This window comes from Enoplosus armatus, chromosome 23, assembly GCF_043641665.1.
Source record: "Enoplosus armatus isolate fEnoArm2 chromosome 23, fEnoArm2.hap1, whole genome shotgun sequence".
NCBI lineage: Eukaryota > Metazoa > Chordata > Actinopteri > Centrarchiformes > Enoplosidae > Enoplosus > Enoplosus armatus.
The window spans coordinates 3,491,578-3,563,666 of NC_092202.1; the positions used below are offsets into that span (position 1 = coordinate 3,491,578).

Here is a 72,089-nt window from a genome sequence, read left to right on the forward strand (position 1 = left end):
GCTTTTTCCCCCCCTTCAGGACTATTTTTTGTTGCCAGGCAACAATGCTTTGTGCAAGAACTGCGTCAGAAAATTATTTAGTATATTTGAAAATGGTCTAACTCTGTGAGTGAGATGTTTCATGCTCAGTTTAAAGGAAAAATCCACCCAGAAATGCTTCAGCACAATATTGAAAATAAGAAAGTGGCATTTTGGGAAATACACTTAATCGTTTTCTTGCAGTGAGTTAGATGAAAAGAGCGATGCTGCACTCATGACTGTCTGTTGCCAATATGAAGCTGGAGTCAGGAGACAGTTGGCCTAGCTTAGCATAAACACTGGAAGCAGGGGGGCTCTTTCTGAAAATAAAACTCACTAATTAACCCGATATATCTCATTTTTTTCGTCTGCACAAACACAGACAGGCTCTGATTTTATGGAGAGTTTTGTGCTGGAACTATTTCTTTGCCGGGAGCAGTGACTTCCAACATAAAACCCTCCCTGAAATCATAACTTGTCATTTTTACACTTTGGTTTCTGTAAGAATTAAACAAACAAGATATAATGGGTTAATTATTGAGCTTTAAAGGTGCTGGTAGGCAGGCTAGCTGTTTCCCCCTGTTCCTTATCTTTATGCTAAGCTAAGCTAACCTACTGCTCATGTTTACCGCACAAACATGAGAGTGATACTGACCTTCAAACTACTGCATTAAATAATGAAAGCAGTGGAAAAGGTAGTAGAATTAATACCAGGAAGTAGCAGTAAATCCAGGTCCAGAAGGGGGCGCTGGTGCAGTGCTTTGTCTCGGTTAAAAACATGATTTATAAGTGATGAGATTAAATCAAAAGAACTCACAAGATCTTATAGCTTCAGCGTGACTTTCATTGGGCACGGCAAGCAAACATTTTTACCGACCGGAGAAACCCAAAGACACTTATTGTCCGAACTGTCTTTAAACCCTGCGGCTGTCTCACTTATCTTCCCAAACATGTAAACTCTTATCACTAAACGGCTCTGAGAATAACCAGAGCTGCAGGTCGTTCAAGAGTTTGGCAAACCCAACTCCTCCAAAGCACCTTCCCTGCATCCAACGTTGACGCAGATCAGTTGTCCGGTTTGTCTCGCTCTTGAACGACCCTGCGCTCGTGGGTTAGCTACCTTTTTATGTGTTGAACCTTCTTCTGTTATGCAGTGGCTGTTTTTTTATACCATTTTAATTATGAATGTTTGTCTACGACACATCTTCTTAAGTTTATACAATGATTATGCCATCATCCACACAATGTATATTTTCTTTTTTTTTTCTGTGTGATGCTGCTATTTATTTATTAAAATATTATTCTAATGTGTGGACAATAGTCTTATTTGTACATTAACCACATGGTTAATGTCTTTCTGAAGTCTCCAACGGACCAGACTCTCCTGTGAACTTACTAACACGAACACATTAAGAAACAACGTCAAGGATTGCCTTAAAAAAACAAAATAGTGTTGTGAACGTAGAAGTGGCTGAGGTGAAGTGAAACGATGACTGCATTTAAATTGCATTCAGCTCCCCCCTGACTGAACATTTCTTTCAACCCACCACAGCACCAAACCACAGAGCAGCAGTACAACAATAGAATAGCTTTCCTCCCCTCTGATTAGTAACAGCTGCACACATAGCTGTGTAATTTGATGATAACGGTACAGGTCCCAGCTCCCCGTGCTGGCAACTCAGCCCGCTCTACTATTATGTTCTTTTCTACTGACACTTTTATCCAAAGTGCTTCACAATGCCACCAAAAAGGAGCTGAACCTGGAGATAATTAAACCCTTAACCTTGGCTGTGTTTCGGTGTCATGCTCTACCCATTGAGCCGTGCAGGAGACCCTCACGATATGAGTAGCTACTATATCCACGCTGGCAATTAATTTTCATCATATGAACCGCTCAGTTTGATACAGGTATGCTAAAACACAGCATTTTGTAAATTGACGTTTATATACATTGTGTAACAGTTTCAGAGGACTTGATTGGTTTAAGGGGCACAAAACATGATAGCTAGAGTTTAATTAACCATAAAATAGGTCTGTGTAGGGTCGGCACGGTTGCAAATGACCAGTGATTACCTCAAGCAGTTAAAAGCCTTCAAGCCCAAAAGGTAATGATTAAATGGACTAATGTTATATTTTAGTTCAACAATCAATCTACACAAAACCTACACTTGCACTTCTACTGTGTACTGAAACCTTGACTTTATTCATCAACAGGCCATAGATAAATGTGCCACCGTTCTGTTTTGCTGCTGTTCTGGGGGGGTTAAATTACTTATTGCACCTTTTAAAAAGCAGAGACCCTGTGCTGTGCAGCCTCACACAGCTTTACAACCAGGTGTGATTACCACATTGAGCCACAGGGTGGCACCACAGTAACCCAAAGCATACAATCACAATCAACAGTAAACCACCACAAAGCATCCCAGGGAGACACACAGAGTACTACAGATACCAAATAAGATAATGTGACAGTTTCTTGCAGTGCTTTGTCTCCTCTTTATCCAATCTATGCAAAGCGTAAACATTCTGGTTTTATAGTCAGTCTGTTGCTTGTCCATCAGCGTTTGTTTAAATCGGCACCATGGACAGCGACAGAGGCTGAGGAGTTGCAACCTACAGGAGGGGATTCATGCCTCAAACACAGGGCAACAGCGCCGCTTAGAGGTGGAGCTGCCAGATAGCAGGACACTGTGGGATAACCTACGGCGGCTGCACAGCACTGCACGCTGGTCTTATTAAAGGAAAGCGTGCAGTTATAGTTTTTATGTTTCATGTTAATAGTCCTGCAGGTTGTTGATGGGTAGTAGGGTTATCTCACTGGTCAGTTGGATAAATAGGTGTATTAGGTGACTATACTTTGTTCTGATGAAATAAATTTCCATTACATTTCTATACATCTTAGAATGTCTTAGAATGCACTTTCTTTAAGATCCCATACTACTGAAATTAAATGTGTCCACGAATAAACCATTGACATTGGAGAAAGCGTTTTTTATTCTATTACTTTTTCGTTTTCGGCTCATTAATGAAAGAGAAATGAGCCCCTTGTGTGTGTTGGTACATGTAAGTATCGTATTCCCAGAGGCATGCAGCGGCTCTGCCTCCTCACCCGTGCTCCTCGATCGGAGTGGGTGGTGGTCTCGGCTATCACCGGCAGGAGTCGCAGCGCTTCGGGTACGCATGCGCCATAACAACAATTTGCTGCATCTCCCTGGTTCGTTTAAGCCGACGGCTGAGTCAAGCTAGCGCGACGTACCACTAGAAATACCAGCAGCTGAGGCATTTAGCGTTCAACATAAAGTTACTCCAAACAACTATGGCACTAATTTCCAAATGTACGTAAGTATTAATGTACACAATGACAGTAATGTGGTCATTTGAGATGTTTCAGTGTAGCAATAGCATTATGTGTAGCGTTAGCGCTACATGGGTTGTCAAGCTAGCTAGACACTAACATTAATCTGTTCACTTCATCCATAATATGGCGACCAAAACAGAACAGTACAGCACAAAAACTGTGCTGGACTCTAGTAAAACTTGTTCTTTGTGGAGTTGATATGTGTTTGAGCCTAATCTCAAGAGACAGTTCAGAATAAATGAGAATAAACCCTCCAAAATGATCATAAACACCTGTATTAAACTGTTTTACCTGGTTGTACCTAATAAACCGACACCGAATGAATATTTGCAATAAAGCTAAAAAAGAATATTAAAATATATCTTTCACTAAGCTGCATAGCTTGAACATCAATTCAAGACTGGAAACAGTAGAACTTTAATTAACCGATCTTTCTACAAATGTGAGGTGTGCTTAGTTATACTTCCTGTTGAAAAGGGACATTTGCCACAACAAATGCCAATAAACTTGTCATTAATAAATGTCTTTGTTATATTTTTATGGACAAAACGTGGTTAGAGATGGTCCTAGTGGGAGAGAGACCTTTTGTCAGTCATATTTATAGTATGTATTTAAATATACATGTGCAATACAGATAAGCATGCAACAGATGAAGACCATGAAAACAATGACGTGAAAACCATTTGAAAACATCTTGTTTCCTACTTTGTGTTTAGTAACTTTAATCGAGACTTTTATTTTGAATTTTCAAACGGAAGTGGTCTCTCTTTACGACAGGCTGCAGCTTGACGCTCGTCAGCTCGACGGACGCTGCCTTGGAAACGACATAAATCCAGTCCACGCAGCTGGGTTGCGAGCAGGGACCCAGATTTCCTCACTTCAAAGGCTTCCGCTCCTCATCCTCCTCCTCCTCCTCCTCCTCCTCCACCTCTCTCCATCCATCAATCGAGCTGCGAACATGGACGATGTGAAATGAAATGCAGAGCAGGAGAGAAGGAACGGAGGGAACCATTTAGATAAGCGAGAGAGAGAAGAAGAAGAAGGTGACGGCAGAGACCGCAGCCAGGTAAGTCTGACCGGATTTTAAATCTGCTTTGCATGTGACAGCAATGGTGTGGACACACGCCTCTGTGGGAGCACGTACACGGAGGGAGGGCGCGTTTGTTATTGTTATTGCATCGTACACACGCAGAAAACACAAAGCACCCGCACTTCTAGAGATGCAGCGGGCTGAGCTGCATGCTTATTAATTAGAGCCCGTATATCTGCAGGCTTGAAGCCGAATGTTCCTCCCGTTTTCACTCCCATTTTTTTCTCTCCCCTGCAATCGTGACCGTCGTTTCCAACGCACGCTGGTCAGGTGTCTCTCTGATCCGCCTGCAACAAAATGTCACCAGTTGGTCGAATGTGTCATAGGATTTGGCAGGGAACAAGCTTGTGGCTGGATGTCGACTGGAAAGAGAGCAATAGGGCTTATACAGGAGGTGTGCAGAGGGATTAGTGTGTGTCTGTCAGTGTGCTGCTAAAATAGCATGTTTTTCACATGGAATTCAGTTTAGAGATATGTCTGAAAGTACAGAATGCTTTCAATGTGCTTGTACCTGCACATATATTTTAATCCTATACTATGTTAGAAATTCCTGTAGATCTAGATCTATATTTTTAGACATTCAGAATGCGTTGAAATATATTGAACAGAAGGCCTTTTGGATGCTGTACTCGCACCCGGCCAAACTAAATAGTGAGCATGTCAAGTGTTTGATTTTCCTGGCTGATTTGGATGCTGCTCTCGATGTTGCTCCTGTTGCTGTTGCTTACCTCTGCTAGTTGATTCCCCTCAGCTTGTAAAAAGGCCTGCTGTAGTCTGAATCCAGGTAACCTCAGCCACCTGGTGGGATTTGTGCAGATTATCAAGCCTACATGATGTTTCATGGCAACAAGGGATAAATGATAATGCTGCAAACACTTAAAATAGGGAGGAATCAAGCTCCTGTCCAATACTGCAAGAAATCATGTTATTCAATTCAGATATGTTAGCAAAAAAAACAAAAGTACAGCGACACAAAAAGTAAAGTGATCCTCATCGTTACAGGAATGAAAGTTTTGATTTGTTTGATCATTCAGATAGAGGCTGGAACTGTCAATCGATTAGTTGTTCAAAAGGAAATTAATTCGTAAACATTATTTAAGCTATTTATGGAGCATTTGCTGCTTTTCTCTGTTTTAATAGCACTGTAAATTGAATATCTTTGGGGATTAGACCATTGATCAGACAAAACAAGCAATTTCAAGAATGTGATGCACATTTTTTCACTATTTTCTGACATTTTGGAAACACAATTAAAAACAATGAATTATCAGCAGATTTACAGATTGTGATTGTTAGTTTGAGCTCTAATTCAGACATCATCATTTCATATTTCCAAACCTCCCTCCCCCGATCTGACCCGCCGTCAGACTGAGGTTGAGATGTGCGGTAAGGAAGAATTGCATCCACTAAAACGAAAGCTCTAAATAAACAATAGTAGTACAGGTTAGTATAACAAGTCATTCAACAGGGTGAGGGTTCAAACCCCCTCTCATGGTAGTTTTCCCCACCTCCAGTAGTGAACCTGACACAACACTAATATTCTACCCGGATGAACTGGATGGTAAATATGAGGACCCTGCCAATTTAAACTGTTCATGAAGTGGAATGACTTCAACGTTTAACCACTCTGTTGTTAACAAACATACTGAGTCCAATTCTGTGAACAGCATCTGAGTCCTTTCAAGTCTAGACTCCAGCCTGGGCGAACAGTGATTAGATAATAGGTTTCCTTTGTTTGTGTGTGTGTGTGTGTGTGTGAAGCTGCTGTACAGTACAGAGTTGTATTCATAAGAGACAGTGCTCAGACAAGCTTGCGCTGATTCCTTACATAAGCGAATCATCGAGGAAAGAGGGCGAAGAAGGCTGAGCGCTAAATAAGCATAAACGCTCAAACAGGGACACAGCACAACACAAATAGATAACCACACACACACACACACAGTAACTTCACTTGACGGAGTGAAGCAAAGACAAAGGAGGGGTGATGCTGTGCTAGTTGATGTGTTGTGTCATGTTCTCTGCTGGTTTTTCAAGCACTTTTTTGATCCACACTTCCCATTTTTTCCCCAAAGGAATTTCTAATTCACTTGTATTTACAGATTTTTATTTCTGCCCAGTTCACAACCCTCCGTACAGGAGGGATCACTAGTGATAACGCATTTTTAAAGGGTAAATACACTGAAATAAGGACTAAGTTTTGAGGAAGTTGGTTCCGGTCCTGCAGCTAACAAATCTACCAATTAATGAAATGGTTCTACATTTTGGGAAATATGTTCACTCAATTTCAAAACTTCCTTGAGTCCTTATTTCAAAGCCATATGAGAAGATTGATACCACTCTCATGTTTGTACAGTGAATATGAAGCTACACAGCTAGCAGGCGATTAGCTTAGCAAAACAGCAAGTAACAAAAATGTATATTTATGTTTTGTATGTAGATTAAATAAACAAGGCAGGTTAATTATTTAAATTTAGAGATGCTGATAGGTGGAGCTAGCCTGGCAAGCGGTTTTCCCTTACTTCCATTCTTTATGGTAGGCTAAGCTAATCTCCTGCTGGCCTTAGCTTCATATCTAGACATGAGAGTGGTATCTGTCTTTTAACTCTTGGCAAGAAAGCAAATTACCTTCTTTTTTTTTTTTTCCCCTGAAATATCCAGCCATTCCTTTAAATGATTAATCATTACCTTTGTGAAAATTAAAAAGTAATGACATATGTTAGCAGAGTTTCATACTTAGTTAAGTTATCAATTTACAATGACGTATAAAAAGGTACTTTTTGCTTAATAAATTAGCAAAATGTTGAATCTATTATCTATTATCTGCTGCTCTAGTAAAGGACTGATTGTTTCAGCAGGCCATTTTAGAGCCAGTTTTAAGTATTTTATAGATACAGATAATCTGCTCTGGTTTTAAATGCTGACTAATGGACATCAGGTGATATCTTCCCTTTTCCAAATAATCTGTGTTGTTCTGTATGTTATGCACCAGGACTGTGTGTCCTTTTTATTATCGAACAAGCCTCTCTCTGTTTCTTTTCTTTTGAGGATCTGACAGAAGATTTGTTTTGAAGCTGTCATTGTTCTGTCCTCTGGTGGAAACAGAACTTGTTGTCTTTGTGCAGCACTCTTGAACCAGTGAATTTTGAATGACCGCTGAGAGTGGCGGTTGATGGAATATCTGGTTAACGCTGTGATTTTATGCTTGTACTTTAGCTTGAGGTTTAGGCTCCTTGTACCATCATTCAGGGGGTAAATATATGAAATGTTCACTGTTTAATTTGAAAAATGGATGGCTGCCAACCTGAAAAGAACCTTCCATTTTGAATGTTCTATATGTTTTCGTCTGCCAGCACCTTGCAGAGTCTTTGCTGGACATTTACTCTGAGCTGTTTCTCTGCTGAAACGCTGAGGATGATTAGGATTCCAGAGGTAAGCGGTGTGTTTTCACAGTAATCTGTATTTCAGGAGTGCACGTCTGTCCCTGGGTAGAAGGCACATTATACGTTTTCCAGATGCATGTTCTTTTCTCGTGGATGTTTTCCATTCTTCCTCCCCGAGGAGCTTGTTCTCGTTACTGGGCCTCCAGCCTGTTCTTTGGCCTCCTCTTTGAACCAGATCTGGTCGATTTTTAAACGTTTCCAGGTGAAAGGAAGTGGGATTTGATTGTATTACTCAGACAGATCTCTTGCCTTCCTTGGATTTTCCCTCGGACACATGTTTCAGTGCGTCTCGTGGTGGCTAATGGTTTGAATTAACTCTGAAGATACACAGCAGCCTCTTCAGGGTGCACTCAGACTGAGTGATGTGGCCACTTAGAGATCCACTCCGGGGCTATTCATAGTATGAATAACCACCTGACACATTGAATAGAATCTGTCTTTCAGGAGTTTTCCATACAGTGTATTTCACTCTGTTCCCTTTTGAAAGATGTTAAAGTTATAGAAAAATGGTTATAGTGAAAGCCACTAAGTATAGAATTGGAACATTTCTAACTGATGCTGTAAAAATATACACATAGAGACTTTAAAGATTCAATACAGAGTTTAGTTGAGCTTTGAAATTTGGAGCAAAGTTACAGAGGTTATAGCTAATGCAGAAATGCAAGAGGATGCATTACACAGGTAATAGCGTAACCACTGAAAAATGTCCTTAAACTGTATTGACCTGTTGCATGTTAACCAAGCTTTTCCATGTGCATGAACTCTGTCACGATATCTATTGCCCAAGTCAATTTATTATAAACTTGTGCATCACAACTCTCCAGGTACAGACAGGAAGGGGAAACTATTCGGCATTATTGCTGTCAGGAAATATATATTTTCCAAAGCACTTTGCCTCTTGCCGCTGGGAACGTTGCCAGGCTGCGTTTCCCCCTGAATTTGCGGAGCGCGTCATCGTTCTTCCACCTGGTCGTCTGACCTCGCTGCTTCATCTGTGTCGGCTTTTGTTGTTTTACTCTCGGTGGGATGATGCAAAGTGCAAGCAAGGCCAGTCTATTGACGACGCATCGGCGTGGGTGTTACACTGCACAATGCCACTGATCAGCTCCCTGCGCACCTCCAATCTGCTGCTGTGTGTGTGTTTCCTTTTGTGTCTGTCTGTGTATGTGCGTGTTGTGCCTTCTTTAATGCTGCTGTATGAGATTTATTAAAAAACAAAACGCACACACACACTCTGAATTCTCTCCCTCAATGTCCACGTCTTCATCTGTTATTTCTGCCCTCACATTTTCACGCCCCCCACCCGAGGAAGTCGGTCCTACTCAGCAATTTCCAGGCTCGTTCATTGCCGGGGTGATCGATAAGGCTGCCTAGCCGTAGTGACTGTTGCTAGGGGCAGTGTTTGGGTGTTGCTGGTGGTTGTATCGATGAATCCATTGATCCAGCTCTGACCCCAGGCGTCAGTCTCTGGCCACAGGCCTCAGAGAGAGTGGGTGACTGAGTGTGTATGCTGTGTTAACTAGTGACTAGCTAAATTGAGGGATATTTAAGTGGGAGCTTGCATGACCACGTCGTCAACATGGTACTTTTATTGATTCCTGTGGTGAAACTGATCTCTCTTTCCTGCATCCACAGGGAGGTCAGAGGGCTCCAGCCTTTAGGGTCCACTTCCTTGCTTAGAGGCAAAGTGGATGCTTACAGATGTGAGGGCTTTAAAACTGAAACCCCCTTATAGGGCTTGAATCCTCAGGTTGTCTCACTATCCACTAGCGAGTCCATCTGTGCATAAACATTTATCTGTATGACGAGGATCCAAGTTTCTGAGTCCAGACTCAGTTTATAAAGACCATAGTTGGGTCTTTGTGCTCTGCTCTTCTAGCTTTTTTCAATGTGAGAATTTACTTCATTCATTTCGTTTTATATCAGTGTAAACTTGTAAACTGAATATCTTTTGGTTTTTGGACTGCTGGAATGCAATTGCAATGCAACTTTAAGCTTCAGTTTTTGATGCGTGATGGGCATCACTTATTAATTGCAGCCCTGCGTGTAATCCCATTAACCAGAAATCATGCAACATGATGTCATTGAACGCCACAAAGCAGGCTTGTGCTCACCAGCCCGTCCGACTGTGGTGCTTCATACCACAGGGACCAGAAAAGTAAGTGGAAGACGTAACCCTGGCGAGTGAAGCTTCCTCCCTCACTGCTGCTCGGCAGACAGCTTGGATTTCGCTCAAGTTTCAATTCCTCACATCCTGTGAGCGGAGAAGTGTGCCGACGCTGCGGCAGGATTTCATTTGGACAAAAAGAGCAGATCTGTGTGGTTTCTGTGACTGGGGGTGGGACACTCTCTTCCTTTGCTGTAGTGGTGATTTTTGACTTTTGACAGGTCTGTTTTGAATAGATAAGGTACTCAGGGCAGATTGAAGTTGTCTCGCACAAGTGTCGAGGAGGAAATCCCAAGTCGTAGTTTGTCTGTGAGCCTTTCATAAAGAATTAAGTGATGGGAAACTTGTCCGGGGAGTACGCTTTGGAATAGTCAATAAAGCTGCATTCATGGGCTGCCTCAAGGCAAGACAAACACACACACCTCCTCGTTTGTGATAACTGTGGCGCTGCTCCCTCTAAAGCTCTTGAAGATAGTAACGATGTAATCCATATTAAAAAGAGAATTTACAGTTTAAAACGGTCCGTCAGAGATTTTGCCGTATGATTTCTACCCCGGCAGCTCTCCCTTTAACATCTCTGGGGGTATTAGGCAAGTGTGGGCAATGCTGCCTATTTAATGACAACAATAGCTTTTTATATGATTTTAGCATCACTGTGATGAAGTGCTTTTGATTTGTCATGTTTTTACTCATTGAGTGAGCAGAAAGAACGAAACAGTAACTGACTGATCTTTTTCAAGGTTTGCTTTCAGTAGCTTGTTAGCTCACAAAGGTTCATGCATGTTTTTCTGGAAATTACATTTTTATAAAAACATGCAAATGTGTGGATTGTTTCCAAAGCAGAACCCAGCTGTTTTTAATGTAGAAGATCTATTTTGGCATCTTTACCAGCCAGCAAGCCTCTCAACAACTCTTTGTATCTTACTGGTTTCTGTGTCAGCCTCTGTCCTGTCCCACATCCCCAGTTTAAACTGGGAGCAGGGAATCTGGGACACTGTGGCACATCACATCACAGCTTTAATGTGACCTGTTCATCCCAGTGCCCAGGCCCTCCTGTCCACTAAACCCACACCAGTAAACCCAGTTTGCTGTGTGTGTGTGTGTGTGTGTGTGTGTGTGTGTGTGTGTGTGTGTGTGTGTGTGTGTGTGTGTGTGTGTGTGTGTGTGTGTGTGTGTGTGTGTGTGTGTGTGTCAGGTCACATGGTTCTGCCGGATGACTTGTTGCAATCGTGCTGACGCCGACACATTTAATTGTGAGAGACGGGGTCACAGAGGGGCACGAGGGGAGTTCTCACAGCGTACACACACACACACACACACACACACACACACACACACACACACACACACACACACACACACACACACACACACACACAGATTGCATTCATTCTGTGGCTGACCTGTTTATTAACCACATTAACAGAACAGAGTGGAATAAAATAGCTGTTTTGTGATATTCAGTATCTGCAGCTTTGACCTGTTTAAGGTCTTACAACTTTAACGGACCCATACAGGTATAATGTTTTTGCATGTTTAGCCCTTTAACTTACTAATGCTTATCAGGGATTCCCGTAATGTTTAATAGTGGGGGCGCAGCATCTCACCTGAAGTAAAGAGTGCCTCCACTAACTATTACACTTTTATGAAATATGATATTAGGCCTATTAAGCAAAGGCTTACACAGCACCGGCCACATATTTAATGAGTCAGGTGATTTTTTTTAAACTGTCATCTAGTAACTACATTCATAACAAGATGAGATGCATCACAATCTGTCTGATTCAGCTCAGCCAGAGATGGATTGATCAATCACACACAACCGCAGGTCTGACCCAGATTTTGCGCAACAATTTTAAAAAGATCAATATGGCTGTCAAAAATGAATCTTTCTGAATAACTTTCTGTCTGCACTTCTGTGCCTCTCGTGTGTGCTGAAGTAAAAAATACCCAGTCAGCAGCATTTTAGTGAGCAACTCATCTTCATTATGGACTGGCTTAAACTTGATCCAGTGTGGCAGAAGACATCGTGTTCTGTAGTATTTCTGATTCAGTGTTTAAAAAAGTAAAAAAAAAACATCTTCATAAGCTTTGAGATAATTGGTTTCTTTTTCTAACAATACGATATGAAAATCAACTTGCAGGACATTCATCACAGCAAACAGCTAGGCATTTTTATTTAAGTTGTGTTTCTTTACAGAATATCTGTTCAGATGTCAGGCTGTCCTTGAATGCACCATCAAGGACAATTTTGAATATGGTCCCTGAATGCGTCCGTATTACAGCACGACCATAACATAACATCATCGATGGATTACCTACAGATTTATTTGTCCTCTAGGAACCAAAAGAAAAATGGTTGGCTCCAATATAAAACATACACGTGAATGTAAAGTTAATGAGCTGAAACAAGAAAGCAGGGGGAGGCAGGTTTAAATCCAGGTTTTATGGGCCCGCACCTCTCAGTAAATACAGATCCTCAATACTATCATAACAGCTAGGTGACACTGACTGCCTGTTATTTAATAGAAGAGGCCAACACAGAAGCTCACTTGAATAGTGAGTTGTTATTTTTTTGCCTGGCACTCTGTATATTAGTGGTAAACCCCACCCATGTGATACACCAAGTAGATAAAAACAAATACCACTAATGAATTGCAAATACAGTTTGACTATCAGGATTGTGTGTGTGTGTGTGTGTGTGTGTGTGTGTGTGTGTGTGTGTGTGTGTGTGTGTGTGTGTGTGTGTGTGTGTGTGTGTGTGTGTCATTGTGCCTTTGCCTCTTTTGTCTCACATGTTTTATTCACTGTTCATTAAAGTGGCTGTTTCATAACACTTCATCTGCATTCACCCTCAGCTAAGAGCTACTGTAGACACACACACACACACACACACACACACACACACACACACACACACACACACACACAGGAGGAGGAGACGAGGAGATGTGTTGCAGAACTTCATTGCCTCAGTGTAAACTCTCTTCCCTCGCTCTCCCAGTCCCGCTCTGATCACTTCATTATCCAGCCAAAAATGAAAATACTTCCAAAGAAACCATGACAACTCCTCCTCAGAGCTCGCTGCTGCTTCTCCCAAAAAAAAAGATAGAGAGAGGAAGCAAGAGGCAAGCGTAAAATCTCTCGTCTCGTCTCCGCTCCTCTCTCGCTCTGTTTTGCATAATTTGTTTTTAGGGAGGATTAGTGTGAAAGTGGGGGTTGGGGGCGGGTGCCATCGTAATTGTGATCATTTTGTACAATGGCTCCTCACCCAAGAGCATCAACAAATACAGACATCAAAGAGAGAGAAGCTGGAGTAGGGCAGGGGCACGAGGGAGATGGAGAGTTTAGGATGGAGGAAAAGGGGTTTTAAGAGGAGGAGAAAGGAGGCCAGAAGGAGGCCAGAGTAGGCGTGTATGTGTGTGTGTGTGTGTGTGTGTCGGGGGGGGGGGGGGGGTTGGTGGCGATGAAGCTGTAACTGAAAGTCGTGGCAGTTTAAATTTAAATGATCTCCCTCAGTCTGGTTTGAGCAACATCAAACAAAAGCGGTGTTCTGCCGTTTTGGTGATTTTTTTTTTTTGTTTTTTTTTAATGCGATTTTCATACAGCTGAGAGGTCGCTGCAGTCCTTTTTTTTTCTTCTTTTTTTTAAACATTTTGTTTTTATATCTGCTTTGTTCTGTTCTTCATTCGCCGATGCCTTTTTTGTTAGCTGACATTTGGCGGACGACCAAGCCGAAAGCTTCCCGGGCCTGCAGAGCACAACCAGAGAGAAATCCTGACTCGGAATAAAACATTATCTCTGTTTCACTGTGTTCTCTGTTGACTCACTTTCCTGTTTTTTCAGGCCTGGATTTACAATCCTTACCGTTACACTACATGGATTTCAAACTGTTTGTCATTAACTCTGTGGGGTGCCAGAGAAGTGAGCCTTACCTGATCCAGGAAAGCAGTGATTCAAAAATTGTCTGTCATGAAAAAGACCTTTTAAAATATTTTCCTGTGGCTTTATGTAACACCTAAGAGGATGAAAACAAAACATATTTTGCAAATTCTCACCCATTAATATTCAGTATTTTTGTCTTGGGGACTAGCAGCCTAATATATTATCAGTATGTTTTATAATATGGTCTGTAAAAGTATTAAGTATTCAAGTCCCCAACTGTTCTTTAAATAGTAGATTTAAAGCCTGGAGTTTTAATTGCGGATTGCATTGTGGATTTTATATTTGATTTAAGGGGCACTGCACTGATTTCACACATGGAGTTCAGTTTAGTCATCAGCAGGCGTACTACTCAGTCTATGAAAACAGTTGTGTGATGTTCTCCGTGGCTGCGTTACAAACTGGAGGTGTTGGGTTTGAAGGCAGAGGGGGAGTTGTAGTTGCATTGTGGGAAATGTAGGATCCAGTGGTTTTGGAGCTTGCCTCATACTCGGGACTAAAAGTCGTGATATCTCTGCCTCCGCCTCACATTTTCACCCCTGGTTTTTGAAATCTGTCTTTTTTGAGTCCACCAAGTTTGTGGAAGTGCAGAACTGAAATGCTGGAGTTCCACTTGAATACTTTCAGCAGCAAAGAGTGATTCACCAGCAAGGAAGTCTGAAAGCTGTATTTTTTTTTAATAGGAAACGCACATAATTGTACTCGGATGAAAACCTTGTAAATTCATTTGACTGGTTATCTCTTAATCTCTGATCCCTTGGGTAAAGCCTTTTTCAGAAACCTCTTGATATGCTAAAAATGCATGAATTTCAAGATGAAAAACAAGGCAGTTTTTCTTTGAAGTTCCTGAAAAGTTAGAATTGGTTTGAGGTACCAGGTTTTCATGTAAACACAGGAAAATCACAAATTACAGCAAATGTTGAGTTGCCTTCCAAAAAGCTATACATTTAAAAAAAGAAATCCCTCTTGTAAACTAGCACAAATGAACCAACTGAACTAATCAACACATCACTTATAAACCTTTATGGCAAACAATATCCTAATCTACAGTCTGTGTCACAGCACACACAGTAGAACCCTCCATTAAGCCTCGATTGTACTGCTGCCTTTAATTCATTTACATTAACAAGTGACCTAATAACACTCTTAATTATACATTCTCCTTCCAGTGTTATTCATCCATAAGCTTCACTTCTTCATTCACACATGAGCTACGCTGCTTGTGCTAATTAGCCTGCATGTTTTACACTGTACTGTCAGAGCATTATAGAGAGGACACAGGACAGTGGGGTGTATCTGAAAGGGGACAAATGCTTGTCACCTTTACCTCTAAATGAATTATATGTGATCCAGTGACAAAAAGTTGTGTGTGCAGTGCAAGATTTGAACGAGCTACTGTCTCTAATGGCACAAAGGAGTAAAATGCCCCCTGTAAAGAATGAATGAATGAATAGATACATAATTAAAATAGCTATGAAGGTACAAAATTGTAAATAAAACAGATATGGTACAGGCATGTTTTATTTCAGACGTACCACCCCAGTGATGACCCATGAGGTCAGTGGTATTGAACATATGGAAGCCTTCTTGCAATGATTTCTTTAATTATAGCAGCATGACGGCGTTGTCGTGTGAAAACTTGTAGGTAAACCTTCGCTGGTTTTAATTCTACTACTACTTTCAACAGCAGTGGTTAGCCTTCCTTCCTTCAGAAAAGCTATTGTGCAGCTAATCTTATATAAGCTGCACGTAACCCCTTGAAATATACATGCTTGCATATAGCGTGTCACATTAGCTTTCATACTCATTTATGCATTACACAGCACCAGCTAGCTGTCACATTACAGCGAATATAACTCCCTCATGCAGTATATTATCTAATTATATCATCATAAAGAATGCTTGTCATTATCATTAGTTACTGTAGAACGCTAATTAGCTGTGATTATACGGGTCCCTCCTATGGAGTGGGAGGGGAGGGCGGGATGCTACAGACTGAGGCAGACTTTGCTCAGTGTAGCACAGTAGGAGAGGTGCTTGTGTGTGTGTGTGTGTACTTAAGTCTATATGGCCGAGCAGACAAAGCAGTAATAGCATTAGCTGACCGCCTGCAGGAATAATACGTTTGGATAAGGACAGTAATTAATACGTCTCCCTCTTTATCTGTCTGTCTCTCACAAACACACAGTCCTCTATATGAAGCAATGCACATGAAAAGTCAGACATTATTATTTATGTGCCCAAAATACATTAAAAATAGTACCAAGTGGAGTTTAAGACCGGACAAAATCTATCAGCATGCCCCCATGGGGAGATGTTTGGGTGCAACACCCAATCTAGGGGGATGTTTGGCCCAACATCTCATCATATCCTCTCAAACAAGCTCCTGTCTGCTTCGGATCAGAGGATGAAGTCTTATCTGATTACAACTGTAATTATACCCACAACCATCAAAACATGGTGAGGAGGAGCAGAGAGGAAGATGTGGAAGAGGAGTTGTTAAATGTGTGACAAACAGCCTTGACCAAGAGGCAAACTTTGGATCGTTTCCCAGACAAACACATTAATCACGTCATGGCGTAACCTGCCTGCAGCGGGTGTAAAAGCATCCTTGTGGTTAGAAAGTTGATCCTGTAATGAAAAAATCACACGGTGGATCTGCGATGAAACTGTTGTGTCTTGCCACCCTTGTCATCGTGTCTACCTGGGAATTCACCAATGGAGGATTGACTTGATGTTGCTGTGTTGTATTAATGCAAGACGGTACGAAAGCATGAATAAATCTTTGCGTTTGTAATTTCTTTGAGTACCAGCTGTAGTATGTAGGCAGGGAAATACAAGCGAACCATTAAGGATCGATACCACCCTCGTATCTGTGATTTTAAAAATGAGGCTGCAGCCAGCAGCCGCTTAGCTTAGCGTAAAGACTGGAAACAGGGGGAAACCTGGCTGCCTGGTCCTGACCAAAGATAAAGAGATCCACTAGCTAAGCGTCTATTCTTTTTAAGAAAGAACAGAAACTGGCAGCTACCTTTTTGAAAAAGACCAATCAAAGTCAAAGCACTGAGGAGAAACTGGTTACCATTTTCATCACAAGACCTCCTATAAAATCCCTCCACTTTCAGGTTCCTGAACCATTGTGGCTCATAGATTTTGCTAAGAAGTGGTGACATGACGTTACGAAAATGCAACCAACTCACTGCCGAAATGTAACTCACCTCCAGACGCTAGCAGCCGACGGCTAACACCCTCTGACGGGTTCATTCGTGCGACTGCAACTTTTCTCTGCAGTGTCCTCAAACAATTTCATCCTGTCATGAATCTTTGATTTAAAGTGTCCTTTCAGAGTTTGACTTCCTGAACTGTTAGACAAGATCCTCTGTTGCTATTTCCAGTGCTGCACCCTAAACTCTCCTGTGTTGTATAAGTGCAGGTGTCAGACTGCAACAAATCCTCTGCAGACCTGCTTGGATTTCAAAGTTTCTAGTTTTCACAGGGATGTCCACCCTTCCTCTCCACCCTGTCTCCTTCCCTCCGTCTCTCTTTCACACTATTTTCGGAGTAGCAGCGAGCTCCACTTTTGAGCAGTGGAGTGGATTCCTCAGTGCGTTACCATGACAACGTCCCCATGGCTCCACGACACACTTTTTTTTTTTTTTTTTTTTTTTGCTCCTCTCCTCTTTCTCCTCCTTGTCATCTTGTTAATTTTCTCCCTCCCCGTGGTGTCTTCTGGTCCCATCTTAAGATGACTACATTCAAGGACTTTCAGATGGTCTTCAGCACCCTGAAATACGTCATCGTAAGACTCTCAGTAACTTCTCTACGTTGTTTCATCTACTTCTCATTTAATGTGAAATTTATGTTATATTTATTACAGCTGGCATTAAAAAAGTAAAGTCAGTGCTATTTAATGAGATCAGACTAAGATGTCAGCGCACAAATGGTCTGATCTGACACACAGGGGGTGTTGGGAATGAAAGTGACTGTCTGGCAGGACAGTTTGGTGCTTTGGTGTGTCTCACGGTGGAAGACATCTGATTCTGTATGTAACACGCCTCTCAATGCCCCATCACAAAGACTTGCATGACTGTACGGATCCCAGTAGGGGACATTTATGAAGTTCTCCACAACCCTGAAGATGAGGATCCTGTAAAAATACGCTTAAGGGATCTCAAAGATAAAACAACGTTTGTTCGACAGCCGAAACCTGAAGTATCTTCACATATCTTAGTCTGAGTTTAAAAGAAAACCATGTTAGATCCAAGCGCGATCCATAGTGAGAGTGTGAAGGGTACATTCAGAACAAGACTAGTGGCATGAAGGTGATAAATTATGCTAAATTGAGAGCTTGAATTATTAAATTTTTAAGTTGTTTTTTTTCCTCCGTGACACCTCTCGGGCTCCAGGACTGTCGACATTCCTGACCCAGAAATCCATCTGATCACCTTAATCACATTTACACGTCTCGGAGGTTGTGAAAGACTGTATAACGGACCATAAACGTAATGCTTAGTGTGGCATCACAGAGAGATCCATTCATTCCATTTCATCAACCTTTCTGAGTTTATAATGTAGAACATATTTGTATTTAAAAGATGACGAATAATAAGAAATGTGCCTGAGCTCGTGAAATGAAAATAAAACTAAATTTGATGGTTAGCTGTTAAATTGCAGGAAACATTAAAGCGTTGAGGTAATGTCTTTTTAATCCTTTGTCTCAGTGTCTTTATATCAGGGGTGTAGCACACCAGGCTGAGGTTTGCTATTTGCCCTGCAGCTGACCTGAAAGGGCTTGTGTGAGGAGAGTAAGATGGGGTCAAAATGCAGTGTGTGTGTGTGTGTGTGTGTCAGAGAGAGGGAGGATCCACATCATTTCATGCTTGTAACCCTACATACAAACCCAGACTAAGTGGCACGCATCCTTCACACACAATCCCCTGTTAACTTGCATTAAACACACACTCACCGACAAAAAGACACACCCTCAGATCAACACAGAGACGGGGAATGCCCACTCGGTGTTGGACACTGGGGAGTTGGAGGAAGAGATATTCACCCTCAATGATTTATTAATGAAACCAGACAGAGATGGAGAGAAGATCTAGAGCGAGAATACACGGAGGGAAGCGCAAATGTGGGGAGGGGTCGGACAGATGAGACAAATAAGAGATGAAGAGCAGCTATTGAGGCGGCGGTGGAGGATGAGGAGGAGTGTGCATGTATTATTAAACAGCCATGGTGTTAGATTATTTACAACAGCTGAAGGAGGGGTTGGATGTTGGCTCACACACACACACACACACACACTCTTCAGACAAGTCGGCGCAATCTGAGGTGGTTTGTGTAATTGAATGTCAGAAGCTATTAGAGGGAGGAAGAAGAGCGGGAGAGAGAGACGTAAAGAGGACAAACTAGTCACTTTTTATTAAAGTTGGCATGTGTGGTTCAGTCTGGACAAACAAATTAAGGAGCATGTGAACACACACACACACACACACTTTGTTTCTGATAAGTGAGTAAATCCGTTTTAGGGTTGACGCTGCAGATGGTTGTTAGCATGTCTTTTATCAGTCAGCTTCTAACGCTCACTCACATTTTGGCAACGAATTCACTTGTTTTTGTTTACCTCCATTGTCTCAGCTTCATTCCTCTCATCTCAGAAATATGAATTGTGCCAGTGATTATATTAGAAGCGTGGGAGAGAGTGCGAGAATGGCACGTTTCCAGAGCGCTGACCTGGGAACACACACACACACACACACACACCTCCCACATGCACATATGCACACTCTTTCACGTGCACACAGCGAGAACACACAAAAAAAAGTTGCACAGACTTTTGATTCGAGGCACACAGACACACACACACACATGCCACATGCACACACACACACACACACACACACACACACACACACACACACACACACACACAAAATCATGGCCCAAAAATAACAAGCGTGTCCCACATAGAGAGTTCACTTCAAACTGAGAAGAGCCGAGCAGTTTCCTCTCACGTGTTCAGTAGCGCTCACTCTCACTTTTATCCAACTTCCCTTCCTCACTTTGTCTATCTGTGTCGGTCATGATCATTTTCTTCAAAGAGCAGAGTAACACTACAGCCTACAGAGACGGTTTATTGCCTATTTCTGGTCTGTAATCTCATTGTATAACTGGTAACTCTTTCCTGAGTTTTTATTGTATTTTAAGGTTCCTGTCAATTTGCCCAACCCAAGTAATCCCACTTAGTCAATAGTTGCATATTTCAACCCAAAGGTTGCACAGTTCAACTCAGAAGTAGCGTACTTGAATTAAAAGGTGCACACATTTTAACCAAGAAATAGCAAAAGTGAACAGATTCTGGAGCTTTTAGGAGAAGATGAAAGGTTCAGTTTGCTGACCGAGACTTCTCTTCATTCTCTTCCTTCATTCTTGTGTGTATGTTCTTTATTATTATTTGGCAGGGTATAGTTATACAATGTTAGCGACATGCACGTGATGTATAGATGTATAAAAAAATGTTGTCTGTATTTTAGCAACCGCTACATGCTAGGTGTTGCAACGAAACAATGAGCTAAAAGAGGCTACAAAGCTCCATAGAGCTGCAGAAGTTAGTGTTAATTCCTCATGATTTGGTTCGATGTTCATGTTTTTTTCTGATAGCTGAGGCTTTTCTTGGCACCTGGCTCACATCATATGACATACTGGATCTATATGCAGCCCCTCCCTTGTGGCCTGGCCATCGCACACTGACACAGTCTTTCATTCAGAACACGTTCTCTTTCTTCTCTCACACTGTCTGTCAGCTGCTCTCTATCACTCTATTATCCTCTCATTCTGTCCCTCTATCCTTCACTCTTCCTCTCTCTCTCATCTTCCAACCCTTCACTTCATCTCTCTTTGTATCCTCTCCCTCTCTCTTGTGGTTTCTCTGGCCACAGTTGTGGCTCGTTAGCACCGTTTAGAAACTTCTTTCTGGCTCATTTGGCTCTTGGCTCGTCCCAGCTGCATTGACATTAAGCAGTGTGATGAGCGACTGCGCCCCACGGCGGACATGACACCTCCGTCTCCATCAGGACTCACAGCTGAGCACCAACCCGTTTTTTTCCTCAGCTCTCTTCTTCCTTTCTTATCTGTCAGTGCGGCGCTGTAATGTTGTTAATAATGTACTCATTTTTCCTTCAGGGAGTTTGAATAATGAGCCACAGCGTCTCACAGATATAGATAAAACGATACAGGTAGCAGTGATGGGACGGCTGATTCTCACCATAAACCAATCATCTCTCTTCTCTCTGCCGTTTCTTCAGGAGTAGACCAGCATGCCGTTGGTGAAGAGGAACATTGAGCCCAGGCACTTGTGCCGTGGGGCGTTGCCGGATGGGGTGACCAGTGAACTGGAATGTGTCACCAACAGCACCCTCGCAGCCATCATCAAACAGCTGGGCAGTCTGAGTGAGTATCCTGTGGATGTTCCTCTTGATGATTTGCACATACAGTATAGTCATTTAGTGAAAATCATATCAAAGTAATGAATTTGTTAAAGGAGAAGCAGAAGTTTCTGTTCACTCCTTGTCTCCTTGTCTTGAGTGATCGTGGATTTTAGCACTTCGCGTTATGAGGCAGGAGTCGATAGTACAAATACATATTTTGAGTAAACGGTAAACTTATTGTTTGTTAATAAGTTACTAGCACAAGCCTGGCCGGCTAGCGAGTTAGCGGTTAGCTCACCAGCAAGAGTAGTTCACCAACTAGCCCTGCGACTGAAGTCACTACGTCAAGACGCGTGTCGCTTGTATGCTAATGTGCTCACAATGACAATGTAACACTCTGATGATCAGCAGATAATGTTTACAGTGTTCATCATCTGAGTTTAGCGTATTAGCATGCTAACATTTGCTTCTGACTGACTAACATTGCCGTCCTTAGAGCCACGCCACTAGTATGGCTAAAAATACACATTTGCACTTAGCCATACAGCTAGAGACCAGGACTGTCATAACTATCTGTACACTTGATTTAACTACACAGACACTCAAAAGGAGAAAGAAACTCCTACAAAGCACCACAAGGGCCAGGTGGCCCTTTCATGTAGTGAAGGAGGTCTACACCCCATTAGGTCACATGTGTGTGTGTGACAAATGCGCCAAATTTGTCGTGAGCAATCAGATCCTGATGTGTCATCCTTAACAATTTAAGTGCAGTCAGACTCAAAACTAATGCATTCAGAGCTACGTTCATGAAAACGGATCACTCGAGATGTGTTCAAGTGTTAAGTGTGAACAAGGCCACATGTTGATGAGATGTATTTCAGCAGTTGTTTGCTGAGAGGAAGGAGTGAGCATTAAAGGCAGACATTGTGCTGTTTGATGGAGTTAGTTTGAAACAGCCTGTTTTAAAAAAGAAAAAGGTGGATTTTTATGAAATCCAATACACGTAAAGCCAAAAGGCTCGCTGTGATTCAGCCGTTAAAGTTGACCTTACAGTAAAAACACAATCAGATGAGTCAGTACTCTGCAGTTCAGTGTCCAGAAGCATCATAATACACGAACATAACACACCCCATGTTTTCGCCCTGAACAGCTTGTTGGAAACCAGCGTAGTTCATTTGAAAGCCATGCAGATATCCAGATGTTTTTTGGGGTGTGCACAGCGTAAACTACTGTATGCAGGAAAGAGATCATTCAGTGGAAATGTGGAGAATTAAAAAGGCTGTTTAGATTTGATGAACAGTTAAATTAAATTCAGCGACAGCTCACTGTGAATGAGTGAGCGCTCTGCCTCTGCTCCATCTGTCAAGTCGTGGGCTGAAAGACAGAAAGACAGAAAGAGAGAGACATTGAGGGTATGCAGCAGGTGTGTGTGTGTGTGCATGTTGGTTTAGAGGTGGCAGTGTTATTGAGGAAGGCTGCATTTCTGCATCTCAGTAAATACATTTAAATATTTGTACCTCTCTGTCATGCTCACACACTCGCAGACAGAAATGTCCTTTTAAGTATTCTGCACGGCAGGAGGCAGCCTGTCCTGCTGAGACAGACTGAGGGGGGGAGGAAGAGGAGGAACGGCATGGACTGACCTCCATCTCTGTGAATTTCTCTTCTCATACACCACCTTTTTTGATCCGGCTATTTTTGGACAATTCTTCCCTTTTTCTTTTTTTTTTATTCGGGCTGTGTCACGCTGAGAATTGTGGAAGTCATAATAATTTGTGTTGCCCACAAACCTTTTATGCCTGAAACATTTCCAGCGCTGTTCGACCACTTGCATCATTCACACTGTTGCATCACAGTCTGATCTGTTGGCCACTATGCAGCTCCACTGCTACCGTACTGTTTTCAGCAACAAATATACAGGATCTAAAACATACTGCAAACACATTCAACATATTTATCAGGCCTGAAAGATGCACAAGCACTGAATGTGAACATAGCTGTGTTTTGTGGGATGAAATGTTCTAAAATGAACTCTTACTAGCTTTTTGTAGAGCTTTCAACAGTGTCTCTCTGCCTTCTTTAGCTATTGGAGATTGCTAAGGTGTTAACACGTGATCCAAGTGTGGAACACCTGAGCAAGTTGCTTTTGTTGAACAAGGCAGTGAGATTACAGTCAAAAGCTCTGGGGAAAATTCCAGATATAGATCCCAGGGTGAAAAATGAATTTCTGTGCAAGCTGTTCCACAGGGTACCATTCTTTTAATGAAATACATTTCATTTTCGTGATTGATTAACACCTAAATAAATCTGTAATGTAATAAAATGTACGCCACGATATCTGCTCCTTTTCGAAAGAATGAAGTGTCGTTTTCCCTCTCAGTAAATATTAAAGATCAGGCTGAGCTCAGCTGGCGAATGTGGAAGTGTGAATGTACGCTGTTAACTTTCCCGGGATGAAAGAATATTGTTAAACCTAACGGTGTGTGTGTGTGTGCGTCTCAGGTCGCCATGCAGAGGACATTTTCGGAGAACTGTTTAACGAAGCCAACAGCTTCTACCTGAGGATGAGCAGCCTGCAGGAGAGAGTGGACCAGCTGGCTGTGAAAGTCACCCAGCTCGACTCCACTGTGGAGGAAGGTAGGGACACTGTGTGTGTGTGTGTGTGTGTGTGTGTGTGTGTGTGTGTGCGCAGATGTTTCTCTTTGTGCAGATGTGTGTGTCAGTGCTTTCCCCTCAAACCAGCTTGCAGCATTTTAATGGCTATGCTGATGATTTATTGATAAAAGGTCTCTGCCGCTGTCATATTATTCTGTGTGTGTGTGTGTGTGTGTGAACAACCTGTTCCTTGTTTGATGTCTGTCTGCTTTATCCTTATGTCACTATCTCCATATCCATGCGTGTCTATGTGTGTGTGTGTGTTTGCGTACCATCTGAGTGTGTTTAGTGAACAAAAAGACAGAATAAATACACTCATGGCTACATTTCTAAAAGGCTGTTACACTCATTGTGTGTGTGTGTGTGTGTGTGTGCGTGTGTGTGCGTTTGTGTGTGTACGTACAGTGTGAGTCAGAATCATTTTCTCCATCATTAAGCTTTTCAGTAACACTGAAAGTCAATTCTTTTAATGCGGTAATTGATAGGCCTGCACACACACACACACACACACACACACACACACACACACACACACACACACACACACACACACACACACACACACACACACACACACACACACACACGGTCACGGTCAGACTGGGCTGTGATTACAGGAGGATTTCAGTGGCTGACTACGGTGGCCCCAGAGGCTCAAACTGAACTTTAATGTGAGACGTGAGAAACCTCGTGTCTGGTGCTCTGTATTCGTTCTGTCTCCATCTTTCTCTTCTCTCTCTCCCTCTTCCATCTCTCCTGTTACCAACCATCCTCTCTTCACCTCCGTCACTCTCCACTTCTATCGTCCTCACTCCTCATTTTATTTTCCTCCATTCTCTGTATTCTTTTTCTTTCTTCCTCACTTTTCTTTCCCTTTTCTCTTTGTCCATTTTCTCCCCACATCTCTTTCTATCCCTAACCCCTCTTCACTCTTTCTCTAATGTCCTCTTCTTCTCTCCCTCATCCTGCCTTTCTTTATTTCCCCTTTTATTCTATTCTATTTTTTTCCACTTCCTTCGCTCTCTCTCTCTCTGCCTTCTTTTTTTATTTTCCTCACTATTCTCCCCCTCCTTCTTTTTATTTCCAAAACCCTCACTCTTTCTGTAACACTTTCTTCTTCTCTCCCTCCATTTTCTCTCTCTCTTCCTCCTGTTTCTGTTTCTTTTCCTCCATGTTTTCCCTCTTCTCCCTGTTCATCTCTCTCCCTCTCTCTCCCTCTTTGCTGATACTGCCTAGTCATTCTGCAGCACGGCGGGCTCAGACAGAGAGCGTCAGATAGAGGATGAAAAGGAAAAGCTCAGCAGTCCTCTGTCTTATCCTCCTCCTCTCTTCCTCTCCCACTCCTCCTCTGCCTCCCCCGCTCGCACTCTTTCATCTCCTCTCTCTTCCTCTTGTCCATCTCCATGCCTCTTCCTCCTACGCACAAGTAAATTGGTCTGTCATCCATTTCCTACCACACATTTCACTCTGTCATCTGTTACTCTTCCTTCCATCTCAATCTCCTCACTCTTCTGCCTCTTTCCTTCATTCCTGCCTTCTCCTTCTTCTCTTTCCCTCTTTGTCACTAACTCCGAACGGGCCGGCAAGTGACGCCATGAATGTTTGATGAGATACAGAAAGAAAGAAATAATGAAAGGAAGGGGCAATTAAAGGAAGAAATGAAGGAAGGCACAGTGAAAGATGACATAGAGGGACAATAACCGGAAAAGGGAAGGGAGGAAGATTGAGGCAATTAAAGGAAGACGGAGGGAAGGAAGGGAGGCATAAATAATGGAAGGAAAGAAGAAAAAAGGGACTATGAAAGGAAAAAGAAAAGAAGGAAACAAGGAAGGAAGGAAGGGTCAATGAGAGAGAGGAAGGAAGGAAGGAAGGAAGGAAGGAGGGGAGGTAAAGCTTATCAAGTTGTGCCTGACTGAAAGCATTTTCTTTTTTAAAGAAATAAAATAGGATAAAAAATAGAAGAAAAATTAAACTTGAAGTTAACAATGTTGAATCAGCCGGATCTGCCTGGTTACAAAATGTGCTTGACATGTTACATATTATTGATCAGCGTTTAATCAGTAAATAGGTTTATAGCCAAGCGTTCTACATTTCCAGAGGCTCACCAATAAGCACTCATCTCATTGGTTGTTGAGTTTAAATCTCTGCTAGCTGCTGCTAAAAAAAAAAGCTAATTTATGTGAACTCATGTGAATGTGCAGCAGAGCAAAAGAGAGATTGTACATCGCGTCCAGAGAAGCACATTTTCACGTTCATGTTCGTGGGAAAGGAATGACACGTCAAACCCAAACGAGTGACAGAACATGTATTAAGGAGCCCTTTAGAAGTATTAGTCATTGATCTAATATGCCTGATATGTTTCCTGTAGGATGCTGCACATCCTTCCAGACATTTAAATGATTATTAAACCATCCACGTAAATTCACGTAATGTGGAAGTCAGGCCACTGCAAGCCATGTCAGTCCCTTAATCAAACTCTTTAATGCATTAATGTGGTTATTAGCAGTAATCAACGTATTTGCATGCTTGTTAACGTGCAGAGAGAAGGATGAATGTTAAAATCAGAGTGCAGGACAGCGATTAGAGACGGAAGACAGGGAGGTAGAGGAGATAGAGAGATGGAGTCTGTGCATGGTTAGAGAGTGTGTGTGTGTGTGTGTGTGTGTGTGTGTGTGTGTGTGTGTGTGTGTGTTAAAAAAGAGAGGGAGAAGCTTGAGGTCTCTTTGAAGATGTGTCTGAATGAAAGTTGCATTAGCTGCTAGTTTTGTGGATTATTCATTTGGCCGCGGGGACAGAAGCTTAGGAAGGGAATGATCAAACACCGAGCAGACAGGAGTGTGCTGTGACTGCAGAATCTGCACACACACACACACACACACACACACACACAGATCAAACAGCCAATCGCTCTTGAGTTTTTGAGGAATAAGTCTTTGCAGTCAGAGGTTAATAATGCTGTTGATAACGTACACACATATATACAGTACAGACAGTCAAGAAAATCACTGGTAGGAACACATGTCACACTGACACAGTTTAACCTTATTACTGTACATACTGAGCCGATGTACACTGAACCTGCCTGTGTGTGTGTGTGTGTGTGTGTGTGTGTGTGTGTGTTTAGCCATCTGGTAGGTCCTGGATAGCATTGCAGTACTGTAGTGTTAAATCTCCTGTGGGGTTAAGGGATTGACACACATAGATTCAGTATTTTCTCTGTCTCACACTCTCCCTTTCTCTATCGCACTGTCTCTCTCTCTCACACACACACACACACATACACACACATTCTGGCTCCTGTTACATGTAGACAAATCATGTTATCACACAGTCCTACACACTGCATAACACACAAAGCATTTGGAGATTTTATGCGTGCCAACACACACACACCTTCATCCCACACATAATGTAAGCACATGCACACACCTCTTTTGTTGCTGCAGTGTGTTGTGTGTGTGTGTGTGTGTGTGTGTGTGTGTGTGTGTGTGTGTGTGTGTTAAGCCGGTGCAACAAGCTCTAAGACTAATCTGCCCCTGCTGTCCTATTATCACCTTCTATGTGTGTGTGCATATGTAAGCTGTCTGTATCATGTGTTAGTGTGTCTGCACGTGTAGTGTGTGTGTTATTGTGGGAACTGACGAGCACATAGCTGCTGTTTTTACTGTCGTTCTTTCATTTTTCCCAAATTCGTGTGACCGAAACCTTGAAACCTAAACTGTTTGAATTACAGCAAACATCCTGGAATTATTTAGTTATGAGGGTGTTTTTGTCTCTAAACTTTCAACTTTACCTCATAGTATTTGATCTGCTGTGCCTTCGTAAGCATTTCCCACTTTCCCAGAATGCCTTTCAACAAAATCCATAAACCCATAAATCCCAGTGTCCAAGCCACAACCTGTTCTGTGTGACTCCATCTACTAAATTGTTAAAATCTAATTTCCTACCTTTGGTTGTTGAGACCGAAGACAAAGGAAACACAGAGAAGCGTGTATGCTGAGTTTATTGCATTGGGAAACCTGGACAAATGAATAATACATTGCAATATAACAAGATTTTGTATATTTGATCTGCCTAAGAACAGTTTCCTCCGCTGTAAATAAAAAGATGAAAAATGCATCTGAAAAATCTAATGTCTATAATGTTATTATAGAAATATTCAAATTAGAACCACTCAGCTGACTCCGCAACAAATAATTCCTTTGCATTAATATGAAATCTCTCTTCTGGAAATGTAAAGTGTGATTTTATTTAATCTTTGACTGTTTCATGAAAGATGAAGCTGACTTTGGTGTCATGAAACTGAAGTTAACGGTGTTACGAACAAGAGATCATGTTCTCTTCCTTCATTCCCTACAAATCCTGACTTAATTCATGTGCAGCAGAACTGAGAGCAGAGACCAGAGGACAGCGCTGCGCATCCGGGATTGAGCTGCTAAGCCTTGAAGAGTTAAAACATCTGTTTTGAGGGATTATGTTGTCAAATACTGTAACGGATACACACCAAATAATTCTGCCAATTTGTTTTCGGCCTAATCAAGTTTTTTTTTTTTTACTAAATCCTCATTTAAAACTCGTTGTTTTCTCCAGTCTCCCTGCAGGATATTAACATGAGGAAAGCCTTTAAGAGTAGCACCATCCAGGACCAGCAGGTGGTGTCGAGGACCTCCGTCCCCAACCCTGTTGTGGAGATGTACCATCGCTGTGACAAACCTCCTCCGCTCAACATTCTCAGCCCCTATAGGTCAGTAATTCAGCCTAACTGTATTATATTGGTGGTTTAAGAATCTGTTTGGGTTGCGGAGTCTCGCCAATGCTGCAAATAACTCTTATTTATTTAAGGTGGTAGATTAGTAGAAACTACTAACTACCACTAAATTGTGTGGGGTCCATTTAAGTACAAATGACCCAGAACCTACATTACTACCTGGCTAGGATCACACAAGTAGTTTGATTAACTGCAAACTGTTTGGATTGTTATTTAAGATAATAATTGTTGTTTTATCGTGGTTAGATGTGTGAGTTGATCAAATTCTAGCACCATTTTAGCAGAAAATACCCATGTAGCCGAGAATAAGGACAGAAAAGGTCATCAGCACGCTTCAGCTATTCAGAAAGGCCAATGAAAGAAACACTAGAGGTATAGATGCTAGCAGACCAAAGGCTAGCTAGGGGAGTTCTCTATCGCTCCCACTTAATTTAAGGTTATTTCTCATTGGGCTACATGCTCCGTCTTCATAGATAACAACAAGCCAGTCACGATTAAAAATCATTTTCTGTCGTCGGGATCCCAACAAACCCCCCAGTCTGGACACACTTCCTGTGGTGATTAAATTAGTATCATTTTTGTATTGAGTCTGGTGTTCAACACAGATCAGCCAGTTAAGGTCCTTTAGCTCCATTTTCTGTCCATCTTGCCCCCAACTCAAATCATATCTATCCCTCCCACTTACAGCTCTTCACATCTATCTTTTAACACATTTCCCCTCGCTATCTGTCCATGCAGGGATGACAAGAAGGATGCACTGAAGTTCTACACCGACCCCTCGTACTTCTTCAACCTGTGGAAGGAGAAGATGCTTCAGGCCACCGAGGACAAACGCAAGGAGAAGAGACGGCAGAAGGTATGGGCGTGCTGGTGGAGTTCAGTTGTATGTATATTTGTGAGTGCCAGTTGGTGTGATGGCATGTTCGTATGTGTGTGTTTGTACATATGCTGTGGGCTGGCTGTGTGTGAGGGAGTGTGACGAAACAGTAAAATAAAACTCATCCTCTGCTTTGGTTCGCTAATCTATTTTTTCCTGCCTAGTTGTGTCTTTATTTATGCTGTTGTTTCATTTTATGCATTCCTATCTCACTGTACTCACCATTTAGCTTTGCTTTGTTGTGTAATTGGTTATTGATACAGCAGCAGTCGGGCGGGCTCATTATCCAAAGACGAATAAATGGCCAAAGGGGAATACGACTTTAAGCTGTTTACGTGTTGCGCCATATTCACATAAATGAAATGAGTCATAAACATATTTATAGAAAGACGTAGCTCACAGATAATATTGCAGCTATTATTTCACAGAAGTCATTTTGAAAAGAAAATTAAATCAAAGATGGCTGATGTTTCATTTTCAGGGTCCCGGTATTGTGCACTATATACACATATATCCATGAATGGCAAAAGAAATACGTTCTAGGTTTATGATGCAGTAGCTCTATATTATAGAGCCTGTGGTACATAATTAGGGATTCATGCTTCACATTTTGTAAGAGTTGATCGTGAATATCAAAACCTTTTTGCCAAAAAAGTACAGTTTGGATAGCAGAGGTGATGTTTTGACTCTAGATAAATGTTTTTTAATTCAGTTTTATTCTATTGGAGTTTAAACCAGTTTGACTTAGGGATAGTACACACTGTATTGATTGGGTACTAAGTGGCTGAGCAGCAGGAGGATCAACTAATCAGCAGGGACTCAGTTGGCACCCTTGTGGGCTAATCCAGCCTCGGGTATTTGTTCAATCCAAGGGGGAACAAATGATAACTGTGGTTATGATCATTTTCGACAGTTCAGTCTTTTCCAGTTAGTTCTGTCTAAAGGTTTTTTCAGCAGTCGCTATGTGTTCACTTAGACCAACATAATTGACGTAGAGATGTAAATATTTCAGAGCTTTCAGTTGATATTCTCTCCTTCAGCGCAACAATCATTTTTCAAACCCCTGAACGTCTGCTGCTGTATGTGTTTGCTGTCAATATTTCTGTTCAATTTAATGCTGCTCACATTTTTCTGTTCCCTCCCTTCAACCTTCAAACTTGGCAGGATAAAGTCCCGCTAGGAACAAAGTAGTTTTACGTTTTCACTCTTGAAAAAGTAACAGGTTTGAATACCAGGGGGGAGCTCAGCTGCAGGAGGATGGCTCATTCCTCCTCTTTCTCTTCCTCCTTCCTTTTTCTAATTTATATATAGAGTTACCTTACCTTCCCAAGCCCCCCCCCCCCCCCCCCACCCTTCCTCCTCCTCCTCCTCCTCTGCTCAGTCTAACGCACCAGCTTGTCTTTCTCCCATGTTTCCATAGGGCTGTCCGGCCCACCCTGACAGGCCCCACTCCAGACAGGCCCCACCCAGGAGCCCCCTGTCCATCTCTGTAAGACAACCCCCGACCCGACCCCTAACCTGCTCTCGCCTGCCCCCCCCTCCCTCCCACTTTACCCCTGCACACCCCACTAACACCATTACACACTCACCTATTATTATAGAGGAATGCGTGAACTCAGGTAAGACACTCAGACGCGCACACACACACACACACACACACACACACACACACACAAAACAAGCCAGTGGTTAAAAGACACAGATACACTCGCACCCTCCCCTTCTGTCTGTGTCCATGTGTGTCATGTTGCGTTAGCTTGCCACCTCACCCTCTCGCTAACCCTCTGTGTTTGGTTTGGTTTGGTTCCCGTCTTGTGTTCCAAGACGTTTTGGCTCTGCCGTCTACTTGTGTGTGTTGGTGTGCCTAATAGTGGCTGGTTGGTGAGTAGACTAGTGTGTGTGTGTGTGGTTGTGTGAATTTACCCCATGGTGAAGGAGCTGGTGATGGGGGTCCTGTTCTCTTCCTCTGGCCCAGAGAAGTCAGAAATCAATGACTAAGTTTCTTTCCACGCTTGTATTTATCTGTCCTCGTCTGTCTCTGTTTTAGGAGCAGCAGAAGCAGGTTGAGGACCCGGGCAGAGAGGTGAAGAAGGTCGGTGAAGATTTGTTTTTATTTCCCTCTGACACTAACATGAAGAAGTAAAAACTGCAAATTGGCATGAAGTTATAGCTGTGATCAGTGGATCCTCTCACATCCAGGTCTTTCTCAATAAATTCAGTTTTGGTTGGAGTATAAACTATTCAACGTAAGAGGCTCATGAGACAAGTGTGTATGGAAAATATTTCTCTTGAATGAAATGTGTTAGCAACCAAGCTAGCTAGCCTGCTAACTGGCAGATAGCAAGCTTGACTGGCAAGCTATTTTCTGGCTGGTGCGAGTACTTTACCGTTTAGTTTGCCAGCCACAGTAGCTTGCCATCAAGCCCCACAAGAAGTCTGCCAAGACCTTTAATATGCGTCCTATGCTGGGTGGTGTTTTTAGCATTTAGTGCATTGTTTTAACCTTTTTATGCCCCATGAGCACATTTTTAGGTCCCAATATTTACGACTGCTGCAGTTTAAGCTATTTAATTTAGTTTTATTTATTACAAGCAAAAGCTACAGTATTCAGGCTTCATAAAGTTAATTTGGACATGCAGCACATCTAATCTTACTTCTGTTTCATTCATTACTGCTTTACACACTGGTGCTACACATCAGCCAATGGCGATACATGTACTTACACATGCGTCACCATTGCACCAGAATGGACTGAAGAACTGAGTGAATCACAAAGGTGCTATAGAGGAAACAAATGTGACGCAGTGAACTTGGTGAACTCACCTTTTTTATGAGTGAAATTGAAGAGAAGAAACCATTGCCAGTATTGAGAGCACTTAATCACTCAGAACCATCTTCAGTAAAAGTTTATTAGAGCAATTTCGTTAAGTAAAGACAGTGAGACACTCTCCAGTGCCTATTAACACGGTCTCTAATGGCGGTGTTAGAGAGGTGCAGCGGTGATAATTCTCCAGACCACAGGAAGTGAATGCTAAAGTGATACAGTAGCACTACAGCAATCTTTTTACCACATGTAGTCTTTTCAGTTTAAACTTTAACACCATCTCTTACACTATCAATTAGGTAATAGACTTGGTTTGTCGAAGATGTCGCTGTCACATGCATTGTTAACTGTGAGTACAGTAAAAAAAAAAAACACATGTACCTTTTACCTTTTTGAAGGTGCGTAAGGCTCGTAACCGGCGTCAGGAGTGGAACGTCCTGGCCTACGACAAAGAGTTCAGACCGGACGCCAGGCTCACCCCCTCCCCTTACCATGGCATGTCCTCAGAGGGCTCCCTGTCCCCTGATAGCAGGTAAACACACACACTCAAGCTTTCCCTCCATGTGTGAGGTTTTCCTCGAGGGTCCCTGTTGCCTTGTCACAATCTAGCCTGACAACACATGTGCGTCACTGTTTACATGTAGAGCTGTCTCTCCCCAGAGCCAAGGGACATCAAGACTTGATGTGAGTGGTTGACAGAGCCTTAAAAAGCTATAAAAAGTATTTAGTGTGCAGGTGTTACACACATTTAAGCACATACCTGTAAACTGAGATAGATGTTTAAGCAGTAACATCCTACCTGCTGTGTTGTTGGAAGCTCTATGCTGCCCTCTTCTGGAGGAGGTGATTCATAAAGAACATAAATGACTATATTAACCCAGTTATGGATTTATTTTTCTTTCTTTAATTTTATACCTCTTGGGGAGCTTCTGGAAAATCAGATTGTATTCAAGTGTTATTTATTTTAAATATTACAATTAATGAAGAATGTAGCAAAATAGTGAAATGCATAAAGAAAATGATTTACCGATTGAGCTGTAGCTATGAAGGAGAGAAGCCTTTATTATACTGTATTGAAACCATTTTTACTTAACTGACCACCCACTCATGTTGCCTCCAACAGGTCAATGGCGTCCGACTCCTACCCAGCCAGCCCCAATCACCCCTCCACCCAGGCCCCCAGCGCCGTCCACCCCACCGACCACCACGCCAGGGACCACCTCAGCGCCGCGGCCCAGACTCAGTCACTGGATCGGGGCCTCAGGCCGGCCAACCAGCCCCCGGCCGCTGGAGGTCCCGGGGCGGCAGGGAGACATGTGGCCTCCCTGGGCAGGGCCCCATCAGGACACGGGGTCCAGGCCGGTGGAGATCCAACGGTTAATGGGCCGAGGCAGTCAGTTAAGGAATACCGGGCCGGGCACGGGTAGGTTTTCTCATTTAGATGAAGTTTTATTTTATGTAAATGTGAATTAATTTGTCTCTGTATTTATTTTTTTGGTTTAAGTTTTATTTTCTACTATTTATGCAACCTTTAGTGTTGTTTATGAATAATTGAACATAGGGGCAACCAGTGTATCGATGTTTTAATGATGATTTCTCCCAGTTCAGGCAAGAATAAAAGAATCACCTAAAATGTCAAAATAGCTGAATGTTTAACAGATTTCTATTACAATCTCAGTATTTTCAGTCTGTGGAGGATAACTTTTACTCTTAGTTTTGAAAGGTGTGCAGTTGGAGCTCAGCAACAGTCCAGACCACAGAAGAATTGTCTCATGGCTTTTGCTTTTTTGTAGTCTGATAGCTAAATGAAGTGAAACTTGATCTTTAAACTATAAAGGCCAAACTGATGTCAACCGACTGCTGCTTTGAATGCTAAAATGGAATTGTCTCATCACCAAAATGTCTCGCCATGACTTGACCTAGACCCGATGCCCATACAAACCACCGATGTGAGACTGAAATCCCACATTTACCCTCAATTTATGGGCAACAAAATCACTTTTCTTCTTTCCTCTCCTTCTCCCCCCCTCTAGCGGCCAGCCCTCCACCATCCCAGAGTACTATATCCCACCCGCCCCTCCCCCTCCTCCCCCAACCATCCCCTCCGCCCAGACTGCTTTCGACTCCACCACAGTCCCACCCTCCGCCGCCGCCTCTGCTGTCCCCCCCACCTCCTCCGCCCTCTCCCGCCCCTACTCCCCTTCCCCTCCTCCTCCCCCGGCCAACTATGTGCCCTCCCCCGCCCACCCCCCCTCGGGTGCTCCCCCTGCCGCTCCTCCACCTCCTCCACCTGGAGGCCTGCAGGGGCTACAGGCTCACCCGTCGCCACCGCACGCCGCCGTCGGCCAGGCGGCTGTGGATGCAGCGTCCGCGGCTAGGAAGTCCACCATGCTGGGGATGATCCCGATGAGCGACGCCCGCTCCGACCTGCTGGCCGCCATACGTAGAGGTAAGTATGTTTTAAAAAGTCAAAGATCAAGATTAACTTTATATTTAATACCGTATGAACAAGTTATTCATGTGGTTTGCTATTGGACCTTTTCAGTAGTAGAAGTATTGTTATTGTGATTTAAGTGATTCAAATCCAGATTATACCACAGTCCTCAAATGCCTTCACACCGCAAACACCCAAAGAGTTTGAATTTGGGAATTTGATTTTACTGATTTAAGGTGAGTTTACCTTCCCTTTAAGTAAACTGAATACAGTAAGAACAGAATTCATTCATTAAGATCAGTAAGCGGTTGTTCTTGTACCAAAGAAGGCTGAATTTGATCATCTTTCATTAAAATGTCTCTCATTAAAAGTGTTTTCACGTTTATGGACACTGAAGCTCACGCTGGTCCACCATGTGTGTGTTCTTAAGGTAGTAAGGGATGAACTGACCACACATTACACCTGACCGCCGTCGTTGAGCTGTTGCCGGGGACCCCAGACTTTCTAGTCACGCCCCTGCTCACTCTCTCCTCCCCTCCCCTCTACATCCACCCTTCCTCCCCTCCAGGTATCCAGCTTAGGAAGGTGCAGGAGCAGAGGGAGCAGGAGGCCAAGAGGGAGCCCGTCGGCAACGACGTGGCCACCATCCTGTCGCGCCGCATCGCTGTGGAGTACAGCGAGTCCGACGACGACTCCGAGCTCGACGAGAACGAGTGGTCTGACTAAAAGATTTAAAAAAGAGTGAAAGACGGGGGCTCGGTGGGTGGTGGCGACAGGAAACAGGAGGGGGAGAAATATTGACACACTGAGGTGGAAAGGAAGGGGTACTTTAACTCAAATTCAATCATACATACATACATTCACACACATACTTACGCCTGTTGCAGCCTCTCTGAGCATTTAGCACTTCTGCAGCCAACAGGTTGGTAATTTCAGCTTGCTTGGTTGCCCCTGACGACCGCCTATTCTTGAGCTGAAACCCTAGAGGGTTGTGTGTCTAACCACCCGGGGTGTATGGCTCAATATAACACCCTCCAGCCCCCGTCGACTCATTTTTAACCACTAACACTCAGCTGTGAAAAACACCCCCCCCTCCCCCGACACCCTACATATTGAAGTGATAATTATTAGCAATATTACAGGCTCTCAAACTGTAAGTAGGTGGACCCCTAGTGAGTATGAGGGGTAATGTGTTTACAAAACACATGGTATAGCACAAGAAACTAATTATAGTGCAATCTTAACTTTTCTTCCAAATGTAGAGAAATAATTTATGAAAACAAGTCAAGAAAATCAGGGAAAAAAAATAACTCCTTAGAGGATAACTCCACCTCATCGGGATGTGCCTGTTTACGAAACAAGCACACTCTCCTTAAGAGGCTACACTGTCATGTGAGAGTTTGGCTCATCAGTCACCGACGCGACACGTGAGAATCAGCACCAAAATGATCTCAATATATAGCATGTTGGCTAACTCTAGCTGTAGCTAACGGCATTGTTATCTAGCTTGATTTTAGTGTCTGAACCTGCGGGGTGTTTTTAAAAGATGCATACAATTAAGGATAAAAGTCTTTGGAGCTACTTCAAATAGGAGAAGATGCTGTAAGTATCAGTTGTATCTTAAAACAGGAAGTGAGCTAAGTTAGCCAAACAGCTGAAGACTTTTAGACATATATGTAATATATGTTAAGAAAAATGTAAGGAACTATTATAAGTAGCATTCAAAATGCTCAAGTTTAGAATCTTTAAAAGAAATTAAAGATTTTAATTCGTTTTTCAACACGCGGGATAAAGGTAGAATCTGCTGTGACCTGACGTTACGATGTGCAGCAGACGGAAGTGTCCACAGAGAGAAATGTGATGCTGGTTCTCTTGTCTTTGGTGACGTGATGAGAAGCCCTCTCATTGAGTCGGTGTGGTCCTTGAACTCATACCTTTAACATTGTGATATACAGTAGTTCTCCCGTTGAGGTAGTGTAATAGTTGAAACTGTGACGAAAGACGCCACCCACCCAGGTTTACGCTGGTTTGGGAAAACAAGCGCCACCAGCCTTGTCGAAGTTTGGTGATAACTCATCTTTCAGCCTCCATAACACAGCATTGAACAATAAAGCGAGCGAGCTTAATGACATTATTTTGGGTTTATTTTTTTTAAATGTTTGGTCTTTTGTAGTCATTCATAACTGGAAGCCTAACATTTCAGCCCGTGACTGTGTGCTGTGGTATTGATCTTATATAAACGCTTCCACACTTAACCACACCGGAGCCGCACTCACAAAGCTTGTCATCCTCACCCAGGGTCAAAGGTCACGTCCACTCCTTCATATGACCTTAACTCGCTCTCGGACGACCCTGGATCAGCACTGCTGTCAGTGGAGGCTTTGTGAACGCAGCCCCCTGGACTATAAATACATAAGTGTAAGAGACTTGCAACAGTAATATACGGTATATTATCTCTTTTCAGTATAGGTTTGGCTAATCCTCAGTATGAGCTGATTGGACTGTAGTGTTTTTATAACGTGGTTTTTCTTTTTAAAATGTGCTGCAGTGAGTTGTTCACTTTGGTTTATTTTAGGGTTTTCTACTCGAGGCCAGGATTGAGGAACCAGATAAAACGTTAAAGCCAGTTAAAGGACGATTCCAGTAGTTCTGTTTTGTTGCTTTTACCGGATACATCCGTTCTTAATCTAAATCGAGCCAAAGCACCTCCTAAATATCCCAGAAAAGGCAGGATTCAACATTGATTTTTGAAGATTTTGAAGTTTTTTTTGGCGCCGCAACTTGGCAGCAAAGCATTCTGGGAAGTGTAGTGCTACTCATTATAATGTGAAAGATATTGATACTGATATTGATCTCCTCGTGATGACGATCTGAGCAAAACATGCACTCAAAATGGTTTCTGATATTTTGGGAGCCCACTCCCACTAAAAACTTCAGTTACACTGTTTTATATTAAAATACCTTCAAGCTATATTGACATTAGGCACGTTGTCATCCATTATAAAATAAATATTAGCACTTAATCACAAAAACAACAATGTGCAGTTACATATTGAACTCTAGACAGGGAAATGCTGTTGAAATATATATATGTAAGCATGATGTCAACCAAGTTTGGTCCAGTTCTAACCTCGACATCTAGATGTCTTTTGACCTGCAAATCAGTGTTTAATTATTTGGTAATTAACCTAATAGATGAAAATGAGACTAAACCAAGCAGAAAGCAGGTGTCCGTCATATATCTGGGACTGTTTTGACTGTACAGTTGTTGCACAGGTTCAAGGCTTTTACTGTGTTGGTTTTTTACAGAAAACACCAAGATTTTGAAATGGATTTGGCTCAAAAGTAGTTATTTTGTTGTTGTATATAAATACCACATGATAGTTGAGGAAATGGCTCACTCAGTAGCTGCACTCTGTTGAGGAATACAAATTAAAACTGGATAAAGGACTGGACGATGGATGGGTGGATTGTCGATGGGTTCTTGGTTGCTCTCTCTGATTGTTTCGTATAGCATTTAAGGAAAAGACCTGCATTTATTGACCTTTTTATTATTGAAGCAAAAAAGCACATATGAACTGCTAGAATGCGGATCTGCCATAGACCTGGGCCAAATTTAACTAGAAAGAAAATTGCAAGAGCCATAGATACAGTACTGAAATGTGGCCGGCATTTTTTGAAGCACTTCATGACCTTTTATCGTCCTAGAATGTAAAGCTGTGACTGTCAAACCCGACACTTTCTGTCTTGTTGGATGTGCTGGTAAAACGCTGGTCCCGTCAAGATCTCCGAATTGGAAATACTCGCCCACAATTACCAAACCTGGGAGACAAAACGCATCAAAGTCTTATATTTTGAGCAGAGGCACCAAAGGCCGGAGATTTCAAATCAGCCGTACCTTGTGTATCTATGGCGACTGGCTCGTAAGAATATTTCATTGTGTGTTGAAAAATGTGAGAAATGAATCATGTTGTATAGACTTTTGGTAACGCAGCCTGTAAAAGTAAAATACATTTGGGGTAATATAACATAGACAATGAAGCAAAATAAAAACTGTGTATTGCACACTAAAACCAACTGTAAGCAAGTATGCATGTAACTATAGACAATAAATGGTGAACAAAATTGTTTTCCTGTGCTTTTGTTTACGTCTGCATTTAATGTATTAGTCAGAAGTTATTTTTCTTTCTTTTGCATCACATATTTTCTCACCACTGAATCCCCATGCGTGATACATCCCACCAATATAAAACAAACACGGTGAACACTATGTACACTGGTGGACATACTTGTGATGAAATACCTTTTTCGTATTGATCCATATTGAAAAATATGTCACATACACATGACATCACCCCCCAAAAAGCTTCATGAGCTCATCTGATTTAACAAATGCTAAAACTTTGGCTGTAAACTGGTGCAGAATACTTTATTCTTTATTAATTTAACTTGCATCTTGTCCATGTAATTACATCATGTGAACTGAAGTGTTTTTTTGGCTATATGTTTTTCTATTTGTTTTCTTTATTGACACATGTTAAATCCTAGAAGAAACTACCTCTTTTCAAAGCTGCCTTGGAGCTTTTAAAGGCCCCGAAAACACATTTTCTCCATCGGCTCCTCACTGTGAACAATGATGTCCTTCGCTGACACTATTTTGTGTCAAAGTCGGAACAGATGTCTGTGTTTGTGTTTTTGTCTACGCTCCTCTCGCTGGTTTGAAGTGGAAGCGTGTTCAGCTGGAAAAAGCTCCAGTCAGTCTATTTGAATGAAAAGCAGCTTATTCAGTCACAACTGTTTGATGTTATTGAGAGAAGTTTAAGATTTGAAACCAAGTTTTAAGTAAAGTATTGGCCTTGGTCTTATATTAAGTCAAGAGTTTTGAAAAGGGTTCTTTTTACTGACATAAGGAGCCAATAATATTATAATAATATGTCAAGTTGTGACACTAATTAATCATTTACGAACACCCGGGGTGGCCTCAATTCTTCTCTTCAGTATCATCATGACTAAATGCTCGTTAGACGATGTGTGTATATAGATTTTCTCTGTAGACAAATGACCAGCCCTTCTCACTTAAAGACTTAAAATGGTAACATTTATTCAGCAGTGTCGGTCATCTCACAGCGATGACGTAAATCCGGCGATCGTCACTCCAGTTTGTCAGCGATGCGACACGCCCACCAGTGTCAGCGTGGTTGGTTCCAGCGCCGTGCTGTTCTGGGCCCTGGCAGGGCGGAGGAGGAACCAGTGGGTGCTGTTTGGGAGAGAGGAGTCATTTGGGGGCACAGATGGTGACACAGCAGAGAGAGAGAGAGAGAGAGAGGTCAGTGGAAAATACAAAAAGCACACACACACACACAAGATGGTGAGAAAATATCTCTTACACAACGTGTGTTAGTCAGAAAAATGCAGATGAGTCAGTTTAAAAAATGTAAATTGTTTTGAATCCAAAATATTTCCTGCATCCTTCTTTCCTGCTAGTGTCTACTTTTAGTGTGGATCTAATTTTGGATTCAAAGGCTTCAGATAAGCTTATTTAAACACAGAGATGCTCTTGATTTAGGATGACTCATACATGTTTGAGTCCAGGTGTTTGATGCCTTTTCCTGCAGAGAGATAAATGATTTTTTCACCACTGACTAAAACATCACTTTTATAAATTGATATGACGGAACAAACAATAAAGTTGTTAAACTGATTTTCCACTAGCTACCATTCGTTTCAGACAGCTACACTACAGAAATTAAGAGACCGGTAACTACTTTGTGGCACATAATCTATCACAGTGAACATTTATTTACCTTTATCGTTTATTAAATCACCAGTACAGTCCCTTTACTATTCATCTTACTTCACCTTAAAGAGAGATTTAAATAAACATTTAAAAAAAAAAACACCTTTGAACCCTTTAACAGTATTTGAAATGGCTACTTTTATTATATTTACGTTTGAAAAACAATAACACTCTGGTTTACAAAACTTTACAAATCTATTAATGACACATCCCTATGACATATGATATATATATATATACCTGCATCTAGGACTTATTTTATCGTGTCAATAGATCCAGTATGGTGAAGAACATGTTGCTAAACCATTACCTCTGTATGCTGTTTCCAGAGGTGGAAGCTTGGGTGAAAGAGCGTGAACCAGAGACGGTTGTATGCGTCTACTCACCAGGATCCTGCCTTTTATACAAGATCACAGGGAGGTGAGTCATAAAGGTTGTGCTCTTGATAGAGCAACGTGTCATCTGCATAACTACGATTGTAGAGCTCATTCTTTGGCATAATTCGGCTTAATAGAAGCACGTAAAGGCTAAATAAAAGAGGCCCAGACACTGAGCCCTGGGGAACGCCACATTAGAGGCTGCTTTAGAGATAAGACAATTTCCTGTCTAGTATTGTATGGTCAGCCGTGTCAAAGGCAGCACAAAGATCTGATTGAACAAGGACGGAAAATGTTGCCTGAATAAGTTGCTTGTTATTTTACTTACAAAGGGAGCGTTCAGTGCAGTCTGTATGTAAGAGACGTGGTGGCTGCGCTTCTCAAGACATGAGGGAAATTATTTAATGACAGGAGACATGGCTGTCTGTTGCCGAACAGCCGAAAACACTTTTAAAAGAAGCTTGTTGGCAGAACATCAAGGCAGCAGGTGGATGGTTTAAAGTGCTGTCTCTGAGAGGCCTGTAGTATGTACTGTAGTCGTGTATTTTGACAGAATTAACCTCGTCATGTGTATTAAAACCTCCTCTGAGGGGATTTTTCTTAGTATGGCATAGTATCCGATAAATTATCTCCCAGATATCTCCACCTTCACATAAAACCCACAGCTTGCAGTCTCTCAGTGCGATGTCAAGGCATTCTGGGAAATGTAGGGCATCACGTTACAGTCACTGGACAACATTTAAAGTAATTCCCGGAGCTGCTTTGAACACGCCAGAATCGATGATGTGCTAATGATGACAAAGTCCGGTTCACATTAAGTGCGCTTCCTGGCCACATGGAGGAAATAATCTTCACAAAATATAGATGTGTGTGTGTGTGTGTGAGTGAGTGTCAGAGTCAGACACAACAGATGCAGGAATATCACCACCTTCTGTGCTCTTTTTTCTTTGCCTCTCAAACACATGCACCTACACTGAGGTGATTTGCAGCATCCTGCAGCAGATGGTGGGGGGGGGGGAGATAGAGATAGTAAGGTTGGAAAAACGGAGAGAGAGTTGACTTCGTGCTTGCTGTGAGAGAGCTGCTGTAATGACGTAAAAGAAATGAGGTGTGTGTGTGTGTGTGTGTGTGTGTGTGTGTGTGTGTGTGTGTGTGTGTGTGTGGGTGGATGCTGCGTCTTTTCCCCCTCGTCTCCTGTCTTTGCGGTACTCGCCTCTGGCCACATGGTGGAGCTCTTGCCCTCCATGTACAGACCGCATAGAGGTGAGTCAAGGAGTCGAACGCCACACACACACACACACACACACACACACCTATACAGCGTCACGCTCACACACACTTGTATAGTTCACACTTTCTTTGGCACACAAGCACATTTGACTGATTAAAGGTTAAATTCTCTCACACACGTCACAGATTTTGGAAGACCGAAATCTCCTGCTGCATTGTTAATTATTTATTAAGAAGCTTTAGTGTGTGTGTGTGTGTGTGTGTGTGTGTGTCCCATTACCCCACCCTCACACACACACTCATACATACACACAGATGTAGCACCCTCACTACAGCTATGGTATACATACCTGCACATAGAGACAAAATGTGTGTGTGTGTGTGTGCTCTCAGGCTACTTTGTGAAGAGGCAGCGTGTCCCTAGAGAAAAACCTTGGCTGATGGAGGAAGGGTGGTGTGTGTATACGTGTGTGTGTGTCATATTTTTCACCTCTTCTTCTCTGCCTCTGGGCTTCATCTGTTTTCCTTTACGTGAATGTCATATAGATGTGTGTGTGTGTGACATCTTTCACTGCCGTGCAGCCTCCGATTGGATTCTCCCTCTTCTTCTTCTTCTTCCTCTTCTTCTTCTTCTTCTCTCCCTTTTCCCGTCTCCTCACTCTGTTTCTCAGTTTTCTGCTGTTATGTAAGCAGGGTGTGGTTTAATAATTCAGCAGCATCTTTTTTTATGCCCAGGCTTTCCTTTAACACTACAGTGACCTGCAATACTGACTCACACATACTCACAATATAACACCCACATGCAGATAATGTCACGCAAACCCCCCCCCCCCACACACACACACACTCACACACACACACACACACACACACACTCACACATACACTCACACACACACTCACACACACACTGACGTCACAGGATCGACTCCATTCCAGCACACAGAAAAACACGTTACAACTTTCTTCTTTTCTTGTTCTCAGTTTATTTGGCAAATTATTCTCCACTTTTTTTTTCTTTTTTTTTTTTTGCAGTCTTTTTGTTTGTTTGTTTCATTGTTTTTTTTTCTTTCTCTTCTCGTTTATTTACAATAGTAAAAATAAATCTTTCTCTTCAAGGTTTTACATTCGACATTTACAAGTGCAATGTGTAACATGTCCATCTTTATAAAGTGCATTTGTACTTTTTAATCGTAACCGACTGTTTCACGACACAAACTTAAGAGGAAACAAATAAAATACAGTAGAAATAATAAATATATATATATATATAAAAAAAAAACATGATTCAAGGACACCGTATTAGTTCTCTGACATCACAGTATCATTACCCAATAACACCCTCTCCTTGAGGATTGAAAACCTGTGATGCTTCCTCATCCTGACCAACGATATCAATGCATAAAACAATGTTTTTCTATGAAGGCCATATTCGGTCCGATAGAAAATTAGCTCTGTAATGGTTTTCTGATTGACAATCTCTGCTTGCCTGAAGTGTTGCCAGGTTGTAGGTTACAGAGGGGGAAACGTTAGCCTAGCCTGACGCTCGAGAGAGAGGGGAGGGGAGGGGGCTGCTGCTTATTTGCTGTAGGCACTCGCCCCGAACCCTGCTTTTAAAAACCCTTGTGTTAATGCTTGTGCTCAGAGGAGACAAAAAAAGAGAGAGAGACTCAAAGGGGATGGATATGGAGAGGTGTAAAAATAGACAAAGATGAATGCGAGCTTGTGCGAAGGAGATGAGACATGAGGGCAAGGAAGAGGTAAAAAAAAAAAACTTAAAGGAAGAGGGCGAAGCGGATGTTTCTGCCTACTGAGGCAAAGTGAATGTTAGCCTCTGCGCTCAGGGAGGGAGGGTCGATTTCTACTTCTTTACGACCTCCCCTCCCCTGCTTTTTTCCTTTCTCTTTTTTTTCCCCACTCTTTTTATCTGCTTTCAGGGTAACTATTTTTAGACGGAGCCTGACCGACTCGCTTCCTGCAGGCCAAGGATAGCAAAATGTTAGAGGAAGAGAAAGAGAGGGAGGTAGAGAGAGAGATACGGGAGATGAAGGTGGCTGAAAGATGGACGGAGGGAATGACTGAGAAGAAAGACATGAGGAGAGAGAGAGAAGTGATGGGAACAGGAAGAAAAGATGAAGGGGAAGAAAGGGGGAGCATGTTTGAAACAGCAAAGAGGACAAGAGGGAGATAGATGCCCGAAGGAATGGAGAGAAAACGAGGGGGTTGTGGTTGAAAGGAGGATGAGTAGGAGGAAGAAGTGAGGGGGACGTTTGTGAAAGGAGGAAGAGGAAGAAGAGATGGAAGGGGGGGGGGGGGGGTGTCTTTGAAACGACCTGCTCTCTGAGACACGACTCAGACAAAATGACGTCACTGGAAACCTGACTCTGTGACGTCCAACGCTGTCACGCAGTGTCTCTCTCTCTCTGTCTGTCTGTCTCTCTGTCTTTTAGTGCATCTTTTTATGGAGAAAAAAAAAAAAAGCCCAGTTCAGATTACTGCAATTTAAGTCAAGAAGACGTTTTACAGAAACACAGATATAATCTCATGTTGTTGCTGCTGCCCCGACAAATAAAAGTCTGACGTTACAGAAGAAAAAATAGCGTTTGGACGGCTGGATTGACTGCTGTTTTTCTGGTGTTTGCTCAGTGTAGTGATCAATAAAATCAAGGTCAAGTCCTTCTTTCTTTCCTTCTTCATCCTGCTGCTCATAGATGCTGTTTTTGACCATGTTGAGCATTTGTTGTTGTTGTTGTTGTTGTTTACAGATTTACAGACTCACCCTCTGATGAACGTGTATGTACACAAAACTGAAAATAAGACACTAGAAAGTCGAAAAATATGGCACTTTTTCAGCATATCCGACACACAACACAACTTTTTTTTTTTCCCCCCCAAAGAAACTTTTGACATTTGTTTATAGGAAGAACACAGAAGAAGAGGAAGAAACACACACACACACACACACACACACACTCACAACAAACTCATGCTCACAGCAGCGACCACGTCTTGTAACTCATGCCCTGATGAACATTACAAAAATATACATTTCTGTACAGCATTGCATAATAAAAATAACACACACACACCCACTTGTATAGTATTTCTTTTTCTTTTCTTTTTTTTAAAACTTGAATTATAGTCGTTTATAGCGGCAGACAAAACCATTCTGCATGTGTTTGTGTTTACAGTGAGAGTTGGTTGAGTTATGGTTCATTACAATTGGCTATGATCCCGGGGGGGAGAACACACACACACACACAGACACATTTACACACACTCACACACACACACAGTGAGTGGTCGCTCCACTCCTGCCCCAGGAATGGTTGACTGAGTGGTGGCATATTCACAGATGAGTGTTATTAATTGTGAAAACAATCAGTAGATGGACGTGCCAGATGGGACCGTCAGAGACAATGTTTACAACGCAGCTGCTAAGAGTTAATGCTGACTTCACATCAGCCGCTCCGTCACTGGTTCCAGCTGAGCAACGCTGGATTCCAACATTTCCGTCAGCGCGCTCATGAAGCGGCTGCTCCGTGGTTTTGCTTTGGGGCTCGTGATTCCCTCCAGACTTGGATCAAACGGAGTGTGTTTTACCCTCGACGCTTTACCGCCAAAGGGCAAAAAAACAAAAAGAGTAAAGGTGGCATACGTTTAATGACCAAAAACTTGACCAACACGTTTATCCACAGCAGGTTTTAAAATGGTGAAATGCTCTCAACCCACAGAGGAATCCAACTGCTAACACGCCAACATGCTAGCACTAGTCGGTCACAATAACTCCCTGAGCTTCTTTCTATGTGTAGGAACTGTGCCGTGTACTCCCCCTCGGGATTGTACATTCATTTCATGCAATGAAGCGTTTCTGAACACCTTTCTATTGGTCAACCGCACAAATTAGCGAGAAAAGAAAGAAATCCCATTGAAATGAATAGATTTCGCCATTTTAAAAGTTTGTTTGTCTGAGCTTCAAGTGGAGCCACCACAATTTCACTTTTCTGACGTTTGTCCTCGTGATCTGCTGTAAAACACACCCATCTGCCACGAACACAAACCATCCGCCATGTTTAATCCAAGTCTGGTTCATGATCCATTTGTAAGAGTGAGGTGAATCAGAGGGACAGCCTGGAAGCTACAGCCGGTGTTCTAGCATTAGCCAAGCTAGTGCAGATTCTCCGTCACTAAATTTAAAGGGCCAAACTATGTCGGCTGTTTGGGAAACTTTGAGAACAACGTTGGCATCGGTGGTCGTCCATGAGAAACGAATCGTTCCGTCCCATCTAGCATCTCCAAACACAGGCGACTAAGCAAGTCTCACACATCATTGTGCATACAGGAGGACTGTGTGCCAATAGGATCTGCATCAGATTCCTATGTGAAATGGATTTAATTGACTCTCTGGGATCGATTCGTCCCCCCCCCCCCCCTCCCTGCAGTTCACCGAGCTCGCCGAAAAGTACCAAACTCCATCCATCTCGTGCTTCCAGCGTCAGAGTAATTGAAAGTATTTCACTTAATAATTGATGCAAGTCTTTTATCATTAGGCAGTTCCATCAATGCAGTGATTGAGCAAAAAGAGAGAGCGGGGGGGGGGGGGGGGTGGAACAGCTGTGACCCCTTAACCTTCACTTTCATATAAAATGAGACGACTGCGAACATGAAGATAAAGCTAATTTTAAAGAGGAAAAAAAAAATCTGTCTATAAATGGAAATAGAGCGTTTGCTTCATATTTAGGTTTGTCCTACTTCCACAAATCACTACTGCTGAAATGTATTTTGGAAAACCCCAGCCAGCCAGGCCATGTGTCTTTCAAATACAGTACAATGTGCTATTTGTTGCTCTGAAACGTTTAGTTTGAGTTTCTGCAAATCATTCAGAGCCCGGACCACCTCTTGCCTGTCCGTCTCTCTTTTTACTCCATTGTGGCTTTTTGTACACAGCAAAATACAGTTATTGCAAAGGAGTTTTTGTTCCAATAAGGCCAAAATAATAATAAAACAAAACAAAACAAACACAAGAGATCATTGACAGAGTGGTGTAGCTGTTGTTCTGCTCACAACTGCTGCAAAAACAACTGATTGTTTGCTGCTGCCAAGAAAAAATAGAAAACCCTTCTAACTCTAAGTTTTAATTTACACTTTTAGAAAAAAATGATCGTAACACCTGCGTCTCCTGAGCGCCATTTTCTTGTTATATGTGTTCTTTGCTGTCGTCTATCGTCGTGGTTTATTTGGTAGAAAGCGTTGAATTTGGAAGTGACTCCCTGTCGTTACAGAAACAACCTGTGTGGTTTTTTAATCTAGTTGAGGGTCTTAGTTTTACAGGTTTGTTTTTTTTTTTTACAGCCCGTACAGTTTCCATGAACTATTTTCCCAAAGCCAGCACACCTCCCACACAAGTATATTAGCAGCGTGCCAATAGCTTAGTCATGGTGCCCCTCTCTGAGGCTGTGCAGAGGAACACAAGAGTGAAAACTATCTGTGTAGATCATTTAAATGCAGATAGAGGTTGGTAATAAATCTCCTCTCCAGCTCATCCTCGCAGCCTTCACTACATCCTCCGTACATTAGGTCAATTCCCGCCGCCATTATTGCAGAGATGTTATTAACATTAGCTGGAACTTACATGATGCCCTTTCAGGGGGAAATAACTTCATCCTGATTGGTTGTGCGGTGGACGTGACCCGAGGTTACGTTAAAGCGCGTCTCGCCTGGCGTTTCTATTTCACGCCACGCCACCTCGCCTCTCTCGCTTCTCATTAACCCGCCGAGCCTTCAGAGGGGCCTCGGGGCAGAGCTGCACTGCTTCTTCAAGGCGGGGTGTGTGTGTGTGTGTGTGTGTGCAGAGCGAATATCCAGCTACTGCTGACAGGCTACAAGTAGGGAAGTGAAAATGGAAGGCGTGGCGAACAAACCAGAGGAATTTAGACCATATGATGCCGGTGTTTTACAGCATTATTATCTTGTTCATGCAGGATTTTTGCCATTTCCCCTGAATATATGATTTATTCCTGAACATGGGACTAAGTATAAGCATGGAATAATGAACAAAGAGTTTTTGGCAGTATCAAACTTGGGTGTACTGTAGCCGTCTAGATGAAAAATGGCCGATTCAATATGGATTGCGCTCAGCTTTAGCTAATGGATAATCAATCAGGAAATGGAGTTAGAATGCTGTCTCTAAATTTAGAGCCGCTTGGCGTTCAACGGCGTTGTGCAGATAAACATCGAGGTCCCTTTTCAGCTCTGAAGAACATAAGCTGCTTTCACCTTGGCCATGTCAGAAGGCTTGCTGTACTGGCTCTCACGGGGACATACATTGCTCTTCTCATGCATAATTTCTGCTGCTGAGATACAAGAGAGGCGAGAAAACGTCAGAGGACTGGAAAGGAAAGGGTCATTTTCTGTAAATATCTCCCATTAGATTTCAGCAAATTAAAGCCATGATCGTGTAAAATAAGATGGCGTTTCTTTTACAAAGACTGGATTGAGTTTTGTTGGACAGGCAGTTCTTGACACTAGCTCTTTGAAACTGCTTCCTGGTGGTCTTCCTCAAAACTAAAAGCTGCTCTCTGAGTCACAGTGATAGACTACCTTTACTGGCCAAAATTAGATATACCCTTAATGCCATTTTGTTTGTCTTTTTCAGGGCTGAATCAGGCGAATGACCCTGAAAGCTACAGCTAAAAGGATTTTTAAAATACCTTTAGCCATCAGGTATGCACGAAAAAACAATTAACACTGAATGGGTTGCAAAAATAAACTCCAATCAAGCTGGAATGGCCCTTTAAAGGCCGTCTCGCATTCCCCATCAAGATGGTGTAGAGAACAGTGTAGCCTACTTTACAGCGCTCTCTCCCCCCGCAGCAGAGAGCATTCCCAGGGTAGCGGCGCTTTGCAGTGGCGCTGTCCTTGGTGCTGAATTCAGCTCTCTCTGCTTCGCCAGCAAGCGGCTGGCTGAGAAACACGTTTTCTTTTTCTCCGACAGGGAGCAGATTTGATTTCATCACGCTAAGGACAACGCACGCCGGCCTAAATATTATGTTATGTCTGCATTAGGAGCCTGGTAGATTAGATGTCTTTTTGGATTTGAGTGTTTGAGGGATAGTATGTGATTAGGAGTTGTTTATCTCGGATTTGTGACGCATTTTTTCGCCAGTTTCCCGCGTTGAAATGTGTTTCTGTGCCCGACAGAATGCAGATTGTGCTGTTGGCGTTGGGAAAAGTCAAACTGGGCTTGGTAGACTAGCAGTGTTAATGATCATGAGCACCATCTCATTTCAATCTCAGTTAATTATTGTTGCACTCTCTGTCTACAAACTCATTAATTACTCAATCTGCATCAGATCAAGGGAACAGTGTTGTTAAAATATGTTTCAAGGGAGGAAATATTCTTGTTTATCCTATCAGGAGAAGACTGCAAAGATAGCTCGTTGAGAATACTCAAGGTCATTCATTGTGTATATTTAGCTCGTTGTATTTTTATCCACACACCACTTAATTTCAAACACATCAGTGGAAACAAACACAGTATTTTAAGACTGTTTCACTCCTTCTGATTGCATAACCATGCAGCGCTGCCCGAGCTCAGGTCCCATGGAGATTTAGGACATTTCTTCCTGAATCCCGCCGTCACATATATGCTACTCTTGAGAAGTAGGCCTCACTTCTCGCACCCTAAAGGAGGCCAGTGCCACTCCCACAACCACCATGAAGATACCTTAATCAGGTTTTTGCAGTTACTGTCACGCCACCTCCACCACCCTGTAGGTTTTCTCCGAGCCACAGACAGGACATGATCTTTATTAGCTCTATCTTTTTTTTTTTTTTTTGACCATGCACTGTCCTCCCTTCTCCCTGTGCCACTTTTACTGTGGCCAGCCGTGCGTTCGCCACCAGCCCACCAGCCCTGATATGAAGAGTAGAGGAAATCTCTTTCCTCGGCCATAACCTTCGACCTTTCTGCTCTCGATCTCTCGTTTCCCCGTTTCATCCTCTCCCTCCTACAACCCTGACTCGGCGTCAAGCATCATGCCAGACAGAAACCAACCTTCCCTGCTACACATCACTGGAGGTCCTGGGTCTGAGGGAGAGGTTGGACGGGACGCACCCACAACAGGCCAACCACAGTGACTTCTGGATGTCCGGGTTTCGGAACGCATAGATGATGGGGTTGATCACAGAGCAGCAGGTGGCCGGGAGGACCGTGGCGTAGGTGTATATTACAGGGTAGCTGGAGTCGGCCACGATGGAGTACATGGCGAACGGCAGCCAGCACGCCCCGAAGGCACACAGGATGGCCGACAGCGTGGAGACACCTTTGGTGGTGGAGATGGCCACAAACTGGTGCTGCACGGCAATCTGCTGCGCGTGGCGGAAGGCGATCTTGCAGATCTGCAGGTAGAGCTGCATCATCAGGGCGAAGACAAGCAGGAAGGTGACGGCGAGCGCTACAGCGTTGTTTTTGGTGACGGGCCGGCAGATGCTGCACGTGGACTCGTCCCTCAGACAGTTCCAGCCAAGCGCCGGCAGCAGGCCGAGCGTGAGGCACGACACCCAGATGAAGACCACCATCACGTAGGTGAAGGTGACTGTCCGCTCGGTGTGGTAGGTCAGGGCGTTGTACAGCGACAGGTAACGGTCCACCGTGATGGCGAGAATGTTCAGGACGGACGCCGAGAAGGCCGAGATGAGCAGTCCGACTGACAGCAGCGTCACAAACTCCACCGAGCTGTCGACCAAATAGGTGAAGACAAAGTTCAAGATGAGGCCCAGGCCGGCCAGGAGATCCGCCACCGCCAGCGATCCGATCAAGATGAACATCGGCGCGCGGAGCGTCGGTGTGTAGAACAGCACGGCGATCACCAGAGCGTTCTCGCAGGAGATGAGCGTCCCGGTCACGCAAAGCGCGATATCCCAGGGGCTGACTTCCTGGACAGCTACAGCGGTGGTCGCTGGCTGGAGGTCAGGGGTCAGAGTTCGCACGACGGGTTCAGAGGAGGAGTTGGAGGGATCCTCGGCTAGGCTCCAGGAGGTGGAGGAGTCGAAGGGGTCGAGGGGGGAGGAGGAGTTGAGGCTGCTACCGCTGCCGCTACTCATGGCTGCGACTGCGGCCAGGGAGAGAATCATAGCTGGAGAAACAAGAGAGAAAGAGGGAGTAGATGAAAGGGAAGGTGGACAGGAGGGAGTCGAGAAGGAGAAGAAGAAGGTTTGTACATAAACAAATATATGTACATACAAAGTTTATAATGGAGGGAGGAAAGATAGTAGAGAACATAAGCAGACAAGGGGTGAAAGAGGAAGAGGGGGAAATGGAGGAGGAAAAGAGCCATGAGAAAGGAAGGGAGGGAGGAGAAATAAAGGAGGAAGTTGCAGTTAATAATGTGTAAGAGAACACGGAAATGTTCAGACAAGGAGAATGATAAAATATGCACAACAGGAAGCCAGAGGGAGTTGGGAAAGAGGGATGAGAGAGAGGAGAGAACAAAAAACGATGAAGAAATATCAGTGGAGGGAAGTGGGGGGGGGGGGGGGGGGTAAAAGTCCGAAGAAGAGTCGAAACAAGACGAACAGCAAAGAGAAAATAAAGATAAATGAATGACCAGACAGTGATTGTTGAAGGAGTTGAAGAAAAAAATGTGAAGAAAGAGTAAAAAAAAAAAAAAAAAAAAGAGTGAAAAAGAGTAAAAAAGAGTGGGGATGAAAGGCGAGAGAAGGAAGAGAAATGTACGTATGAAGGGAGGAGAGTAAGTTTGAAGATGAGAGGAGGAAAAAGGGGGGAGAGAGAAGAGGAAGACGACGGGAAGACGAGGATGAAAAAGAAAGTGGCGACGAGGAGGAGGAGAGTGTGATGAAGGGGGCAGAACGACACAGGATGGGAGACAAGAGTCGAGGACAAAACAAAGAAGGAATGCAGGGAAGTGAAGGACAAGGAAAGGGAGGGCGTTAACATGTATCCCCGTTTCATCCATCCATCCATCCAACCATCCATCCATCCATCCATCCAGCCGCCCGTTCATTCATTCATTCATGAAAACAACGTGCTCTTGACCCCAAGCACGCACGTCACCAGCAGCTTGCAGCAGCACGCTGACAGGTAAATTAGCAGCAGTACGATAGCAGGAGTGGACACACACACACACACGCACACACACACACACACACACACACACACACGCAAAAGTGTAGTGAAATATTTATAATAATATTTCTTCCGTTTTGGCTTTAAAGCAACGTGACGGAGCGAGCAGCCCACAAACAACGCAATAAAATCCTCAAACAGCCTCCAGAGCGCAACTGTGGCGCATTCCTACCGAAAAGATGTCGGACACAGAAGAAGGTGTTCAGTTTCCTCACAGTCAAAACCATCACCAACAAATTCTATTTTTAGAGCATCTCTAAAAATGGTGCATGACGTCCTGGGGCACGGCGCGAGGCTAGCTGTTGTCCTATTCACCGGCGGCGTGTATGAGCGCGTGCCCAGACAGCGCGTGCGTGCGTGCGTGTGCGCCCGCGTGTGCATCCAGAACCTCGTTAATTCGGATTCTGATCCACATACGCTGCCGCACGCACACAGAAAAATCCGGCACGAGGCTAATTTTAGCTCAGCCAGCCGAACTGCCAGCGCGCGCGCGCCAAAAGGATGTGGCGCTCCATTCACAAAAAAATGTCTCCCCTCTCACACCTCCCACCTCAACCTCCCCACACACCCTTCCTTCACCCCCCGCCCCCTTATTTTTCATCTCTCTCCTCCGCTCTCTCTTTCATGTCCCCGTGCACGCACACACACACGCACACGCCGTCAATGACTGCAAACGGCCGGGGAAGGTCACCACCACCGACACCACCACCGACACCACCACCGCCAAAAGCCCCGCAGCTCAGGGGCTCACGTCCCTGCGGTAACGGGAGCTCGTGCAGCCCGCAGCATCCACTTTTCAAACAGCAGCAGCGCGTTCGGCGACCCAGTCACGAGCTTTCAAACCGCTGCTCAGCCCCGCGCGCGCGCGCGCGTGTGTGTGTGTTTTAGTAATAAGAGACAACAATAAATACCTGGATCAGTTTCATTCAGCTGCAGCAGTGCAGTCCCTGAGCCAGCGCGAGAGAGAGAGAGAGGGAGGGAGGGAGAGGGAGAGAGACAGCGGGATGGAGGGAGAGAGAGAGGGAGAGAGACAGCGGGATGGAGGGAGAGAGAGGGAGAGAGACAGCGGGATGGAGGGAGAGAGAGAGGGAGAGAGACAGCGGGATGGAGGGAGAGAGAGGGAGAGAGACAGCGGGATGGAGGGAGAGAGAGGGAGAGAGACAGCGGGATGGAGGGAGAGAGAGAGGGAGAGAGACAGCGGGATGGAGGGAGAGAGAGAGAGGGAGAGAGAGGGAGAGAGACAGCGGGATGGAGGGAGACCACGCCACAGAGACAGAGACGGAGAGAAAATTACCAGCTCCGTGTCTTCTTCTTCTTCCCCCCTGCAGGAAACCAGGATGTCTGTCTCGTCCTTTATCCTCCACTGTGTCTATCTGTCTTTATATTTTCTTCTTTTAGGGTTTCCCCCCCTCTCGTTCTCCCCGTTTCTCCCCAGTCAGCGGCGCGCGCTATATTCCTCGGTTGGCATGGTTATTAGCCTTTCTCTCGGAAGCTCCGTCCTCGCGCTGCACATCCTCGGCCCCTCATTGGCGGCGCTTGTCATTCTCCTTGTCTGACGTCAGAAGTCTCCGCTCCTCCAGTCCCCGTCATCATGGTCGGTGTGTGAATCACGGACAGAGGGAGAATGAATTAATGAATTCACCTTCAGTAGTTATGCTGTGTATACATTTGATTATCTTTTATTCTTATCATTATTATTATTACTGCTGAGGGCACATGTGAATATATGTGGTGGTATTTTCAAGCAGTGCGTCAAACCGTGACTGATAACCCATTCAAAAGCAGCTCGTGACACAGTTTCTTCTTCCTAAAAAATCCTTAAAGGTAAAACTGTCCCGCTTCCTCTCACCCCAAACACTGGCGTCACAACATGCGGGGGGGGGGGGAAGAAACCCCGCCACAAAGCATCTTGAAATCTCTATTAGCGTTTCACTGGTCTGATGCTGCATCTTGCACGTGCATGTGAGTGCGAGAAAGTGTGCGTGCCTGTGCGTGTGTGTGTGTGTGTGTGTGTGCTTGCTTGCTTGTGGTCCGCAGCCAGTCCAACCAGCTATATGGCGGGATGGTGGTGGTGGTGGTGGTTATGCAATCTCGGCGCGCTGCTGGGTATCCCACTGCATTACTCACGCGGGGCACACGTGCACGCGCACATACACGCACACACACGTATATATATATATATATATATGCACGGGCTGGGCCCATATGTGTCGCCATGCATGAAGACAGAGCGGCATGCGTGCAGCCGAGGCGACCACCAGCCTCGTTCAGACAGCAGTGTGTTTGCTGGAGGCTGCTTCACATCATCTGTGGCCTAAATACTGAACTGTACTGGCTGCAGTTAAAATGATGTGAATGCTGGATTGACTGGAATAAGTGTGTTAGGTGTCATCAGTTGCTATTGATTTAGTATTAATTAGTTCATTCAGAATTCACACACATAAACAAGGATAATCAAAATTTAAACTAAATTCAAAAAGCTTTGGCTTACTATAATGGTACATTTTAATTCCCTAAGCCATAGTATCATTAGATATTTATAGAAAGATTAACTGTGCATTAGTGTTGTATTATTATACATTTGATACCAATTAAATATTGTTATAAAATCTCAACTCAGAAATACTACGACTATAAATTCACCCTTCAGTAGCCAGTATAACATTATCAAACCCTAGGAATATTATATTTTCACCTCAGATTTTCACTGTACAATTTACCACCTTTACTAGTACTATTAAGTACTAGGTGTTGTGTGGTCCTCAGTGGCTGGTTAGTGCCACTGATTGGCCTCAAGAGGGCGCTGCAATTAAAAAACATCCCATCTCAAACACAGCTAGCCTGATTTTTAAAGTGCAAGTTAGCAGCCGCAGAAAACCTTGTTTTTGCTGCCCCCCGGTGGTTTAACATCTGGCCTTGCTGCAGTGATGTAGAAGTGTACCCCAGGGTGTGGCAGGACTCTGTGACCTCACAGCTTGATGAGGTTACAGCTGAAACAGAGCAGATCTCTCACCACACGCCCTCTTTAATGTTTTCAGGAATTTTCTAAAAAAGTACACCAACTGACCTGATGAGGGCGGTATAATCTAAGGTCATAGGTCAAAGTAGAGTCCTACTGATACATTGGCTCAGCTGATATCAGCATATTGCAGATATATTGGAACCAGCATGTGTCAGCTAACAAGAAACCTGGTAGTCACAATTATTTAAAAAACACATTTATTTCAGGGGATCCTTATCAAAATATGTAAAACTGTAAAATCCAGTACTGGTCAAGTTATATTGTAAGGTGAGCATTCTATATTTAGATTTAGTTACAATGCACCAAACCTTTCTGAAAATTAACTTTGAGCTGCTTTTATATCTTCAAAACTTCAACAGGAAGCAGAAAATCCGGCACCCTCTCAGTAACAACTTAACAGCAGTAAATCTTTATTAGGTAAAAATTCACTTCAGGTAAAATTAATTTTACCAGGATGGAAAAGACAACTACAAATGACCAGCAGTGTGCAGGATTTCTGGTTCTCTCTCGATCCAACGCCCCCGACATCAAAGCCAGCGGAGCCTGGCCAATAGAGGACGATAGTATTTATTAAATCATACACATTTTCAAGGCAGTTTGTCCTGATGGTCATAGTCCAATCAGCCGCAGCGTCAAGTCGTGTTTCGTGGAATACCGATGCTTATTTTGCAAATCTTACGTACATTTCCATGGCAACAGGGAAACTCCATTGGCTGAGGAAGATCATGTGATACAATGGAAAGCTCCAGAACAGTTACTGAAGATAAAGACTGAACTTTGCATCTCAACAGTTTGTTACACACTCAATTTAAAAACGGGTCAAAGAACAAAGTTGATACCTCACTTAAATTCCTAATCAATAGTACATCATGTTCTTATTAATATTAATCTTATTATTAATAAAAGAGGGGGGGGGGGGGTGGAGGTGGAGGCAAACCTCTTGGACCGGCCCTGCTGTTAATCACTCGCTGCTCCTCTTGGAGGTGTTAATGTCCTCCTCCTCCAGATTACACGCTCCCTGTCGGTCTTTTTATTTAAAAAGCTAAGTGGGTGCGTGACACTCCGGCTGGCTGGCGTGATGCGAACCTCCCTCGTGTGAAAAGAGACACGAGCTCATATTTCTCTCTCTCTCTCTTTGAGCTCGAGCTCAATTACATCATCACACCTTTAGTGCAGGAAACTCCCGAAAGCCGGCCCACGCGCTCTGCACTCTGCCAGCCTCTCTCACTCTTTGTCTCACTTTCTTTTTCTGCTCTTCATCCCTCTTTATTCATTGTTAATCCCACAAGAAAAAAGGATTGGGTTTATTTAGATGCACACACACACACACACACACTCCTCCTCCCTCCACTTAAAGCGTCTTCTCTTTGTGGACGGCGTTATGTATGAATCACCGCACATGATTAGAATACAGATGAAATGTGTGCGTGCGCATGCGTGCGTCTTCATTGACGCCCTCTCCGTGTCCGACTTCATTCATCTTTTTTTTCCAGCAAGGCACCATGGGTAATGGAGAGCTGTTACATCATCTTGCTGTTTTTGGTATGCTTTGTAGCAGAAAGCCGGCCCGTCTCACTCCTCATCCTCCTCCTCTCTGTGTCTTCATCTCACTCCATTTCTTACTACACACTCTCTCTTTCATACAGTGATGACAAAGCATGCCAAAGTCGAACTGTATTACATCACTGATGCGTTTCCAACACGAGGCTCTGATCTTTTTCCTCCTCCAGCCCTCGTCTCCTCCGGGATGAAAGTCGCAGGAGGACAGATGTTTCGTAACTCCTTCATATTTAGGGCAGTGGTGCATGGTTATGCTTATGAACGCTGTCTTGATGTTATCTAATGTGAAAACTGACTCCTCATGCAGAGAAAAAAAAAAATCTGTTTGAAAAAGTACAAGGAAATAAAAAGACATCAGGATAAGCAGGCTTGTGCTGGGTTAAATCCCCATGCACACATCGGCTGGGAACATCTCAGCAGTGAAAGAGGATGACTAATACTACTCCCACCCTCCTCTCCTTTCCCCTCACACGGATATACACACCTACACACTCCTTCACGAAACAACCTCTGGGTTTCCCTCGAGTGTGATGCTTAAAGGAAAATCTACCAAATAAGGCGGGGCGTCGTATTGATATTTACTGCAGGAGTTAAACACTTACCAAGTGAGATGTCTCACGTTGATTCTTCAGAGTGGACGCTGAAAATGAACTGATAGATAGACTGATTTCTGATAATACAAAGAGTCATTTCAAATTCCTTTAGGAAAAATACATTTTTGGGTGCAGCGTGCGTCACGTGATGCTGCCGGAAGTTTCAATACCAAGTGTGGCCACTACCCCAACCTCAGCGCTGTTCCTGGGGGCTCGTTTTACACATCCAGCAGACACGGAGCAACATTAGCGTTCATTTAGAGCCGAGATGCTGGTCACATGTCTGGCTCTTTAGCAGCTAAATGCTCCACTACGTTCACCAGCTCGTCGCTAATTTTGTTCGTCTACATTCGGATAATAATCAGATCCTCTTCGCTAATAACAGCTGCGGCTGGTAAGGACTGATGGGAGCGTTTGAGAGTGAATCAAAACCGTTAAGTTGCAGGCTGTAAAAAAACAAAACTGTGCTGAAAGATGCTAAAATGCTACGTAGAGTTGAGGGGAACTGCGGAGTCTGGTGAGACTTGTAGTAGCTTTAAGTTTAAATAATCATGACCTTAACCTCAAGGGCTGAAAGGCTAACAAAATGCCTGTAGCTAACTTAAAAACATTAGATTTCAGCACGTCAAAGGATTATTTTAGCACTTTATCGCTACCAGAGAGGAAAAGGTATATTGACAAACTCAAGATTGTCGGTTTATCTCAGTGTCTCTTCTCCTTACCTTGCTTTTCTTGGATATCATTGAATGGCCAGAAGTGAAAATACTTTCATATTTACAAATATTTGATCGAATCACCATCATCATTTAACCTAACAAAGATCAAAACCAGGCCTTGTACAGCTTAGTTAGCTTCAACCTTTTCGTCTTAGTGCCTGTCTCCACTTGTGTCTTATTAAAGGCTCACTTTTTCAGTTTGGCATCTTATAGAAACTTAGTTCTGGGTTCTTTACCCTGTTGGTGGTGCATCCCACCAAACAGCATCTTTTAGGCATTTTTCTGTTGTTTGCTAGCAGATGGACGTGTCAAGGAAGCACGTTCACGCAATACAAAGTCAATGGAGAGCGATGAGTTAAATGCGCTCTGTCTCTATAGCTGCTGCATCACTGAGCCGGAGCAGTGACGCATCTTGACACTGAACTTGTCGCACTGATGGGGTCCCTGCATCATTTACGGAGCGCGACATGTTTTCCTTGTTTCCTCTTGTTTCAGCAGAACTGAGGTCTTAAAGAGCTGTGTTTGAGACTGAATCACACACTGAATCACCGGTGGCGCTGTAGTCTCTTTCCCAAGCGGAGAAATAAAACATGCATTATTCAGCGCGCTGCTGTAGGATTAAGAGGAGAACACAGACTTTTCAGAACCACCAAATCCCTGCAGCACTGTCAGGACGTGTGATTTGGTAGTTAGCAGTGGCTCTGGGGAGCCATAACTCTGCTTTGATTAAAGGTCTCAGTGAAAGGTCAAGAGGGAAAGAGAGCAGGGGAGAAAATTGACGGACTAAAGAGAGCCTTTGGTTGATGGAAATGTAACATGTCCCTCTTCACTGTCAAAGTGAAGCTTGAAATGAGAGCGTATGCTGCCGTGATAATGAGGAGTTGGACTGACTGTGCTCTTAAAAACAAACATTAGGAATCTCTTTTTCTTACATTTCTAAGCATGCAGCAACTTTATCAATGTGTTCAGACTGAATGCAACTTTTCACCTGACATTATTTGTGTAAACTTGACTGCTGTGAAGTCTGAAGCCAACTGAAGAGATGTTAGCTGTATCTAGCTAGTAACTTACAGGCTGGCCATGTGTGTGTGTGCAGAGTCCTCTGACAGATCTCAAAACCTACCAGAAAGGTACAGGACGTTCTGTCTGCTGTTTTGTTCCTTTGTCACTTTCTGATGAAGTGGAGTTCCTTGTTGTATGCTGTCTTATTGCCTCTAAAATGTGCTACCTTAACCTTAAGATTAAGCCTAAACTAGATATTAAAGCTGCGCTACTCAGTAGCTGATAAAATGACTGTAATGTAAGAGGTGTTGCTTTAATTGTCAAATTATCACAGTTCCCCTCAGCTGTTTTAGTGAGATTTTTAGTGTCTTTAAGCTTATTGTTTTGGTTCTACAACCTACATCAACTCAGGAGGCTGTTTTGAAAGAAATGGGTGGCATCTAGTGGCTAAAGAGCAAAATTTTTCTCTCAGAAGTCCAAACAGAGAAACAGACTGGTGCTCCATGTCTGCTGGAGGCAACTGTTTGCTAACATGTGACTTTTTAAGGCCATAATATGTCAAACAAGTGGGATGTTCAGTTTTTTTTATGAACTTCAACCCATAAGTGGCCAAAAAATGGATTAACATATCAAAATCTGTAGCCATGTAATATATCAGTCACTGATAGTGAGTAAGAAACCGGACATAATTATGAGAAAGGTGACATTATTATTGCAGTAAAGCTCCAGGTTTGGTTAAAGCTGCCCTTTATAGTGTCGTTTTCTTGTATTTTATATACATAAATAGTGCTGTTGCTTTAAATTAAAGAAATTAAATAAAACTGTGGAAATATATGCGTGCATCCTGTTTACCACAGTGTCTTTTTTGACACTACCACTGGGGGGTGCCAAAGTCCTAGATTTTCTCATTCTAATCAGCAGCTTTAACCGCATTAATTCAGTAAGTCAGCAGTGAGTCACATCGTAGAAAACATCACTCTACTTTACTGAAACAGTTTCTGAGGAGATGAGCTCGTGTGTTGCTGCAATGGGCGTAAATTTAACCTTTGAACAGCTCCTGCTATGAGCAAAACAATCCCACTTCCATCTCCTCTGAGTATTGTAATTTCCAGCTCACTCTCATCTGTCTAACCCTCGTTTTGTCGAGTCGGTGTAAACCCGAGCTGCTGGAAGAGTTCACCTGCGTGAGTGGGAGGGAGTATGTTTTCGTGTGCGTGCGCAGGCCATTATCTCACCACGGGGTGTTGTTGCAGGAAAGTGGTCTTTAAATGGGGCCTAGTAATGATGATGACGGCAGTATCGATACTGTGATACTGCCCTGGAATGATTCAAAGAGAAAGAAAGAAAGAAAGAAAGAAAGTGTGTATTGATAATCTGCTGGAGGTGAAGCTTGGCAGTGCATGAGAGGAAAAAGAAGGAGTTCAGCTTCAGTGTCATTTCTTATCTACTTTTCTACATTACAATATTCATCTTTTTAATGCCTTGATGTATGTTTAATTCGGTTTCTAACTTTGTATTTTGTGTTTACTTGAGAGACTATGTAACATCTGAAAGATAAAACACGTTCTTCCTCCTACAAATGGAAAACATACGCTATTAAATTCCAATTAAACACACGCTTGCTAATTTCAATGCGCTCATGGGAAAGCCTTATCTAATGTGGTGTGGCCATTAGCGTGTGGTGGCTAATGTTAGCAAACCTTACATAGATATTGCTATCTACCTGATATTACTGACTTTCTGCTTTTAAGGTTCCATCGGTTCATCCAACGGCGGTGCCTTTAAAGCAACTGACCGAAAAGAAAATGGGAAATGTAGGGAAATCCAATGTGCCATCAACCTGAAGGCTAATGGCTACTTGTGGCTGCTGTTCAACAAAAGTTAGTCTCATAGAGCTTTAATGGTGCATTAGGAAGTGTACATGAGGAACTAATAGAAACCATCATAGATGATTAAATAAAACCATCATCAAAACATCAATTAGGATTTGGAAGAAAGCTCAAACAGCCGAAATTTAATTTTGGCTCACACCAACGGCCTATTTCAAGAGTACATCCTTCAAATTCAAATTCAAATGTGTGTCTTCTAGATTTTAACAAAGCCGTAAGACACTGAAGACTCTGTCGTCCATATCTGACCATTGAAATAATAAGAAAACCTTTAGATCTGGTGTGAAATGAAAGAATGAAACGTTATCCAAGCTTTAAAAGTGCAGTCATACTTTCAGATTCATACTTTCAGATTCTGGCTCCCTCCCTCACGCTTTGTGTCCATCTGTCCATGAAGTACAACGTGCCCTCCAGTCCTGGCTTTCCACTCTTCTTCTTATCCGTCCGTCCACCCAGCCGTCCATCCCTTTGTCACAGTAGTTGGACTCTTCAGTGATTGCCCTCCAGTTTCTGGCTGAGGTCCTCTGGATGGAGCCCAGGAGCCACTGTGACCAGATGCTGGCCAGCTGTAGTAGCTCTTGTCTGGGCCAGTTCAGTCACCAGATGGCCTCTCACCTCTGGCCCCATCTGGATTGTCCTGATCACTCCCTCTGGCTGGCTGGGAAACCCATCAGTCCATCAATCTGGATTTTCTCCCTTGTTTGCTCACACAATGAGCAAAACACAAACCCTCTGGGTGTGAATATTCTGTTTCTATTCTGGCATTTTTAAGTCACAAGGATTAACGGAAGCTTAGTTTCTCCTCCGTCTTTCTTAGACTTATATACTATATCAGATACTGTATGTGTCACTGGAACTGATGGAGGCATAAAATCTGATTTTATTCAAACTGAGTGAGTTGTATTTCTAGAAAATGTGATTTAAAATGCTTTTACCAGCATACAGCATTGTTAAATCCCCTTTAACATGTAATTGTGGATCTAATTTATTAATCTCAGAAAAGACCAAATGTAATTTCTTGAATTTGTTCGCAAATTGTGGCACTGTTGATTAAGCTTAACACTTTTCCTCCAGCATCAAGAGGGTTACGCCGATGTGTGTAGGGAAAAGGGAGGAAGTGATGTCATGATTACATCACAGCCAAGAGCCGTAAAATACAAAACAATGTTAACACACCATCCTCCAGGTAGCCTACAAATTAATTATTATACATATATACAAATATATACATATACAGAACATATAACAAGAAAGATTAACTCATTCCACTGGGGCGGCATTATTTTCATTATTGATTAATATACTGTTTATTTTCTCGATTCATTGTTTGGTCGATAAAATGTCACTTTCCTACAGCCCAAGATGTCACCTTAAAATCACTTGTTATGTCCGACAGTCCAAAACCCGAAGATGTCCGATTTATTATCACTTACGACAAAGAAAAGCAGAAAATACTCACAACTGCGAAGCAGAAACTAGAGGATGTTGCTTGAAAAACCATTAATCAATTATCAAAATGGTTAATCGACAATTAACTCAGTGCATTTAACCCATGAAGAGAAACTGTGCCCTCGCTAAATACCCACTTGTCCTCCAGCTGTAAAGTCGTCTTTGACCTTTTCACGTAACATCAGTGTTTTCTACCAGCGTCCTTTGTGAGATCGCCTGCTGTGAAGAATAAATTCACCCTGAAATCTTACAGATTTTAAGAAATTTTACTATAAAGTTCATAGAGCCTTAAAGAGGAACGTCTGCGCTGTCGGCTAATTCTACGCTGTGATTCATTAATAGTATAATGTCAGCTCAAGGGACGGACAAAGAGGAGATTTATTTCACGAAAATGAACAATATAAAGTCTGAGTGAAGGTAATATTGTCTGTCGTGCACGAATGACTGTGTGCTGAGCAGCCAGCACAGGTGTCAGCCATCCCACTGACGGACTTCCTGCCAATCTCCTCTGGGGAGACCAATCAGCACTGGAGAGACACACACACACACACACACACATATACAACATGGCCTTTAGTCTATGCACAGCTTCATTTTGTCGAGGGATTTAAGAGTGTGAAGTCAGAATAAGGTCAGCGAGCAGAAATAAAGGAACTCACGCAAAGCCCAGTGACATACTGTATGTATACACACACACACACACACACACACACACATGTCTTGTTGCCTGGAGGTACAATTGAATGTGTGTGTGTGTGTGTGTGGCCCCTGTTGTGAGTGATGTGACTGAAGGAGTTTCCTGCAGAGAGCTGCAGTGGTGTTTTGTCACTAGCCGAGATGCAGCAAGGACACCCTACAGTGTGTGAGTGTGTGAGTGACGGAGGGAGGGGGAAAAAACGACTGATATAAGACTGAGTTATTGAGAACAATATTGCTCTCAGGACAGAGAGAGAGAGAGAGAAAGAAATCAGTATAAAAATGGACAGAAAAGAATAAAAAGTGCCAGAGAGAGACATAAAGAGAGATAAATAAAGCATGACAGAGGCATCGTACAGTAATGCCTCTCTGAAAATACAATAAAGACGATATAACACCTATAAATAAAAGGGGAGACCAACATCACGACTTACAGACAGCAGACAAGTTGTTCTGCAGCATCCCGGCGGCCAGAAAACTCCAGGATACAAGGAGAAAGTGAGTAGCACAGAGTGGAAACATATCAGAGAAATATATCTCCTGAAATTATCTAAAAGCAACACAAAATGTCTCTGAATCAAACTGTGAAGATCAAGTCTGTGTCCTGCTCGGTGCGGAGAATCAACATAAATAACAAATAACTTTAACTGTACTGCAGCTGAAATGCAAAGATATATAGGAGCAAATAATTAAAAGAAATTAAAAAGAACGCTGGTGCTGAATGTTAAAAATCCTCGTCCTCATCCTTTACATGTCTGATCTAGCACTTCTTTGGTTAAGTTTACGCAGCTAAATCTACTTGAGGACAAATCATGATCATTGTCAAAAGAAACTTTGACAGCTTGTGGGACTCAGGAAACAAACTGTGGTCTATACGGCGGACCCCAACCCTTTGCCTTTGAGAGAGGTTAGTTATTATTAGTTATTATTTACAGGACCACAAAGGGTAATTTGTAAAGAAAATATAGGTCTTTTTAAGTACAGTCGGTTGTGTTATGCGGAAGAACGGTGTTCTTAAAAGCTGTATTAATTGTTTTTCAGCAGAAGGAGCTGTTAACATAAACACTCGATAGCAAACATTAACTATTGACACATGAAGCAACAAAGTCCTGTATTTACTCTTTTTTTTAGCTCGGGTCTGGTGTTCACAAACTCCCGTATGAGACATTTTGTTGCTCCACTTTGTTCTCATGCTAGTCGCTAACTTTGTCTGACTGTCGGTGGGTTTTTAGAGCTTTTTCACCAAAACATCTGCCTGGAAATGAGGTCAATGACAGCGGTGAGACTGAACCAAAACAAATAAGCTACCAAGAACTGAGGGGACCTGCAGAGTAATTCTCCGTGACTTTTCACGCTACGCGTCGCCATTTGATCCATTGGTAATATGAAAATATTGATTAGCGCAGCTTTAAATGTGCTTATTAGCAGACGAGGTAGAGATTGAGCTAGCTCCGGGTAATGCCTGGTAGTTCACTTTGTCACTTTTTGGTGCAACTGGGCTCTTAACAGTAAGAAAATGGAGACATAGAAAGTGTGTGTGTGTGTGTGTGTGTGTGTGTGTGTGTGTGTGTGTGTGAGAATAAAACAGTGATGCAATCAGACAGGCTGTTGTCACTGTGAGCAGCTGTGGGTTAGGACCCCACTGTGCCACACCACTGCTGCCTGACACACACACACCTGTCAGTCCACATTACTGTTAACATGGGCGACTTGAGAGCCACACTGGGGTGTCAGATAAAAATAGTGCATTCTTCTTATTCATAGAATGAACAGCTTTGAAGCTGATCGAAGAAGGCAGTGTGTGTACGTGTCGGTGTGTGTGTGTGTGTGTGTGTGTGTGTGTGCGTGTCGTTTGCATTTCCTCAAAATCAAAGCTACGTGTCAGTTGACATAAATGTGTGTCACTTGAGCTCCTGGCTCGAGACAACACAACATGGGGCCGCAGAAAAACCTCCATGTCTTTTAATTGAATTTAGCACCTATTTTTACTAATTAAAGTAAAATTAAACTTTAAAATTAAGAAAACACTCACAGGAAGTCCGGCTCTGTTGATCATACGCTCTATCGTAACTTAGCTTTAAAAATAGATAAAGTCTATAGTCACATATAGTTGCCTATTTGGGTTAAATCAATTCTATTCCAGACCATTAGTTAAGTTATTTGGAAGCTGTTCATTTGACTCTTCCCCCCCCAGCCTGTGTTCAGTATTGACCAGAGCTATTTCTTTTCAATCGCCCTCTTTGCTGTTTTAATCAATTTGCCCGACATGTAAACACACAGCAGCTGCTATTTATAAAGGCATTGATCTCTAAAGGTCATAGAGTTGCATTCACACTGAATCAGTATAGGAACGCAGCAGAGGGCCCGTCGCTGACTCTGGTTGTTATGGGGAACAAAGCGTCACGCCAGCAGAGCTCAGAAAACGCTTTGAGAAATTATTAAATATCATATTTTAAAGTTCAGAACGAAGAGACAGGCTGAGACTTGCCAGAACTAAACTCTAAAATTAACCGACTGATTCATATCGTAGGGGACGAGCAGGGTTGCTGCCTCAGGTTTCTATGACAACATGACATGAATAGCTGGGTCCAAAATCAGTATCGTTATGGTCACCACCGTACTGTTGACAGCATCGGTAATTTCAGCCCCCAAACGGCGTTTAAGTGACAAAACCTCTCTAGCGGCTGTAGTTAATTAATTATGACTCAGCAAGTCAGGTGATGTTATTATAGAGCGAGCAAGTCTTTAAAATCACACTTTAATGCTGTTTGTTTCCCGTTTCGTATCATCCTTCCCTAACCTTAACCCAGTGGTTATTAGGGTAACCATGGTGACGGAGGTCCCCTAACTTTAATGAAGTAGTAATTTAAATGCTAGTCTTAACACTTATACGGTTTAAAAGGTCTGCTTCCCACAGATCGCATGGCTGTGGCGTTAGGTGCAATCAAACGTAAGTGGAAAGCCCCCCAACTTGACCCCAAATTAAGATTTTAGCATATTACATCCGCAGGTGGTTTCAGATCACTGCCCATTTTATTATTTATTCATTTTTGTTGTGTTGTTATGAGGCTTTTATCGTCACACTAAACTTAAATGAGCTGACACTGACGACGTTTTGTAGATGTGGGTTCGTCCTCTGATGGGAATTGATCGCAGCAAACAATATGTCCCTGATGGGAAAAAAATAAAATAAAATCACTACACACAGTTAAGTGGCTGAGATGCAGCATATGTTGTCAATGTTTTACCCTCGACCCACCTCCTCATCCCTCTCCCTTTATAACTGTTTGCCCTGTTTGTGAGTGTGTGTGTGTGTATTAGCATGTGTGTAGGAAGGTGTGATCTCACAGAGTCTTACTGGTCTGTGTCACACACACACACACACACACACACACACCCTACAACACTTACAATACAAAACAGTTGTTGCTTGCGTAACAGGCCAGCTGTTCACGCGGTGGACGCTGTATATGAGCTGTTGTTGTTTTGTTTTAATTATCAACTTTCTCACTCCACTAATTGGTACATGACATGTGGATGTACACACACACACACACACACACACACACACACACCCACACACCTCACTGTCCATGGTTACATAACACAGATGCATCAGCCATACAGTACACCTACTGCTGTGCTTTGAAAGTTGTATAAACCTGAACGCTGAACAACCTTTACTCCATTATTTGACTTTTAAATGCAACCATGGAGACTCGGTTGTGAACAATCACCTCCACGCAGCTGATGACTTTAATAATACTCCAGTATAAGTTTTATGATACTGCGCGTGTGTTAAAGTACTCAAATGCTGCAACCTCCTTTTTGTGTGTGTTTGTATTATATGAGAAGGACTTCCAGCTTATTTATTTTCTTCTATGAATCATTCACATTCTGACAAATTCACACTGAGACATGTGCCACCTCATGAATCTGATATCTGCCATCTGTTGGAAATAAACATGTGGAGCTTTTAAATTTGTGATGTTGATGATTCAGACTTTCTAGTAAATCATATCATCTTCTCTTGTTATTGTTTTTTTTCTCCCAGTAGCTTCCTCAACTGAGTGACAAACCACAATTAACTGTATGTTGTTATTTTGTTGTTTACCATGCTATAGCACGTCAACGAAGGGGAGTAGCCCAAACTCAATACCAGACAGTATGTGGACAAGGGTCTGTTCCACACACTTTTAGTGGTGAAACAAGAGTGAAACCAGGTTTGAAAGGACAGCAATGTGTGTTCTAGTAGCTGATTTGTGGATTATTTGAGTTGTGTGTGTGTTTGACAGTATCAGATTTGAAAATGAATGAAATACCAAAGTTAGCTCATAATCAATTAAGACAGTCAAATACAATTTCTGTGTAAAAACAACTTCCAGTCATTATTCAAATTGTTCTTACATAGAAAAACCAACATTTACGGTTGTTTCAGGTACTTTAAACAATGAACCCCCCCGTACTCTACTCAACATGGTACAGTCCGAGTCCCCTCTTCTATAAAGCTCATTGGATGCTCTCACTTCCTGATTGGAAGTTTGGACCCAATGACCAGCAGGTAGTATGGATGAGAGCTCATGCAACAAAAGTAAAGTACACTGAATGTATTAATACATTAATAAACTGGTTATTTTGTTAACAAACACTAACATTAACAAAACTGAAATGACCAGAAATTACTTTTGTTAGCTGGTTAGCATGCTATACCCACACATGCTCCTTACGCTAACACAACTTAGCCACTTAGCCTTGGTTCACACAACTAGGACTACAAATCTATTGTGCCATCTCGATGGAGGATTTACGCCAAGATGGAACAAAACTGCTAATATTTTCTGTGTTCTTGATTGATTTTGCATCGTGAGAATGTTTTTTGTGAAGGTTCACTCTGTAGCTTCACAGAGGAGATGTCCTACTGGAGCCCTAAAGTGGCCCAGTGATGGATGAGAGAGAGTCCTTTTTTAAATTTCAATCCATGCACCCTGAAAGATTCACTCAAGTGCCCTCACACAGGACACTTCTAACCCAACAGCTTCAGGGACTCTGCTCAGTCTTCGGTGGCTGACTGTGTTGAGTGAGCGTCACGTTATTATTAACCCCACGACATTTACTGAATACAGATCATGTTGAATCTTCTATATCCTGAGATTTGGGTAATTTCAGCTTAATGGTTCAGAGAGTATTGTAAAGATGTATGTTTAGATGTTTTTTAACTCTGTTAGATCGTGTGCTCAGAGTTCATTTCTCTGCTGTTATTGTCTGGAAGCTGATTGTTTAACCTTGATTGATTGGTGTTTATATAAATGTCAGCTTGAAAACTAGCAGCTAACCAACACTTTCACAGTAATATGGAGAAAGATATTTACAATAAAACTGAGATCAAACAGAAATTCTGTCTTCATAACATTTGCAAAGCTGTAGGTTTTTTTTTTAATGTATCATTCGGACTGTTTAACACTGTAATTATGCAGCAAAAATGTTTGTCTTGTAAACGGGAAGTGTGAGTTGACAGCAGATGATGAAGGTGCAGATGGCTCCGAACCAAAGGTTCAGATCGAGTGGCCATTTTGTGTAATGTAGTGACACTTCAGACGGGACACAATGGAGCCGTCTGCAGAACAGGCAGCAAAATAGCCTTTTCATTCACTGCATGAGAGTGCTGCATGCTGCTGGTGCTTTGTTGTGGTGAAGAGATGCTGCTAACTGTGGCGCACTGCTGCTCAGATGTTTTCTAAAACCCTTTATGGTATCTCTTGTTGAATTAATTTCCCACTGGAGGTTTACTAAACCACTACAACTCTTTGAGGCTAACACCTCTGTGCTTATCTTGCCACCACTGCGAGTACTACGTCGCTATAAAGGTTCCCTGTTGAGTTTTGTGGTTTTATTACCATTCAGAGTTTCTCACCAAAACACATTTAATTAATTCTTAAGGCCTTACAAACATGTTGAGTGCATTTTCTACACCACCATTTGGACCGCCTGTGTTTTGAATGTGTTGAAACTTGCATTGTTTACATTCTTCTCCTCTCTTTTTGATGCATCCTTTTACACCCCTTTGCATATTTAAATGCTTACAAAAAGGATGTTACAGTGGCTCTTTGACTTGTGTTGCAGAAACCTGGTTAAACACACATTTATTTGGAATGTGCATCATGTAAGCACAATGTCAAAAGACTTATGAGTAGATGTTGGGCTCATGACATGACGAGGAATCACGAGATTCCTTGGCTTCAGGAATGTTTTCCACTTTCCTTAAATGGTAATCTGCCATGTTGAAAGTCCTTTTTTTTTTCTTAATTGCTCCATAAAACCAACTTAAGCTCCATAAAATTGTTGATAAATTTGTTGAAAAAATTAACAGTTAACACTATTTCGCTTTTATGAGTATACTTGAAGATCTTTGAAATATGGAAACCAGAGATATGGTGTTTTTTATTTCACACTTTCTTCTTCCTTGTCAAAACCTGGCGCCTACATTACCCACAATGCAACTCGACAACAGAGATTTTTCACATATGCAGTAGTCGTGCTCCCCAAGACCTGTGAACAGGCTTTGATGTGTAAAATCAGTGGTGTTCTCCTTTAAGTTTGGCTGAAAACTTGCCATCCTCGGCTGCAACCAATACTACTACAAGTGCTACAAGTACTGCTGCTTCAAGTATACTGCTCCCTCTCATCGAGTGCAGTTTTAGTAGCTCGTCAGTGGCAGCGACAGACAGATAGTGATGGCGGCTGTGTTTTTGTAAACTCTCATCGCAACATGTCGCTTCATTAGCAGCTCTGTGTTTGCGCTGCGTGGATACAGCCTGGTTGTAAAAAGCTAACAGGATGTGTTGCTGTGCTCTTTGAGGTTACCACCTGTTCGCTCACTCTGTCTTGTGTTCTCATGGAAACCAATATGGTGAAGAGCCGGGCCAATCAGACACACAATGGCCTCTTTGTTTTTCCACTTGTGTGCGCGCGTTATGTCCATCTCCGCTCGCTTGTTTTTGCTGCCGCTCGCGTTGTTGACCTCTAAATTGCACCGAGGATCCGTCACGCAGTGCGGTTTTTTTTCCACGTTCACCTGTAATATCCAGTCAAAGCTATTAAAGTTTGACGTGCAGTCTGGCACTTGTGGCTCAGCATGGCCGCTCAAAGCAAGCCTGCCGCATTAGGCTCGACTTCAAATGGCAGATGACTCAAATGTTCCTGATCTATGTATTCCACAGGGGTATTTATAGCTTTGATAGATCTCAGAGGGGTGGAGGCGCTCGCTTTCCCCCCTCTTTATCTGTCTCTCTATATACTGTACATCCTTTTCTCTGCTTCTTTTTCTGTCTCTTGCTTTTTACAGTATGTTTGATCATTCATGCTTTCTCTTGAATCTCACCTCAAGGTCCACTTACTGGCTGTTTAAATCAAACAAAAGCTTCCTCAGCAGATGTTTTCCCAGTTGTCATGGAAATTGCAGATGTTTACATTTTCTATGCGTTTAAGCCGACATGAACGAGAAGTCCTTGAAAGTGCTCAGAAAAAAATGGAAATTCAAGCATTTCCGTTTCCATGACAAAGAAGAGGAACTGAGGAAGATCATGTGATATGATCAAAAGCTCAGGACCAGCTACTAAATGGAGGAGGTTGTTTTGTCAAATGGTGTTTCAGAAATTACTGAGCTTTAGAGGTGCTGGTCGGTCTGGCTGTTTCCAGTCTTTATGCTAAGCTATGCTAACCGGCTGCTGGCTAGCTACATATTTAGTGTACAGACACGAGAGCGGCGTCAATCTTCTCATCTGACCTTCGGCAAGAAAGTGAAAAAGGGTATTTCCCAAAACTTCCAACTCAAATTGTTGAAATGTATTTTATATCAGAAATAACAATTTGTGCCATCAAGTCTTTCAAAAAATAGTTTACAATAGTTCAGTTTCCATTTCATTCTTGACAAGTTGGGGGGGGGGGGAAAGACACTTACTTCCCATACTTAAGTATAAGTACAATAAGATCTTGTATCTTTAGAGGTGAACAGCATTAAGAGGTTGATATTGAGTTTTCAGATAATCTAAATAATGATCCATCACTCTGGTCTTAATCACAGACAGACATCACGGCACTGAATGATGAAAGAATGTCCTCCCTCTTTGTCGCTGTCTTCTCCGTCTCACCCCTCGTCTCTGTCTCTCTCTCTGACCTGTCTCACCCCCATCTGAGTCTCTTTCTCTCTCATCTGCTGCCCTGCATCTCTCTTTTTCAACCCCCCTCCCATTCCCATGCCTCATTAGCGTTACCAGTGATTACCCGGCGTCATTGATCAAAGGGGAAATCGCAGACTGCACTTAATAATTGATGCTCTTAAAGAGCTTATCATTTGACTTCACCACTGCTCATCATGCCTCCAATAACTTCCTTTTCATTCTCTCTTTCCCCTTTTTTGTAATTTCCCACTGCATGCCGAGTCTGTTCCTGCACACACCAGGTTCATTTTCTAGATAATCTTGTGTTTAATGGACGAATAAATCACTAGGTGGCAGCATAGTAACACATGGTGCATACATTGACGGAGCAGGAGACTAGTATATAAATGAACTGACTGTATCATGTGGGCTGCTACAGTAATAGCATTGAG

At 42.8% G+C, this 72,089-nt stretch overlaps 2 protein-coding genes across 2 annotated transcripts; one reads left to right on the forward strand and one right to left on the reverse strand.

Moving 5' to 3' along the window:
• The first annotated feature begins 21,334 nt into the window (after positions 1–21,334).
• LOC139305917 (actin-binding protein WASF3) lies at positions 21,335–35,729 on the forward strand. The gene is made up of 10 exons (XM_070929865.1): positions 21,335–21,467; positions 23,948–24,082; positions 28,691–28,844; positions 29,607–29,724; positions 31,166–31,234; positions 31,793–31,837; positions 32,968–33,101; positions 33,693–33,992; positions 34,603–35,018; positions 35,572–35,729. Exons 1-10 carry the CDS (start codon positions 21,335–21,337, stop codon positions 35,727–35,729), a joined length of 1,662 nt encoding a protein of 553 aa, XP_070785966.1.
• Positions 35,730–50,471: 14,742 nt separating this feature from the next.
• Positions 50,472–52,778, reverse strand: gpr185b (G protein-coupled receptor 185 b). The gene is made up of 2 exons (XM_070930091.1): positions 52,727–52,778; positions 50,472–51,544 (listed from the first exon to the last, which is right to left on the reverse strand). The coding sequence occupies exon 2, from the start codon at positions 51,540–51,542 to the stop codon at positions 50,472–50,474; it is 1,071 nt and encodes a 356-aa protein (XP_070786192.1). The 5' UTR covers positions 51,543–51,544; positions 52,727–52,778.
• Between the last annotated feature and the right edge of the window lie 19,311 nt (positions 52,779–72,089).

Bases quoted from the DNA above. Each gene is read 5' to 3' on its own strand.
- LOC139305917 (XM_070929865.1), top strand. From the start codon at position 21,335: ATGCCGTTGGTGAAGAGGAACATTGAGCCCAGGCACTTGTGCCGTGGG. The intron at 31,235-31,792 runs GTAAGACAACCC...TCTCTGTTTTAG, and splicing joins GGAGCCCCCTGTCCATCTCT to GAGCAGCAGAAGCAGGTTGA. The intron at 33,993-34,602 runs GTAGGTTTTCTC...CCCCCCCTCTAG, and splicing joins GAATACCGGGCCGGGCACGG to CGGCCAGCCCTCCACCATCC.
- gpr185b (XM_070930091.1), bottom strand. From the start codon at position 51,542: ATGATTCTCTCCCTGGCCGCAGTCGCAGCCATGAGTAGCGGCAGCGGT.